Source organism: Heloderma suspectum, chromosome 3 (assembly GCF_057233095.1).
Source record: "Heloderma suspectum isolate Gila_16-S chromosome 3, 16-S_ref, whole genome shotgun sequence".
In the NCBI taxonomy this organism is placed as follows: domain Eukaryota; kingdom Metazoa; phylum Chordata; class Lepidosauria; order Squamata; family Helodermatidae; genus Heloderma; species Heloderma suspectum.
In genome coordinates, this window is record NC_139460.1 from 17,612,296 (window position 1) to 17,673,189 (window position 60,894).

Sequence of the window (60,894 nt, forward strand, 5' to 3'; positions counted from 1 at the left end):
ACAGTCTGTAGATGGGAAGGAGGGGGAGGCTGCAGACATTCCAGTTAGGCTCCCAATGTATTCGCCTTTTGGGTGCCCCAAGGCTCTTTGTTGTTCTGGGCCGCAACAGCTTCACATGTCTCCATGACAATGGATGGAGACGGGGGGGGAGCCAATTGTGGCTTTCCTGGATTTTTCAAGGAGCCAGCTTTGCTCCGTGCAGGGCTCCACGAGCGAGTGTATCGCACCAGTAAAAGTCGCTTTACAGAGCATACTTCCAGGTTGGGGTACGTGTTTGTGTGAATGTCATCTGACTGGCAGGGGCTGCTCAACCAAGAAGAGAGGTTCCCTCCCCCTCTCCAGGCTCTCTCCCCTTTCTCCTTTGAGAATAAGATAGGCTCCTCCACATTCTGGGGATAAGTCTCATTGACCACAATGGGAGTTACTTCTGAGTAGATGCTAACTGGTTTGTGCTGGGAAACACAGGGGGGACAAGACGCCCCTGAGAAGGGCTAGCATACCTGAGGTAAATGCGGGGGTTGGGGCACACAACGGCTATACCAGGCAGAACCCAACTTGAGGAAAAGAATCGGACTTTAAGCAGTCTCAGGAAATCCAGCCTTTCTTTCTTTCTTTCTTTCTTTCTTTCTTTCTTTCTTTCTTTCTTATTTATTTATTACATTTATATCCTGCCTTTTTTCCTCTTTGAGGAACCCAAGGTAGCGTACATAATCCTCCTCCTCTGTTGTTGTTGTTGTTATGAGGCTCATTTTAGCCTCATAACAACAACCCTGCGAGGTAGGTTGGGCTGAGAGTCTGTGACTGGCCCAAAGGCACCCAGTGAGCTGCCATGGCCGAATGGGGACCAGAACCCAGATCTCCCAGCTGCCTGTCCAACACTCTAGCCACTACACCACACTGGCTCTCTTTTTCCCTGATAAGCTCTGGGGTGGCAGCTGGATGGCCACGACGTCATATATCCCCAACGACCTCCAAACGCAGCCAGCTCAAAGTAAATCACTCATGGAGACACCCCCCTGGAAAGTGGCCAAGGAGGCTGTGGTGGCATCAGCCTGTGAAGAAGGCTGCCCCCCCCACTCCCTTCCTCCCAGGAAGAACATCCTGGTAAGTGGGAAGCCAACCTGGCCCAATACATCGGCCAGGGATGTATTTGGTTATTGTTGTTTTTCCTCCTCCCTCCCAATGCCTTTTCCTTTTGTGTCGAGTCTTTTACATTGTAAGCCTGAGGTCAGGAAGTGTCCGAATATCAAACTTTGCAGTCCCTCTGGGAGCCTTTTTTGGCTGAAGAGGGCAGTAAACATGCTGTAATGGAATGAATGAGCAAATAACTAAACGGAGTGGCCAAGGCAGCTGCGGCAGCCTGGCAAAGGAGACTCCTGTCCGCCAGCTCCTCCGAACAAAGGAACGCCAGTGCCAGGCCGTGAGCCTTGGCAGAGGAACAGCTCTTGAAGCCAGCCGTGAAGAGGACCCTTTTGCTGGACTCTGCCTTCTCTCTTTTCATAGCCTGCAGGAGGAGTCGAGATCTGGGGAGATGGAGCAAGGACTTCGCCCCCTTGTACAGAACGTGTGTGTGTGTGTGTGTGGCAGCGACTGGAGAAGATCGGGCTGACTCCAGAGGTCGGCCAAGCTGGTTTACAGCAGGGAGCGGGAAAGATGTGGGCCACCCTGCAAGCCGCCACAGAGCCCAACTCGTCAAGCTGTCTCAGCTGGAGCCGGTTCTGGGTACTGACGGTGGGGGCAGCCATCGGCGTGTTCCTCCTTGGCTTTCTTATCGGTATGGTCTGGGCTGAGTGAGCTTCTCCTTGAATCTGCAAGAAAGTACTGGTAGAAAAAAAGGGGGGGTGTTGTGTTGGGTGTCATTATGGAAGGGGAATTGGTTTCACAGTCTAGGGAGGAAGTTATCCTCTTGAAGCTTGTTAGAAGGGGCAGTAGGGGGGACTGGAGAAAGTCAAAGTTCTTTTTGTTTGAGAGCAAGCGAACTGAGATATTTCGCTTGAGCAGAGGCTTTCGAGACAGGGGAAAGCGCCCGCTTCCAGCTCTAGCAGCAATCAGTGTCCGCAAGAACGGACAGATGGAATTTGTGGAATTCACTAAGCTCCACGGTCAGTTGCTTGCAGTGGAGGCTGGTGGCCTCGAAGTCAGTGGGGCGGAGGATCTGCCCCAGGTTTCAGCCAGAACCCGTCAGAACTCTACAGGAGCTCGCCAAAGTGCAAAAGTTAGATGGGTTTTAAAAAAGAGCCATCTAAGCTCCTCTGGTTGCTTCGATGGGTTTTAAAAAAGAAAAGAAAAGAAGAATGGCAAGATTCATGGAGGAAAGGTCGACCAACAGCTATCTCGAAATGGAACCTCCATGGATAGAGGTACAATACCTCTGAGTGTTGGATGCAGAGGACAAAATGCAAAGGCCGCCACTTGCTTAGCTGGATTGGGTGTTTCCCAGAGGCATTTGGCCAGGTGGTGTTGGGAAGAGAGCGTTGGGCGAAGGTTGCAAACCTTTGCACTCTTACCTGGGAGTAAGCCCCATGGCATGCAGTGGGACTTACATCTTACAGTGGGACTTACTTCTGAGTAAACAAGCACAGGTATGGGCTGAAGGTGGGGCATTGATCTGATTAAGCAAAGCAGTTCCTGTTGTGCTGAATGTCTGTTTTGATCTGTTAAAGGCATATTAGCTCTGCTAAAAGAGAAAAGAAAAAAGACAGAGCAAACATACTTTCCCTGCTTGTTAAGATCAAAGCAACGTTTTTTCTTTCTTCTTTTTTCTCTTCCTTCCTTGTCCTCCTCCTCAGTGATAAGACCATTAAGTCCACGTCTGAAATGACATAGCTGGACCTCTGAGTGTCATTGTTTCTGTAGCCAAAGCAGCACTGTCCACATGCAAGACAGAGGTTTCAGCGGACTTGGGGTAACCCTGACATTTTAAAATCTTTAGGATAAGGCACTTAGGGGGACAACATGCCCCCCCAAAAAACAAGTCCAATAAAGACAGAAGATGTTCATTGGCCACTGAGTGCTGACTGACTATTGTGCAGTGGGGACAGAAAAGTACAGTTGGGGGGATGAGGGGACAGAGTAGCTGGAATCCTAGACAGGAAGGACTTCCCACTGCAACATTTTGTTGCAGATATCACTTGTCGTTATTTTCAGGGGATAGAGTGGCTGGAATCCTAGACAGGAAGGACTTCGCACTGCAACGTTTTGTTGCAGATATCACTTGTCGTTATTTTCAGGGGACAGAGTGGCTGGAATCCTAGACAGGAAGGACTTCCCACTGCAACATTTTGTTGCAGATATCACTTGTCGTTATTTTCAGGGGACAGAGTGGCTGGAATCCTAGACAGGAAGGACTTTGCACTGCAACATTTTGTTGCAGATATCACTTGTCGTTATTTTCAGGGGATAGAGTGGCTGGAATCCTAGACAGGAAGGACTTCGCACTGCAACATTTTGTTGCAGATATCACTTGTCGTTATTTTCAGTAACGACGATGTATAGGGGCCCTTTTTATAGAGCTTGCTAAGGAGGCAAAGTCAGGGCCCCACACCAAGGAGCTTACATAAATCAACAATGGGAACACAGCAGAGAGGGAGGACAGGAGAAACAAGGTAGAAAGGGGACATTGTTTCTCCCCACACCCTTCCTAATGTCTGAAACTGTAGGGAAGCATTGAAAAGGAATGAGTGCCTCATTACTTTGTAATATTTATAGGTGGATAAATGGTTAAGGTTATGTTAAAACTATGGGTTATATTTTATAATCTCCTTCATCACCTTGGCAAGTGAATTGCCCTTAACTTAAGCCACATATCTATGTAGGCTTTTTTTTTAATAGTATTTTTTAAAATTATTTTTATTGAGTTTTAATCACATAGTTTCAATGTAATGAGTGAGCACATCACATCACATTCTAACAAAACACAAACCTTACATAGGAAATTCAATTACAGTCAACTGGGATTACAGGAGTTCCAGTGTATTGATAACCTTATATTTATCCATAGAAATTCTTCAGGGGTTTAAGATTCAGTTGTAATGATCAAAATGTATCTCTCCATATCTGTCCCTGACATGATGGTGGTTTTCTTTGGGAACCTTGTTTGTTGATAAAATCTATGAATTTATACCAGATTGTATGGACGGTGTCAGGTTCTTTTCGCTGTCGTTGTGCCCTTATCTGTTTAGTTAACCTTTTCAGCCAACACAGTATTCCTAAGGTAGTTATACCACACAGTTATTGATAGATCTGTAGACTCTTTCCAATTCCTTGCTATGAACTGATGAGACGCTACCATCATACAGGTCAGCATTTCTTTGTCTGGTAAACATTCATTATGGCCACTAAAGATAGAGAGCAGGGCCAATTTAACCCGTCTGCCCCTGTGCATGAGGAGGCCAGGCCAGAGGTGCGAATCAGGCATGGGAACGTGGGGCAGCCTAGGTGGCCAGGAGCCCTCTTTTACAGAGGACAGGCTTCTATTTCAGGGATAGGAAACCTCTTTCAGCCCAAGGGCAGAGTTCCATTTCGGAGAACCTCTCAGGGGCTACATTCCAGTGGTGGGTGGAGTCAAAGGCAAAAGGGGTGGGGCCAGGACCCCCCCCCCCCAGCATATTGTAGCATAAAGCTCTTGCTGTCAGTAACTAAGCCTTGCTTGGGAGAGGCGTTTCGACCTTTTAGGATGGGGAGAAAATGCACAGATGCCAGGGAACCACCAGATGATTGGTGGCCGGGGGGCAGGGGCCAGTGGGGGCAGAGGAAGGGGGCGTGGCCCTCTGGGGAGCCTCAGGGGGCTGGATTGGGACCCCAAGTAGGCCAGATTTGGCCCTTGGGCCTGTGGTTCCTCACCCCCGGTTTATTGGAAGGACAGACTATCCTCTATTGGACTGTCCTGTCCAATTCCCATGTAAAGTTAAATAATAATAATAATAATAATAATTATTATTATTATTAAATTTATTAATCGCACATCTGGCTGGTCACCCAGCCACTCTGGGCGATGTACAACATACAATAAAACAGTTTAAAACAATAAAATTCTACAGTAAAAACATTTTCTAAAATACCCTAACCCACCCCAAATGCCTGCCTGAACAACCACGTTTTTAATGCACGACGGAAGCTCATTAAAGAGGGGACATGGTGGAGTTCCCTAGGGAGGGAGTTCCACAGAGTGGGGGCCACCACAGAAAAGGCCCTCTCCCTTGTCCCCACCAGTCTAGCTGTCCTGGCTGATGGGACAGAGAGAAGGCCATCCGAGGCTGATCTTGTTAAGCGGCCTGTCTGGTGTTGCTGGAGGCGCTCCTTAAGATAGGCTGGGCCGGAACCATATAGGGTTTTAAAGGTCAAAACCAACACCTTGAATTTGGCCCGGAAAACAACTGGTAACCAGTGCAACTCCTTCAGCACTGGAGTGATGTGATCTCGCCGGTGGCTGCCTTTAATCAGGTGAGCCGCCATGTTCTGTACCAGCTGCAGCTTCCGAACCGTCTTCAAGGGTAACCCCACACAGAGTGCATTACAGTAGTCTAAACGAGAGGAGACCAGGGCATGTACTACCGATGGGAGCAGATGGTCGGGGAGGAAGGGGCGCAGCCGCCGTATCAGATGGAGTTGATGCAGTGCTGTCCGGCTCACAGCTGACACCTGAGCCTCCATGGACAGCTGGGAGTCCAAAATGACCCCCAGGCTTTAAAGAACCATAAGAACTGTTATCCACACGCAGTTGCCACCTGGATATCAGACACACAGGTCACCTTGTCAGTCTTCCGCACTACAGTGAGATATACTCTATTTCCAGTTACACTGTAATAATTATTTCTAATTATTAGAATAATGCATTCTAATAATGATTTCTAAATTTGCATCTGTACAAACAAATGTTATGCAAATTGCTGTCTTCTCTTTTTAATCCTTATTGTTGGTGATTTGTAAGTGGCTGCCCTAATAGTTTGGGTCCACAGGAGACTACACACACACACACGCACACACACATACTTCTCACAGCACATTAGTGTGACCCAACAGAGAGATTTGGGATGACTGTGTGTGAGAGAGGGTGGGGGAGGAGGAGGAGAGAATTGTCATGTGGTGACAAATTCCAGATACTGTTGTATGCATATTTCACATGGTGCATTTCATATTTCTTATGTTGTATTGCATAATTTTTCATGTTGTGGGATTAATACATTTGGTCTACCTTGCAGGATGGCTGAGCAATAAACCTATAGATCAATTGCCAATAGCAGGTACTCACGAGAAGATGAAGAAGGCCTTTATGATGGAAATGAAAGCTGAGAACATCAAGCACTTTTTATAGTAAGCAAAACACACCTTCTTAATGGTTTTTTTTGGGGGGGGGGTACATTTAAGAGATGTACTTATTTATTTATCTCTTAGAAGTGTTTTTAACCTGCCGTTTCTCCTAGGATAACAGGGCAGCATACAAATGGCATAGAAACCAAAATATGCCACAATATGGTGTCATGAAAACCATAGAACAGTTTTTATGTTCTATGTACATCACCCTAAAAACAAACCAAAAGCACAAACCACAGCCGAGCAAACTAAACCAACCAATGTAACACCTTAAATGCTTGGGCAAATAGGTATGCTAACCTGGCACCCAAATGATCGCAGTGTCGGTGCCAGTCAAGCTTCAGTGGGGAGTTCCAACATTTCCCTGCCTTGTTCCCGGTGACCCCTGGGGCAGCTCCAGTCCAACCTTGCAACCATCAGAATGCGCGTGCGTGCGCGTGCACACAGCCAAACCTGCTCTGTGTAACATCTTGGGTGGTGAAAAAAACTGGAGATCTCAAAAGCATCTACGTTTTTTGTTTAGCCTAATAAACGCATTACACTAATATGGATTTTGGAATTTTTCTTACGTCAACATGGCTACCTTTGTTTTGTTTTCAGTGGGAAGGGGGGCATTCCAGAGATGGGGTGCTACCACAGAGAAGGCCCTCTGCCTAGTTCCTACATGCAATGAACTTCTCCTGGCAAAAGGACCTGGAGAACAACCTCTTTGGAAGATCTTAAGACAGGAGAAGGTCTTCTCCTCCTCTGAAGATCTAGGAAGGACTTTGCCAACTCATCCAAAACAACATGGTGATGAAAAGACAATAAGCACTGGCACATAAGGGCCATGGTTTAAATGTGGAGGATGAGAGCTGGTGTAGCGCGGTAGACTGATGTGCAAATTAGGAGGTTCCTGGTTTGAATCTTGCCTCTGCTATGACCTTACTAGATTAGGCTGCAATCCTATACTCACTTCCCTGGGAGTAAGTCCCATTGAACTTAGTGGCAATTACTTCTGAGCAGACATGCCTAGGATTGCATTTCTATTAGGCAACCCACTGACTCTCAACTTCAGCCCCTCTCCAGTCATCTGCAGTATGGAAGATAATACTGGCCTACCTCATAGGGTCGTTGTAAGGATTTTAACTAGACGATGCACGCAAAGTGCTTTGCAAGCATGATAGCATTATACAAAGTGCTCTTTCACTGAACTATGGCACCTGTCCCCTTAATTGCAAAATTCCTGGGCTGGAGTTTCAGTTAACCATGGTTCATTCTATGGCTGTGTGAATTGTTCTTAAACAATGATTAAGCCTGGAAGAGTTGCAGATTTTTTTTAAGGACATGACTTGAATCTCTCTCTCTCTCTCTCTCTCTCTCTCAAATGAATGTCTAAACTCCCTACAAAGCTGGAGAGAAATAATAGCTCTTTTGAGAGTGGAAAGTGGTATGATAGAGGCTTTATTGTCCATAGTGGGCACACTGATTTCTTTTGTTTTGCTATCATCTCTGGTCAAACCCTAGAAAAAGGAAAAGGCAAAATGGACACTCAGTCCTGTTGTGGTACTGAACTGGAAAGCTGCATTTGAGTGACAGGACCATGACACAGAGACGGGGAGTTGCTCTATCCCTGCATCTCTATGGTGCAAGTACTCTTGGTTTGCCATTGGCCATTTTGGAGAGGCTGCCTGAAATGTGATGCTTCAAGTGCATTGGGACTGGAATCCCCTAAGTCAGGAGTGGGCAAACCGCAGCCTGCAGTCTAATTTCAAAAGCCTTTTACAAGTCCTCAGTTGAGACCTCTGGCAAGATAGGGATGTATGGATTGTGTAAAATATGTTCTGGCTGTGTTACATGGATTGTCAGGTGCCTTTCGTTCCGTTGTCCACCCATCAATGGAATCTGATTCTTTTTGTTTCCGAATTTGCACAATTTGCATTTGCGCAAATGTGCAATCGCACAATTTCCCATGTGCGAAAATGCGCAAATTCCCCAGAATCCGCATTTTCCCACTTTAGCCTATGGGGGAATGCACATTTTGGGCTGGTTTTTTTTAATTTTGTGTACTTTTCTATGATGAAATTTGCACAAAATTTGGGAGAGTTAGGAAAACAGCAAGTCAGTGGAATCTGCCCAACAGGGGAAGAGCCAGCCTGCTGCGGAATCCACTGGTCAGATTCATGAAAATCCAAACTCATTTGTTTCCACTGCAGATTTCTCCTACATGACATCCCTAGGCAAGAGTTATTTGTCTGTCTACTGGCAGCCTGCTGGATGGGAAGGAAAAGGGAGCAACAGAAATGGAAAGAGAGAGAGAAACAGGGTGGCGTGAATGACAGATAAGATAAGGGGGTGGCAGAAAATGGGAGAGGAAAAGTGGTGGCCCTGCCCACTTTTGTTTCTAGCTCCTCCCACTGCCAGCTTTAGCCCTGCTCACTTCTGCAATGTACCACCCCCAGCCCTGAAAGATTACCCCTGGAGGAACATGGCCCCCCACAGAAGAAAGGTTCTCCACCACTTCCTTAAATCAATTATGTTTTTCAGGTTTTTGAAGCATTCCAAAAACCTGTTCGACCAGAGTGGATGGAAGAGTTCACACCATGGGCAACTATGTCTCATTCATACCACTTCGAACTCCGTAGAAAACAATGACAATGATTTGTCTCCAGCACAAATCTTTGCAAAGCTGAGGATTCCAATGATTTGGTTTAGAGTATTTCAGGAAGTGGATTCTGGATCCTGAAAATGTACACAACAAAAAATGTCTTAGGATTCAATCCTATGCATGTTTAGACGGAAAAATTCCTACAGCTCCCAGCATTCCTCAGCCAGGATGGCTGGATGGGGAATGCTGGGAGTTGTGCGACATTTTTCTGTCTGAACATGCACAGGATTGTGCCCTTAGCTGCCAGATGTTGTTTTAGCTGCAACAGACTATTACAGCTAACTCTCTGTGATTTAGAGGAGTGCACCCAAAAGTGCTGGAGGGAGCAATCCTATGTGGAGAGGTGGCTGCCTCCAAGTTGGAGGGAACTACCTATCCAATGCATGGCGGGAGGAACATGGAGGGGATCCTCTCCTTCATTCTCCAGCCACCCTGCATTCACGGCTAGGGGGCCGATTTTGGCTGTCTAGCCATGGGATATCGGAGTGTGGGGTGGGGAGGCCGAATGATACATAGGAAGCATCATATTGGTACTTCCACACTCCCCACCCCCTGGGAACACCCCCTTTTGCCCCGCTCCATGCTGTTCTTACGAGCCCGGAGACTGGGGTTGAGCCATGTCACCTACAAGGCAGTGGGAGTGGGGAGGCAATTCTCCTCAGAGCACAGACTCCAAGATCGGTTCCCAGAAACTGACCAATCCTATGGCCATCTAGCCACTGTCTAGCGGCCATCGGATTGCACCCTAAAAGGGTTAAATCATTCCAATAACAAACAGAGGACAAAAAGTATAGTTTCTCTGTAGTCATTGCCTTTCAATGCACAAAGAAAAAGATTTAAGACAGAACCTTTTGGTGTTCTGAAAAACAGGGCATTTGTACTGAATAGCTATCACCATTCCTGTTTTGTAGCATCCTGTAAGATGTTTCTTGTTATTGGGATTGTGGTGTTTTCTGTGGCCTGCCCCTCCCTGGCCCTGCCACCCATACAGCAAATAAGCATGGGGGGGGGGGGTCCCATTGGTGTCAACGGAAGCTTTCTTTCTAAGTTTACTGGCCATACGGGGGAATTTTCGGGGGGGTCGCAGCTTGGGAGGCAGAAGTTAGTCCTCTGCCCTTCCCTCTCACAGCCCCCCCGCCATGAAAGTCACTCCTTGTACAGCAATTAGGCTTGGGTGGGGGGAATCCAATTTTCTAGGCCACATTGCCAATGGGGTGGGTGGTGGTGATGGGGAAAAAATGGGAGAGAGAGATTAGGGGAGAGAGTGAAATAATGGGGTTGTGGAAATAGAGGAAATGAGGTGAGACAAAGAGAGGAAAGGGGTGGTAGAAAAAGAGGCTGTGGGTGTGGCCCTGATCACCACCGGCTCTGGTCCTGCCTAGTTTTGGCTTCAGCCCCACCCACCATCAACTCTGGCTCCACCCACTGTGTGGCCCCTGGGAGATTATCTCCAATGGAATGCAGCCCTCGACATCAAAGAGGTTCCCCACCCCTGTTTCAAGGGAAGACAAACCCCCTCTAGAACAGACTTAACATCAAATGGGGCAGACACTGTACCCACTAGCAGTACCTTTGCCTTGTCTGGATTGAGCTTCAGTTCATTGTCCTTAATCCTGTGCATTGCCCCCTCCAGGTACTGAAAAAGCGCTCCCACCTCTTCAGTGGCATTAGATGAAAAGGGGATGTGACTCGAGTATCATTCACACAGGGATGACACTTCACTCCAGAGCTCCAGATGACCTCACTCAGCGGTTTCATCTCGGTGTTTAAAAGGACAGGGGATAAAATGGAACTCTCTATTGTAACAGCTGCAGCAGCCAGTTACAGACACCTCCATGGCAGACCTGTCTCACCACATCACCTGCCTGCCCATCTGCTCCTCCAGCAGTACCATAGAAGCTACTGGGTGACGGTAGCAGCTGTCATCTCTGACACCTGCTGCAGCCACAAAGACCCGGAGAGGCCCGCCTGCCAAATACTCCTCTGAGGGCTACAGATCCTTCTCACTGCATCCTGTCATATTCTCCTTCTCCCTCTCTCCCAGTTGGGATGTTCCCAACTGCGCAAATCCCCCCAATCCACATTTTCACGCTTCAGCCTTTAGGGGGAAAATGCACATTTTGGGTCGGTATTTTTTTCATACTTTTGTACGACTAAATTTACGTACAATTTTGGAAAATAGTAACAATAAAAAAGTCTGAAAGTCCATGCAGCTCAGAAAAAGCCAATCTGCTGAGGAATCTGTGGGTCAGATTCACAGAAATCCGAACTCATTTGAATCCAAACTCATTTGAACCTGAACTCATTTGAAATCTGAACTCATTTGAAATCTGAACTCATTTGAATCCAAACTCATTTGAATCCGAACTCATTTGAAATCCAAACTCATTTGAAATCCGAACTCATTTGTAATCCGAACTCATTTGTAATCCGAACTCATTTGAATCTGTTATGGATTTCTCTGATAACCCAAGTTGTGACCCACCAGTTGTGAAGCCATGTTCTAACGGGCTGTTTCTAACGCCACCCTCCCCAGAATCAACACCGTAACAAATATGATTTTACCTCTCAAACAGATGATGCCCTTTTCTTTTTTTCCTAGCAATTTCACTCGGCAGCCTCATTTGGCTGGTACGCCAGCGAACCTGCACCTCGCCGAACAAATACAAGCCCAGTGGAAAGAATTTGGCTTGGATTCGGTTCAGTTGGCTCCCTACGATGTTCTGCTGTCCTACCCAAATGGAACAAATCCCAACTACATCTCAATTATTGATGAAAATGGGCATGAGGTAAAGGAGAGAAGATCGCTTTCCTCTTCTTAGCCAACCATTCCTGCTGCCCTCTTTTGGAGCATTTAATTTAACAGAGAAATGATTCATGGGAAATTAAAATGGCAGTTCCCAAACCAGGCCTGCAACCCTGGAAAGCAATTTGTTTAAAGGGGGCAGGGCATTTAGCTCTTTTGAAAAAGGGAGGGATAAAAATCTAAAATAACCAAACTGCTTGGGACTAGGAGACATGAAGCTCCACCTTCTCTTGTACAAATCTGCCTGTGAACTGTGGACATCAACAAAGGTTGGGGTGGACAACTTTGGAGGCTCCAGGGGCCAAAAAGGGGTATTGTAGAGTTGTAAAAACTGCAGAAAGGGGAAACCAAAATGATCAGGGGGCCGGAGCAGCTCCCCGGTGAGGGAAGGTTACAATATCTGGGACAGTTTAGCTTAGAGAAAAGGTGAGTGTGGGGAGCCACGACAGAGGTGTACACAATTATGCATGGTGTGGAGATAGTGGATAGGGAGACATTTTTCTCCCTCTCTCAAAATACTAAACTCCAGGGTCATCCTATGAAGCTGATTGGTGGGAGATTCAGGACAGATCAAGGAAGGACTTCTTCATGCAGCGCAGAGTTAAACGATGGAATTCATTACCACAGGATGCAGTGATGGCCACCAATTTGGATGGCTTTAAAAGGGGGTCAGACAAATTCCTGGAGGATAAGGCTATCAATGGCTACTAGTCCTGAAGGCTCCATGCTACCTCCAGTATCAGAGGCAGTATACTTATCTAAACCAGTTGCTGGGGAACATGGGCGGGAGAGTGCTGTTGCACTCATGTCCTGCTTGTGGGTTCCTAGTCAACAGCTGGTTGGCCACTGTGTGAACAGAATGCTGGACTAGATGGTTCAGCAGATGGTTCTGATGGTTCCGATGCAGCATGGTTCAGCAGATGGTTCTGATGGTTCTGATTCAGTATGGCTCTTGTTATTTTCTTAATTTCAGCCCTCCTAGGACCACGTGTGCTGTTGAATTTCAGCAGCAGCAGCAGCAAAATGATCAGAGCACACTGGGTTTTAAAGCTAAGTTTGGCCTATCTGTTTATCGATCTATCATCTATCTAGCTAGCTAGCTATCTATCATCTATTTATTTATTACATTTCTATACTGCTCAATAGATGAAGCTCTCTGGGTGGTTCACAAAAATTAAAACCACAAAATACAGAACAAAAACAGCATAAAATATAAACAACTTAAAACTACAGTATAAAAATACAACCAAAATAAAAGCTAGCAGCAATGCAGTGTGGTCTGTGGTGTACTGAAAGCCAGTGTAGTGTAGTGTGAGAGTGGGAGTCAGGAGATCCGGGTTCTCGTCCCCACTCGGCCATGGAGCTCCCTGGGTGACTTTGGGCCAATCACAGACTCTCAGCCCAACTTACCTCAGAGGGTTGTTGTTGTAAGGATAAAATGTAGGAGGAGGAGTGTTATGTACTCTGCCTTGGGTTCTTTAAGGAGGAAAAAAGGTGGGATATAAATGTAATAAATAAAGAAATAAAAATAAATATTGAAAATACAGTAACAGATTTAAAACAGCAAAGTTAAAAGACTATAACGCTAAAATGCTGGGGACATAAAAACGGTCTTCACCTGGCACCAGAAAGAGTACAATGTAGGCATCGGGTGAACCTCTCTGGGGAGCTCATTTTTGGTTCACCCTCACAGCTTGCAAGGGTGGCAAACTTCAAATTTTGCCGTTTGGTTTTAATTTTTGTGAACCGCCCAGAGAGCTTCTGCTATTGGGCGGTATAGAAATGAAATAAATAAATAAACAAACAAACAAATAAATTTCAGTGGCAAATGCCAATTATTTTGCTTCTGCGACTTATGACCAGGGGGCTACATATCTTGCCCACCTTGATATTAAGACCCTATTCCAGCTGACCCCCATCCTCAAGGGTGAGGTGGTTGGCACCTGGGGAAAGGACCTTCTGTATCATAGAACCATGAAAGTGGAACTCCCTCCTCAGACACATTTGCTCAGTGCATCGTTTATCAACTTTTTTGTGCTGGTGGGGAAAAAAGCGAAGAACATAAAGAACAAAAGATGGACCATGCTGGGTGAGACCAAACGCCTCTCTAGTCCAGCATTCTGTTCTTGATGTCTTGGTTGACGTTTAGCTAATTCTTAGATGCCATCTGCAATTCTAACTCTAACCGGTGGGATCCAGATAATCTGAATAAGGATGCTAATGCTATGCATTTTTAGATTTAAAAAAAAATCCTACAACTCCAAGCATTTCTCAGCTAGCCATGCTGGCTGGGGAACGCTGGGAGTTGTAGGACTTTTTTTTTCTGTCTAAACTTGTATAGGATTGTGCCTTAAATTGGATTGCACTTTCAACATGTTTCCTCTTCTGCTCCCTCTTTACTACTTAGGTTTTCAACACCTCATTATCTGAGCCTCCTCCTCCAGGGTATGAACATGTTGAAGATGCTGTACCACCCTTCAGTGCTTTCTCAGCCCAGGGCACACCAGAGGTAGGGACGGATGGCAGTAATATGTTTTTCAACATATTGTTCAGTATTCAACATATTGTTGAATATGGCACTATATTCTTTGGTTACGTCAACAGGCCTTTCTTTCTAGGTTTCCCATACAGGTTTCCCATACAGGTTTCCTATACATATCCCATACAGCCTGGGATATGGCCCCATATTCTTTGGATATTCTTTCGCCATATTCTTTGGTTACAGATATAGCACCATATTCTTTGGTTATTCTTTATACAGCCTGCGATATGGCACCATATTCCTTGGTTAAGTCAATGGGCCTTCCTCTCTAGGTTTTGATACAGTCTGGGATGTGTTGGTAGATAATGGATTGTCGCCTTGGATGGCCAGTGGCAACTTCAAGGTACTGGATTTGTGTCACACCCCACTCGCCTAGGGGGGTGCTAAAAGAAAAGAGGGTTTGTTTAAAAATGTTTTGGAATGTGGGCAGAAGGCAGGGTTGCCCCAAGACATTTGGCAGCAACTGATGCCCATCCCTCAGCCAAGATTCATAGTACCCAAGGCCAGTCAAGTTATTTTGGCACCTGAGGCAGAAAATACCACAGGGGCCTCTCCCTGGCAGTAAAAAAGTAATAATAATAAATGAAGTAACTAACAACTTGCTGCCCTTTTATGAAACCCAAACCAGCTACCTGAGGCAGTCTCCTGACTCAGCACTGTCAGAGAAAAATTAAATGTCTGAGGGGTGGCATTGGAGCTGGCTAGCCAGGAGCAGCCATGACTAGCACTGCCTGTCAATGTACTTGCTTACAAGAAGAAGAAGAAGAAGAAGAGGAATGAGCCTTAAGTCCAATCCAGCTAGGAGCTATAGCTCCTACACACAGTAGCAGGCCTCTGCATTCATTTCCCCAGTTGGATGAGGAACCTAGGGATGTCTGTCACTGGGAAATCCGGTTCTTTTTTGACTCGACAAAATTCCGTGGCATGTACCACTTGATTTGCATTTGTGAGCTGAGCTGCGGCTTTTCCCCGAGCCCCAGAACCTTTTTGAGTATTCCCCCCCACACAATTTCTGAGCAATTTGTGTAAATTTCTGAACAATTTTCTCACATGTAGCCATAATTTGCACAAATCGCTCAGAGATTTGCACAAATTGCAGAATCTGCGGGGGGAAATGCACAAAATGCCCAGAGAAATCTGCGAACTGGCCTGACTCACTGCAGACCAAGTTGTGCACCGCAGCAGGGACCAGAACTAAGTCGGGGGGGGGCAAATCTAGGAAAACCCGTTGAACTCCACCCCTCAAATGGATTTCTCCAACATCCCTAGAGGAACCACATATGGAAATATGCAGGCAGCGTGCCCACTGCCCACAGTTCTCCTCCCTGATCCAGAACTTATACTTTTATTCATGATAGATTCCATGTTAAGCTTTTCACACCTGGAGCCTCAGCCTGTGGGTTCATAGCAATGTGACCATCGATTTGTCCTTTCTCATTTCCAGTGCCCATATATCACAGGCAAAGCCAAACCCACACAGCTGACGCCGATGGATTCAGAACTGCTTCCTGCTCCTTCACTTTATCATTTTTTCCTCTATCCTCATTCTATTTCAATTCTCTGAGAGCTGTTGCCTATGTCGCCAAAACGGCAACTGCCACACACAAGCAGGAGGTGTCAGCACATGTTGGGTAATCCCAAGGTTTGCAGAAGTGCAAAAAGAAATCTTTAGAAAAAACATCCCCTAAGGGGTAGGGCTCCCCAGAAAACCATCCCAATGTTGGCTGTGTGGATTTCAGTTGGCACAGAATACTGACTGGCTGCTGAGACAGGGGAAAATCCCTGAAAACCCAGATGCGAGGGGGAATGGAATGGAACTGCTGGAAAAGAATGGAGGAAGAGTCACATAGATATAGATCCTTTCTACACAGGGCTTTTATTGTGCGCTCATGATTGCTCATTCACGGTAGTTTGTGGGTCCTTTATACGATGTCGTCATCTGGTGCATCTCCCACTCTTTGCAGCTATTATCATGTCCCCCCGCCCGAAACTCTACTATTATTTAGAAAACACATTATAAAGCCCTTTGTAATTGCACAAGTCTGCTATAGCGCAGCACCATCTAGTGGTTGCATAATGAAACATACAGAAACACAAGGACAGAACCCCCCACTCTCCTGAAAAGCATATGTAAAGTAACTGGGCTTAATCCCACAAAGAACCTGGAAATAGTAGCCTCGGTAAAGGTGCGGGATAACAGCCTCATGTAGAAATGCCCATAAAGCAGGGGTATTGAACCTCTTTTTATTTTATTTATTAATTAGTATATCTATACCCTACCTTTTTTTTCCTCCAAGGAACCCATGGTGGCTTACATGATCATCCTCCTCCTCCCCACTTTATCCCCACAACAACCCTGCTAGGCAGGTTAGGCTGAGAGTCTGTGACTGGCCCAAAGTCACGCAGTGAGCTTCATGGCCGAGTGGGGACTAGAACCTGGATCTCCCAAGTCCCTGTCCAACACTCTAACCACTGCACCACACTGGCTGTCTTTCTGCCCAAATTGCCCAAAGGCCTAATTCCATTTTGGAAATGCGCTCAGAGGAGTAGTGCTGAGGCCAAAGACAAAAAGGACGGGTCCCGAAACACCAGCATATTTTCACTTAAAGTCCTTACTCCCAGTAACTAAGACTTAGGAGAGGCATTTAAGAATGGGAGGGGGGGACTTCACAAAAGCTGAGAAACCAACAAATGATTGGAAGTCAGGGGAAAGGGGGCATGGCCAAGGGAAGGGCCTCTGGCCTTCTGGGAAAGCCCAGAAATGGATTGCGACCCGAGGCAGGCAGGCTTGAGACCCAGGTCCTGAGGTTCTACCCTCCTCCCGATACAAAGCGACCTGCCTGTTCATTCCCCCCGCCCCTGCCCTCCACCCAGCGCCTAGCTGTTCTCTTGTTCTAGGCGGCCTCCTGCCTGAGAAGGGAGAATTATGGAGGCCAACCCTCTTATGCAAACCCACCTCAGTTTATTTATTTATTTAAAATATTTCTTGGCCGCTTTTCAGGGCAGAAGCCTTCCCAAGGTGGCCTACAACAACAAAACACATATTAAGAGCGATAAAAACACAAAAGAACAAAAAACAAAAAAACAGCAGCAATAAAAACAGCAACAAAAATAGCAACAACAGCAATCATATCAGCAAAAGGCCGGAGTAAAATAATACGTTTTCAAGGCCTTCTTAAAAGCCTGCAATGATTTAGCATGGCGGACCTCTGATGGCAACTTATTCTTTGTTGTGCACCCTCCTTGCATTTATATCGTTTTATTTTGAAAAGTGTTTTATTGCTTTTAGTGTGTTTTGTCAAGCCTTGCTCCTGAAATCCTGAAATAAAGAAATATATTTGTTTTGATGTATTTTTTTTTTTTCAGAATTATGTCTTGCCGTTTGTGGGGGAAGAGGGCTTGAAAGAAAAACCCGTCTAGCACATACTGTAAAATCCCCCTGGTCTCAGTGGATCAGTGGAATGTGCCTCGCTCTTCTCTGTCCTTCCTCTCAGCTGCAGGGTTTCTTGCCACGGATGACCTCTGCCCTGGAAGATACTCGCTTCTCCCGTAATCCTAGGCTGGTCCCATCATAAAACCCTCTGCGTTCCTCCCTCCTCTCTTTTTCATGTCTTTAAACATGTGCCTTTTATACTCCAGGGAGATCTGGTGTATGTGAACTATGGCAGCATCGAAGACTTCCAGAAATTAGAGCGCGAGATGGGAATTAATTGCTCAGGGAAAATTGTCATTGCCAGATATGGGAAAATCTTCAGAGGAAATAAGGTAATAATTACAACAGACCATCTTGGAAGGTTTGGGCTGTCCTCCTCAGGGCAGGCACATGGATAGAACTTGCAGAAATGTGAGTACTGCTCTGATATTTTCAAGTCCAAACGACTATGATGAAGGGGGGATAATAGAGGGCTATCTCACGTTGCATGAGCAGAAGTCTGCAGAAGTGTCTGCAGACATCAGTTGTTTTCCGGGCCAGATTCAAGGTGTTGCTTTTGACCTTTAAAACCCTATATGGTTCCGGCCCAGCCTATCTCAAGGAGCGCCTCCAGCAGCACCAGACAGGCCGCTTAACAAGATCAGCCTCGGATGGCCTTCTCTCTGTCCCATCAGCCAGGACAGCTAGGCTGGTGAGGATGAGGGAGAGGGCCTTCTCTGTGGTGGCCCCCACTCTGTGGAACTCCCTCCCTAGGGAACTCCACCATGCCCCCTCTTTAATGAGCTTCCGCCGCGTATTAAAAATGTGGTTGTTCAGGCAGGCATTTGAGGTGGGTTAGGGTATTTTTACTTAAAAATATGATGTTTTTACTGTTGAATTTTATTGTTTTAAACTGTTCTATTATACACTCTGTACATCGCCCAGAGTGGCAGGGTGACCAGCCAGATGGGCGATTAATAAATTTAATAAATAAATAAATTTCTCCTCTTGTCCTCCAACAAATCTAAGCTTCTGCAAATCTAATCTAGATCCCCACCACCACCATCTGGAGCAGGTGTTGGGGGTACACAGGGGCTGTAGGTAGGAAGAAGAATCTCCTTCCACATTCCCTTGATGGAAGCTATTCCATCCCCAGGAAGACTTCATTGGTTACCACCCATAGCTTAGCATGACCAGGGCCCACTCATTACCCCATGCCCACTTTCACTTCCTCTGTTCTGAGGAGGGGCACAGAACTCGGTGCCTCTCTCAGCATGGAGAAAGCATGAAAGACAGCACTGGCGGCAGCTGCTCTTTCCAGCACCAGCTGAGTCCCCAGGTTTACATGCCACTTCTCGTTCCAATGGCATCCCAATGGCCACCCTCATCGCCACTGTTATCTCCAGTCTAAGATTTGGGAGGGGAAAGTGGTCAACAAGGGAATCTCTGCTGTTATCTCCAACCTGAGGTTGGAGATAACAGTGAGGCTTCCCCTAGGGGGCAGCCTCCTAGAAGCCAAGCCCCACCCCCTGGAGGAACCCAAGGAGGCTCCATAGGCCAGATTGGGGAGCCCAGCTGATTGGACTAGGCCCTTGGGCCGGGGGTTCTGCACCTCTACAGTAGAGGACACACAGGTCATGGACTCTACCAGGAACTAGCAGCTTGCACATTGTCATCAGGATCCATTTGTTCTTTGCTGTCATGAGTCCCTTGCATTTCCAGCACAATAAAACATATTGGGCAAGGTGCGAGGGTGATGCCACTCCATTTTACTGCTCCTTGAATTGTTTTTATTGTAGCTGGAAGTGTTTTTAATGTGGTGTTTTTATTGTATTTTCAATGCGATTTTAGTATTTGTTGTGAACTGCTGAGGGATTTTATAATATCCAGTGGTATATAAGCGTAACAAATAAATAAATGCCAACAAGAATACTTCTGTAAAAACTGTCATGGCGGAGCTTTGCATGGAAGAGCAGACTAGTTATAATATCCAAATGTGTCTCCCTTCCCCACAGGTGAAGAATGCTGAGATGGCTGGAGCCAAGGGCGTCATCTTATACTCTGACCCTGCTGACTCCTGTGCCCCTGATGTAGCTCCTTACCCAGATGGCTGGAATCTTCCTGGAGGTGGAGCCCAACGTGGAAACGTGCTAATCCTGGATGGTGCTGGGGATCCTCTTACTCCAGGATATCCAGCTAAAGGTGAGCAGTACTGAAAAGAAGCATTACACAGCTTTGGTTCCCCTGCCTCCCCATCCCATGGATGCACTTCCCAAACAGCCTTCCCAAACTTGGAGCTCCCTGGATGTGTTAGACTACAACTCCTATCATCCCAAGCAAGCATGGGACATTGGGGTTGGGACTAGCGTGTGTGACCCCATCCCTCGTATGCATGTGCTTGTACATTGTTGTTGTTGTTCAGTCGTTCAGTCGTGTCCGACTCTTGGTGACCTCATGGATCATGAGGCCTTCCTGTCCTGCGCTCTCTCCCGGAGCGTGCTCAAGTTCATATTCATTGCATCCGTGATGCTATCTAGCCATCTCATCCTCTGCCGTCCCCTTCTCCTTTGGCCTTCAGTCTTTCCCAGCATCAGGGTCTTTTCCAGGGAGTTTTCTCTTCGCATTAGGTGGCCAAAATATTGGAGCTTCAGCTTCAGCACCTGTCCTTCCAATGAGCACTCAGGGTTGATTTCCTTTAGGATGGACTGATTTGACCTCCTTGCAGTCCAGGGGACTCGTAAGAGTCTTCTCCAGCACCACAGTTCGAAAGCATCAATTCTTCGGCGCTCAGCCTTCCTTAGAGTCCAGCTCTCACAGCCATACGTTACTACTGGGAAAACCATAGCTTTGATTAGACGGACCTTTGTCGGCAAGGTGATGTCTCTGCTTCTTACTATGCTGTCTAGGTTTGTCATAGCTTTCCTCCCAAGGAGCAAGCGTCTTTTAATTTCATGGCTACAGTCACCGTCTGCGGTGATCTTGGAGCCCAAGAAAGTAAAATCTGTCACTGTTTCCATTTCTTCCCCTTCTATATGCCAGGAAGTGATGGGGCCAGATGCCATGTTCTTCGTTTTTTTAATGTTGAGTTTCAAACCAGCTTTTGCACTCTCCTCTTTCACCCTCAACAAGCGGCTCTTTAGATCCTCTTCGCTTTCTGCCATTAGGGTGGTATCGTCTGCATATTCTCCCAGCAATCTTCCTGGAGGTGATTCTTCCTGTGGATGAATCTTTGGATGAATCTTCCTGTGATTCATCCAACCCGGCGTTTCTCATGATGTACATTACTTGTACATTACTCAGGCATAACGCCTGAACAGGGCTTAGTTCAGGGTCAAAGCCATAGTAAAACCAGTTTCAGTGCCAGTAAAACTGTATAAAGGCCTTGGAAAATAAATAGGGGTTTTCCTGGAGCTGAAAAGAGAATAAAGCAGGCACCAAGCGAATGTCGCTTGGCGAGATCATTTCACAACCAGGGTACCACCACTGAGAAAATGCTCTTTAGTGTTGCCTCTGCTTTGGTTCCACTGATGAGGGCACCTGGAGGAGAGCCGCTGAAGATCTTAATGTGCACTGCAGGCAGCCTGGTGTGGAGGGAGGCAGCCTGATCCCAAACTGTACAGGTTTTTGAAAATAAGCACCAGGACATTGAATTGTGTCTGCCTGAAATTGTATCGATATTAGCATTTAAAATAAGGCTAAATTTGCGACAGGGCTCAAAAGGGCTTAGGCGAGAAATTTATTTTCAGCACCAAATCTGAGCCTGGGAATATGCCATGTGACGTAGTACTACAGGAAACACATGATGTTGACAAAAGGGACCAGGGTACCTAGCTGCTTGCATCCCCGTTTGTTTGTTTGTTTATTTATTGCATTTCTATACCACCCCATAGCCGAGGCTCCCTGGGGGGGTTTACAGAAATTAAATCATTAAATACAATATAAAAAGTTTAAAAGCCATTTACAAAAAAGCACATAAAAGCACACAGACAATATACACAAACAACATATAACTAAAAACAACATTGAACTATGAGTCATAACTAAAGGCACATCCAGGGCTGATTAAAACTCATCATATACTGCCAAATGCCTGGGAAAAGAGAGAGGTCTTAACTTGGCGCCTAAAAGATAATAATGTTGGCACCATGCAGACCTCATTGGGGAGCTTGTTCCACAGATGGGGGGCCACCAATGAGAAAGCCCTCTCCCTCATTGCCGCCTTCCGAGCTTCCTTTGGAGGAGGCATTCAGAGAAGGACCTTAGATGCTGAATGTAGTGTATGGGTAGGTTCATTTTGGGAGAGGCATGCCATCAGGTATTGCAGTCCCAAGCTGTGTAGGGCTTTATAGGATAAAACCAGCACCTTGAATTGAGCTCAGAAGCATATTGGTAGCCAGTTCAAGCAGGCCAGAGTCGGTCTTATATATTCGGACCTTCTGGTCCCTGTTAACAATCTGGCTGCTGCATTTTGCACGAGCTGCAGCTTCCGAACCGTCTTCAAAGGCAGCCCCATGTAGAGTGCGTTGCAGTAATCTAACTTGGAGGGTACCGGAGCATAGACAACCGAAGCCAGGTTATCCCTGTCCAGTCGACCCGAGAGAGTAGGGATGTCAGAGAATTCCGCCATGGATCTCGGTGAGGCCGAATGCCATTGCATTCGGCCCCCCGAAATCTGTGGCGGAACGAAGCCCCCCTCCCCCCCACCCCGCGAAAGGCGCATGAAACGGGACACTTACCTGGTGCCATTCGCTTCCCTATTTTTGCCGTGATAGGCTATGTAATTACTTACGTAGCCTATCACAGCTAACACAGGGACGCCATTTGCATCCCTGCAGAGGCCGTGATAGGCTACGTAAATATTTATGTAGCCTATCACGGCAAAAAAAGGGAACGCAAATGGCGGCTGCCGTAGCCGCCGCCATTTGCATTCCCTTTTTTTGCCGTGATAGGCTACATAAATATTTACGTAGCCTACCACTGCAAAAAAAACAGGGACGCAAATGGCGGCTGCTACGCCATTTACGCCCCTGGGGTTTTTTTTTGCCGTGAAAGGCTACGTAAATATTTATGTAGCCTATCACGGCCAAAAAACAGGAACGCAAATGGCGGCCGCTGTAGCTGCCGCCATTTGCATCCGCAGGCTCCACACGGCGCCTGCAAATGCGCCTGGCCGGCGGCTCTACAGAGCTGCTGTGGAGCGGAGCCAGCTGGGTTAGGATTTTGGCCTCCCCCCCACCATGAATCATCCCGTCGAAAATGAAAGTGACTTTCGTACATCCCTACCAGAGATCTTCTGAGGAGGTCTTAATGGTTATTCTGTGGCCAGTGGAATGTTGCCAGTTAGCAGAGCATAAATGGGCCTTCTCAGTAGTGGCATCCACCCTTTGGAACACTTTCCCATGGCTGGTTTGAAAGGCAGAAACAGTGGCAAGTTTTAAACACCACTTGAAAACACACGTGTTCATGCAGGCATTCCCTGACCTGTGAGAGATTCTGTTACTACCCTGTTTTATTGCTATGTTGTTGTAAAGTTGTTGGTTATTTATCATTTTTATCTTGTTATCTTGTATTTTTCACATGAACTGCTTAAGGATTTTAGTATATTAAGCAATATATAAAGTTTTATAAATAAATAAACAAGGAAAGAAATAAGGAGTCCTTTTTTATTTTACATTATAAGCCTGTGGGCAATGTTTGCGGCTTTTCACTTAACTATTGTGCAGGACTTTGAACCTGAGGCACTTTAAAAATGAGAATTATTATGATGATTATTGGCAATAACATGATGGGATTATTGTGTAATGATGCCTCCTGTTAGAAAGGCAATTAGCAGGGAAAAAAACAAAAAGACAAAACAGAATGAGTGTTTAATAGTCCTATGTGCACACAGGCTCTCTTAGCACAATAAAAGGAGAGACCACACCCTTCTTCAGTGGAAGAATAGCTTTACTCACAGATATTCTTACATATACAATGCAGGTACAGTGTACAGTTAAAAAAAAAGTTTGTTCAGTCTATTTTGTGTTCCATTACACAGGCAGGAGCAAGAGAGCAAACACGTGCCCTCCCAGCAATGGAGGAGGTCAGAGAGAGAGCAGAGGAAGGGAGGGGAGGAGCAAAAGGAAGAAATCACAGGAAACCACATTATAGGCTATAGAGATCCTAAGGCTAGCTGTGCTCAAAATTCCTATGAACTGACTAACTGCAACACTGCCCCCTTCTGGTAGCTTTCAATATTCCCAACATAATGGTTGCTTTTTCTCGGCTCCAGAATACACCTACCGCTACGAGGAAGCCCAAGCAGCAGCCCACTTAAAAATTCCTGTCCATCCCATTGGTTACCATGATGCTGAGAGTCTACTGAAGTAAGTCCATGTGGCGGTACATTTTGCACAGCTTTACTAAATTCGGCAATCACATGGTAAAATGGAGCTGTTCGTCTTGACAAATAGTGCCCAGATTGACCTGCAGCAGTTAACCACAGCTTACAGCAGGGAAATAAATCACTTGCCTCCTCTGTCTGAATCATTGGCAAGCCTCTTACTGCCATCTATATTCAGTGGCAGAGAAGGATTTGGGGGCAGAGGTCCAAGGCCCCACTTGGCGGAATGAGCAGCAGGGTCTCCAAACACAGCAGGCCTGGCTTACCCTACTTTGAATTAAGTGAAGTAATACACATTGCTGTCTAAATAAGGGCGGAAGTGGTAAAACCATTAAGTCTAGAGTCTTAAAATAACCCCATAACTATCTATATTGTATTATGCTTGTGGTAGTGTATCCTCTGCTTGGCTGAGCACATGTGATGGACTGGAAGGTTCAGCTGCTGAACAGTTTGCAGTCCAGCTTCTGTGAAGGGTGGGGACATTGTCAGTTTGGCTGGGATTAAGACCTCACACAGGGAGAGTTTGAGGTTTGAGATGAAGTTCCAGCAGATAGGGATGCGCAGAGGAAGGGAGCCAAGAGACAAGAAGGCTGAAGGAAGGATGCAGAGTAGATGTTAGACTGAGGAAAGGAATCTGAAGGAAGGGTGGAAAGAGAACAAGGCTTGAGAGAAAAGGCAGAGGAGATGGAATTTACTCAAGAAGGGGCTTATAAGAAGGGGGCTCTTACAAAACCTCACAACAATTCAAGTCAGGAGAGAAGGGGGAGGGGGAGAGAAGGCCAGATCAGTCAAGAAACAAGGAGGCTAAAGGAACAGACTGGGATTCTACATCAGTGAGAGGAAGGGAGTAAGCCAAGATCAAGGGGCAGAGGATTGGGAAATCTGGCATCTTGGCCCTGAGATAGGAATTCCACCAGTTCAGTCTTCTGTTTTCATTCATTACAGCATTGTGACTGCTAATCCTAAGGGGACAATCAGGGACCAAGAAGCTATGGGTTATGGTGGGTCTGAACTTCATGGATTGTTTTGAACTAAGCAGCCAACAATGTGCCTGCAGGCTTCTGGTTTGGTCGAATTTACCACCAAGTGGAGGAAGCAATGCCAGAAAAGGGTAGTTCAATATAACCAAGGCTGTGTTCTCCTTCTCCACACTCCAATGATCATCTACAACATCATTGGCACTCAGGCAATCCAGATTCTGTGCTACAAAAAGCAAATTCTACAAGCTGTGTAGACGCAAATGGACTAATCTGCATGATCTTTTATTATGCGTAATTTCTTTGGCATCTTGTATTGCTTTGCCTCCCTTATTCTGCCTATGCAGAGGAGCAAGCAACTGTGCAAGGGCACCAAAACCCCATCCACAACCACTGGGAAAAGATTCTGAGCCAACTCCTGTGGCTTCTAAGATTTCTGCTGGCATTGCCCATACATTTTGGAGCATAACTTCAAAGCCATAAGGACCAGAAACTTTTTTTTTTTTTTTAAGGAAGAAGATCAGGTTCTCCTGAGTTTGAATTCTGCATCCATTAATATATTCTGCACTTCTTCTGTGCTCCCATATGTCAAAGTCTCCTCTCTCCGGCATAGTGTCTAACACTTTTGGTGTATCACGGTATATAATCGGCTTCCAATTTTACTTGGGGAGTGGAAGGGACCACCTGTGCCTTTTCTATGAGAAGTTTGCGAACTGTTGCATTAAACCATTCTTCCCCAACTTGGTGCCTTCCAGATGTCTTGCACTCCAACTCTCATTAACCCCAGTCAGCATGGCCAATGGCCAGGGATGATGGGAATTAGAATCCAAAACTTATGGAAGACAACAGGTTGGGGAAAGCTGCATTAAACTGTGACCCGATATATATGAATATGAATTGTTGGTGAATGGGATGTGTAAAATCTTATCCAGGGGAAAAAAATAACTGTGGGTCCCATAGGGACTCTGTCTCCAATACACTTAAAGCACCCTTTTCTTAAAACAACTACTTATAAGAGAGATCACTGCAGAAAACAATGATTAAAAGAACACTCTGTGCTTGTACATGTTTTTCAGCCTTTCCCCCTTTTCCTTCTCATACAAACGCCTCACAGGAACCTTTGATTTGAGCCAGAAAAGTGTAAGAGGATGGGAGCCAGTCCTCTACGCTGAGAACAAAGAGGTCAAAGATCATGTTCTATTTTCAAGGATCTTTCTCTCCCTTTAAGTGGAGCATAAGTTTTATTATCAGTGTGAACAGTCTGGGATTCTTCAAGTGTGTGACTCATTGCTTAACTTCTTCTGGTCCCCCTTCCCTCTTTTTGGAGATACAACTAAACACAGACATTTTTCTTAGTCTGCAATCCTAAGCACATTTATTTCTTACACTGCATATTATATTATATTATATTATATTATATTATATTATATTATATTATATTATATATATTATATTTTTAGTCCACCCAGTAACAAAAGGTCTCTGGACAGATTACATGATACAAAAAGCACACACACATACACAATTGAGTGTACAATTAGCAACACCAGCATCTAAAATGGCTGGGAGAAGAGGAACACGTTTGCCTGGTGCTGAAAAGGTAACAGGGTGGGAGCTAGGTACGCCTCCTCGGAGACAGCATTTCATGAGAAGGGTGCCACCACTGACCAGGCCTTCTCTCTCTAGCAGCCACCTGCCTAACTTCATTTAGGTCATCTTCATGGGCCCTTCTCTGGGTTGGGAGCACCCAGAGGAAGCCCTCCAAAGATGCCCTAAAGGTCTAGGAAGCTCCATGTGGGAGGAAAACATTCCTTTAGATCAGAGATGTAGTGTGTGTGTGTGTGTGTATGCATTCTATATGATGCCTACATTTGGAGAATGAGCAAAAATGCATACATTTCTAATTTTCTAAATGTGCACAAAACAATGTGCACAAAAATATGTACAAATGTCTGTGCCCATGCAGAACTACGGTGGAACAAGCTTGAGGATGGAAATATGAGAACCCCTACGAGATCGAGCTTGACAGATTCCCTCATCCCTATCCTCCACTGGCTAGGGCATTGTAAGGAAATATCCAGGCAGTGGGCCTGTTCAGACATACACAGGGGAAGGGTGGTGAGAGTAACTATGGAGGGCGGGGGATTAGCGAAACCACAATGCACAGGCCTGCCAGAAGACTGTGGAACTCTCCCCTCTGTAATTACCTGGCGATCTTCCCGGCATGGTTACCAAGCATCCTATCATCCTCTGTGCCTCAAACGGGCTGCCAACGGCTGCGCTCGTGGCCAAAATGGCCACGCAGCCATAGAGAAAGTCCGTGGCGGCTACAGCATCATTGGCACTGGAAAACACTCTAGCCAGCGGACTCTATGGTAATAGCCTGGAAGTCCCCCGGAACCATCAGGGAGCCCACCAGTTGACATGGTAAGCCACCCAGAGCCCCTTAACCTTTTTGCAGGGGGCGGGGGTAGTCAGGTGGCTTACTAACCATGGGAAAAGTGGTTTTCTCTCCACACATGACACTAAGCCAACATGGGTACTGGAAATTCCCTAACCATCATGGCTTTGCGTTACATGTGAACAGGGCAGAGTCACATTGTGGCACCCAACTGGGGAGCCAGCTTCCAAACTAGGGCTGTACGAAATCCACTTACCGTTCCGGTCTGGGGTGTGCGTGGCGGGGGGGAGGCAATCTGTCCCTCCCTCCAGAATAGGGGTGTACAAAACCCGCTTACCTGGCTCCGCTGGGTTCCGCAGGTGGGGGGAGGTGATCCGTTCCTCCCCCCAGAATCCTTGCCAGGAGGGGAGGCGATCCGTTCCTCAGCCCTGGAATCCTGCCCGGCTGGCTCTGCTCCACAGCCAGGCCGCAGAGCTGCCGGCTGGGCCAACCCACAGTGGTACCTCCAGCCGCTGTTGGGCTGCTGTGGACGCAAATGGCGTCCTGTGCAGGGGACGCCATTTGCATCCCTACGCCGGCCCGTGATAGGCTACGTAAATATTTACATAGCCTATCACAGCTAAAGCAGGGACGCAAATGGCATCCCCTACGCCATTTGCGTTCCCGCTTTAGCCGTGATAGGCTACGTAAATATTTACGTTGCCTATCATGGCAAAAAAAAAGTAACGCAAATGGCGGCAGCTACGGCCTATCACAGCCATTCGAAAGATGTGAATGGCGGCTGCAGACGCGGCCGCCATTCGAGGAGCACCGGAATGGCCGACAAAGGTAGGCTCCGTTCTGGGCTCATTTCGCGGGGGGGGGGGAGGGGCCTTCGTTCCACCACAGATTTCGGGGGGCTGAATGCGCTGGCATTCAGCCTCACCAAGATCCGTGGCGGAATTCTCCGCCATGCCTACTCCGGAGTCCTCCCTGTCCATCTCCACTTCGCAGCAAGTCCGCAGAGCTGCCGGCCGGGCCCGTCTGCAGCCGGACTTCTGTCCATTGCTGGTCTGCGGCTGCAAATGGCGTCCGGCGCAGCAGACGCCATTTGCGTCCCTGCTTTAGCTGTGATAGGCTACGTAAATATTTGCATAGCCTATCACGAAAAGAGTAGTGACACAAATGGCGTAGTGGATGCCATTTGCGTCCCTGCTCTTTGCCATGATAGGTTATGTAAAGATTTACGTAGCCTATCACGGCTAAAGCAGGGATGCAAATGGCGTAGCGGACATAGCCTATCACGGCTAAAAATGTACGTAAAGATTTACATAGCCTATCACAGCTAAAGCAGGGACACAAGTGGTGTCCAGTACGCCAGATGCCATTTGTGGCCGCAGACCAGGGCAACGGACGGACCGGACTGGCCGGCGGCAGGTAGGGTCCATCCGGGGAGAATTTCACGGGGTGGTGGAGGGGAGTGCTCCGTTCCACCACGGACTCCAGGGGAGTCCGTGGCGGAATTCTCCGCCATCCCTATTCCAAACTGAAAGGTGAGCTGATCAACGATAGAGTTTGAAAGCTGAATTACACTGGGACTACACTTTGCTTTCTGATTCATGTGCCTTTTGTTGGCTTTCTGATGTTATAGTTTTGAATTCTCAAAGTTGAAGTACCGAATGTTGGGTTCCCCAAAAGCATTTGGAGGAAACCTGTATTCCCAGAGTTACTTCCATTTTTGGAACCCATGTAAGCAAGAACACGATCTGTCCTACTGATTGAAGAGGAACAAAGTTTCTTTCGTGTGTGCTTTTTGAAGTAAAAACATTTCTTAAATTAAGAAGCCTGTAATGCTTCTTTTTCCAACAGGGAGATGGGAGGGCCTCCCCCACCGGATGACAGCTGGAAGGGAAACCTCTCTGTGTCTTACAACATTGGGCCAGGCTTTATAGGAAGTTCTTCAAAAAGGTAGGGGAGAAATACCATCTTGTGTTTTAGACCAGGGGTGGGCAGAAGGTAGATGATCTATTGGTAGGTCTTTGCAAGGTTTGCAAGGTTTGCAAGGGTGTCTGACTCACAGTTGTGTAAGGGATTGTGAGGGGCTCCAAAAGGATCTCTCCAAACTGGGAGAATGGGCATCTAAATAGCAAATGCAGTTCAGTGTAAGAAGTGTAAACTGATACATGTTGGGGCAAAAAATCCCAAGTTCAAGTATAACCTGATGGGATCTGAGCAAGCAGTGGCCACCCAACAAAGAGATCTTAGGGTTGTGGTGGACAGCTCAATGAAAATGTCAACTTAGTGCGCAGCTGCTGTAGAAAAGGCAAACTCCATGTGATGCATAATTAGAAAAGGAACTGAGAATAAAACTGACAATATCATACTGCCTATACACAAGTCTATGGTGTGACCATGCTTGGAATACTATGTCCAGTTCTGGTCACCACACCTAAAAAAGGATATTGTAGATAGGGATGTCAGAGAATTTCACGACGGATCTCGGTGAGGCCAAATGCCAGTGCATTCGGCCCCCCGAAATCCATTGTGGAACGGCCTGCCACCCTCCCCCCACGGATCCCCCCGGGACGAGACTTACCTGGGGCAGATATTCCGGACGGCGGCGGCTCCAGCGGCGGCGGCTGGTCTTCTGAACGGCTGCCACCACCACCATTTGCAGTCTGTGTCTTCCCCCCACATAGACGTGATAGGCTACTATCACATCTGGGTTTAAAAAAAAAAAACCACGTACACAAATGGCGGTGGCTACGGCTGCCCCCATTTGCGTTCCTTTTTTTTTTGCCATCTTAGTCTACGTCAATATTTACGTAGACTAAGATGAAGAAAAGAAAGGGGAACGCAAATAGCTCCCGCTACGCTATTTGCGTTCCCCTTTCTTTTCTTCATCATTGTCTACATAAATCTTGACGTAGACTAAGACGGCGAAAAATAAGGAACGCAAATGGCAGTGGCCGTAGCCACCGCCTTTTGCGTATGCGTTTTTTTGCGGGGGGGGGTTGTTACCCAGAGCCCTCCGCGGCCGGAAATCTGGCTGCGGACGGCCCTGGCCTGGGCCTGGCCAGCTGCTCCGCGGAGCCGCCACGGAGCACAGCCAGCCGTCGAGGATTCCGGGGGGGAAGACCGGATTGCCTCCCCCCCATCGATGATTCCGGGGGGAGGGATGGAACGCCTCCCACCCCCCTCTTGAACAGAATCCACGGAAAGGTAAGTCACTTTCGTACCTCCCTAATTGTAGAGCTGGAAAAGGGCAACTAAAATGATCAAGGGGCTAGAGCATCTCCCCTATGAGGAGTTGTATAGCATGGAAAAATGGAGTGTAAGGGGAGACATGACAGAGGTGTACAAAACTATGTATGGTGTGGAGAATGTGGATAGGGAGTCATTTTTCTCCCTCTCTCATAATACTAGAACCCAGTGGGGTCATCCTGTAAAGCTGATTGGTAGGAGATTCAGGACAGATAAAAGGAAGAACTTCTTCACACAGCACAGAGTTAAACTATGGATGTAAACCACAGGATGTAGTGATGGCCACCAATTTGGATGGCTTTAAAAAGGGGTTAGCCAAATTCCTGGAGGAAAAGGCTGTCAATGGCTACTAGTCCTCATGCTACCTCCAGTACCAGAGGCAGTGTGCCTATGTACACCAGTTGCTGGGGAACATGCGTAGGAGGGAGTTGTTGCACTTGTGTCCTGCTGGTGGGTTCCTGGTCAACAGCTGGTTGGCCCCTGTTTGTACAGAATGCTGGACTAGATGGACACTTGGTCTGATCCACCAGGGCTCTTCTGATGTTCTTACATTCTTAACAATAGTAACAACTAAAAAGCCCCCTTTCCCCCTAAATTAGGTTGCTGAAAAAGAATTGTTGGGCATGGGGACCAAGAGTGGGGGGGCATGAAAGGCAATCTGAGCTTGGTTGTAGTATCACAAATTCCAGAGCTCCGCATGTGCTGGGGTGGCAGAATTAATCAGGGGCTTAGGTCCCCACTGATTCTCGTAGCACCCTGCCAATTCTGTATAGCGAGGTGATTTAGCATTTCCAGGGCAACCTGAAACAAAAGGAAACACTCGTGTCTGGAAGGAGGCAAGTCAGCGTAGGTCAGATAAGGGAGCTCTGCCGATCTGCCTCTTCCAGAAATGAGCATTCCTGAACAACAGGAAAATGGAACTATAGAACCAGGACTCAGCAGGTTTCAGTAGTTATAGCCCAGCCTTCCCCAACCTGGTGTCTTGTAGATGTGTTAGACTGCAACCCCCATCATCCCCAGTCATCATATTGGGGTGAAATGCAAGTCCTGGTTCTGAAAAGGATGAAGACAACAACTACATTAGGATAGTTCATCGTTTACATATGAGTAGAAAAGCACAGCATTTTACTCCTTATCTTTTCCAGCCTTAAGCCACTTAACTTCTAAAGGGGGAAAACTTTCTTTCTTAACCTGACAGTGCTTACTATCTGATTTTTTTAATATGTAATTGCATTAGCAAAGTCAAAATGCACATCCACAGCTTCAAGAAGGTGACAAGAATTTACAATGTGATCGGTACTATCCGAGGTGCGACTGAGCCAGGTAAAGCTGTTCTCTCACTCAGTTTCTCTGTGGGATCAAGCCAGGGGTAGGGCACATGCCTTTGCTTGCTAACAAAGCCCTATGGAGAGAGACTGAAAGAAATGGGCATGTTTAGCCTTGAGAAGAGAAGACTGAGGGGAGATATGATAGCGCTCTTCAAGTACTTGAAGGGCTGTCACAGAGAGGAAGGCCAGGATCTCTTCTCCATCGTCCCAGAATGCAGGAGCAGGACACGGAATCATGGGCTCCACTCAAGTGACAGGAATCCAGATTCCGGCTAACAACAGGAAAAACTTCTCAACTGTTAGAGCAATAGGACAATGGAACCAATTCCCTAGGGAGGTGGTGGGCTCTTCCACACTGGAGGCATTCAAGATGAAACTGGACAGCCATCTGTCAGGGATGCTCTGACTTGGATTCCTGCATTGAGCAGGGGGTTGGACTTGTAGACTCCTTCCAACCCTACTATTCTATGATTCTATGAAAAGGCCCCAGGTTCCATCCCTGGCATCTCCAGAGGGGGCTTGCAAGAGTTCCCATCTGAAAACATGGAAAGTCAGTGCTAGTCAGCGTAATGCACTGAACTAGATGCACCAATGGTCTCACTTGGTATAAGGTAGATTCCTATGTTCTTCCAAGGTAGGAACTTGGTCAACAACCCCCTCACCATCTTTGTTGCCCTCCTCTGAACACATTTCAGTTTGTTGAAGAGGAGTGCGGCCTTCTTTTTCTCTGTCCCTAACCCCAAATCATCCTTGCATGGGCTCTTAACTATCATCACCATCCTCATTTATTGCCCCCAGTTGGAAATAAATCCCCTTCTCCATTGCCCCAGACAGGTATGTTATCCTAGGCGGCCACCGTGACTCTTGGGTGTTTGGTGGGATTGATCCTCAGAGCGGAGCTGCAGTCGTTCATGAGATTGTCAGGAGCTTTGGGAAGCTGAAACAACAAGGTGAGGCCCAAAGAATGCAGAACATAAAGACGTGTTTGCTTGTTTGACTGTCTGGGGATTTGTATCCTGCCATCTCTCTAATGCTTCAAGGTAGCTGACAATGAAATTAAGGAATAAAATAATACAACAGTAAAAACAACAAAAGCAGCAGATATAAAAACAAACAAACCCCCATTATGAGCCAGTGACTAATGAAAGCAATCAACCAATTAAAAGGACTAGAGGTAAAATCCAACTTAAGTCTTTCTTAGAGTAGACACACAGAAATGAATGGGACTTAAGTTATTCATAACTAACTTACGTGCCACCCACTTCAGTAGGTCTACTATAAGTAGGACCTATGTTGGTCGGATTTCACCCTAGATGTCATAAAAGCTAGTCAAATGCCATAAAAAGCCCAAGAGTTGCATAGTTTCCATGGCACACAACATTGACCATTGGCCATGCTGGTTGAGGCTTATGGGAATGGTAGTACAAAAAAATCTGGAGGGCACCAGGTTGCCTGCCTCAGGCATATGGGTCTGTACACTGATGTAACTACAGACAAATCTGTAGTTTTGTCTGTAGTTACAGACAAATAGGCCCCATGTGGACATATGCTAAAGCATAGCGTGGCACTGCAGAATGACCCTGGGTGATCCTTGGGCCCATGTAATCCCTCTCCCCTGTCTTCCTGTGGTGCAACTGTGAGATCAGACACATTTGCTCCCATTTCAATTAACCACAGTTGGGCATTATGCCCAAACCAGGAACTGAGGTTAGTTTTAACCATGGTTTGTTCAAACAAGCCAACTTCAAACCATGGTTTAGGACTGACCCTGGCTGGTTCAGAAAAAAACATAGTTAAAGCTAACCACAGTTCCCATTTTGGACATAATGTCAAACCATAGTTTTTTTGAAAATGGAAGCAAATGCTTCCAAGCCTCCTCTTGAGTGTGCTAGGCAAAGCAGGGGGAGGGGGAGCATGTGAAGGTCACCCACGGATCACCCAGGGTCATTCATTCTGTATTACTAAGCTGTGGTTTACCATTAGGTCTAAATGAGGCCATAGACTTGCCTGTAGGTACATCAGTAGCCCCTGGCGTTCACTATGCTAACCCCCCCCCCCCCAAACAACAACAAACTTCTGTGCCAATGAAATCTGCATTCTGCAATCTTCATAAGAGATGCAAATTAAGGCTGAAATCCTGAACATGCGTACACGGGAGGAAGTCCCATTGAACTCATTAGGACTTATTTCTGAATAGACATACACTGTAAAATAATTTATTTCATTTTTCATGATTTGTTTTTCTATATCATCGTTGTTGTCGTCGCCATCTGCTATTTATGCATATGTACAGCTTAGTCATTTGGGGAATGTGTATTTGGTACAGAATTTTTATAATTTTTTGAGGCTGTGAATGGGCATTTTACCTGTTTAATGCACATTGAAAGAAATTACTTGAGTAACCTTTGCAAAATCCAAATAAATACATAAATAAGATGAAGCATTCCAATCGTAAGGGTTTCAAATATTCTTTTTTTTATTATTTCCCATAAGGGCTGCCATCCTGCACACACTGGGATAGCTCAAGTTCTCATAGAATCATAGGGTTGGAAGGGCCCTACAAGACCATTGAGTCCAACCCCTGCTCAATGCAGGAAGCCTGATTCCCAGGCAGTCTCAAGCAGCCCAGTTACAGGATATCTTCCAAAATCATTAGGAACCACAAAAAGAAAAGAATGGTGGTTTCACTTAACATTTTGACGTTGCATTGTTCATTCAGAATGATGAATAAGAGGCTTTCAGAGACAATGGCTTGTTTTTAAATGATTAAATAATTAGAACTGCAAAATACTGAGTCAATCCGACGAAGGGTATTTTCACAAGAAGAATGTGGTATCTTTATTTATGTGGTTTTAATGTTCTATATATTTTAAATTGTTTTATTGTGTGTTGTTTGGTTTTAATTTTTGTGAACTGCCCAGAGAGCTTCGGCTATTGGGCGGTATAGAAATGAAATAAATGAAATAAATGAATAAATAAATAAATAAATATTATTGGTTATTACAAAATGAATGGGAATGATACAAAATGCAAATCTCTCCCACTAAAAGTTAACTCAGGTGGTGTGGATGCTGACAGGATTGTAGCTAAAAATGGGACCACTGAGAATCGAGCTGGACCTACCAAAAAATATTTCGATTTCGTGGGGAAAAGTCCTAAAGGGGACCTCACACATACACACCCTGAAATCCCACTCTGGATTGAGGTTGTTCAGTAGCCATGGAGTGTTGACTCTCAGTTGGAAAATAAAACTGGGAAACCCGATTGGAGTGATGGGTGGAATGCTCTACTTGGGTTCCTTACATCTTAAACTCTCCTAGAGGAAGACATGACTGGCAGGCAGGAACCCTCAACAGGACACTGAGTTGAGGAATACCCACCACATCATTTTGTTACAGATTCCACCCATTAAATTCTAATCCTGATCACATTCAACAGAAGGCCAGACTCAACGTTATTTTCATTGCTAGCTCCACAAGTACTTTCCTGGGTCATTCTGTAATAATGACGAGACTCTAAATATCTCAACTGTAGGATGGCGACCTAGAAGAACAGTCATGTTTGCCAGCTGGGATGCGGAGGAGTTTGGCTTAATAGGATCTACAGAGTGGGCTGAGGTAAATCCATAGTAAGTTCAACTTACAAGTACATCAACTCCGAGAATTATTTTTTTTAAGTTTTCATGAAAATCCATAAGGCTTTTTGTACACATTTTTCAAATACATGCATTTTATATGTATATTTGCCTAATGCACACATTTTTTTTTGCAGTTTTCCTAATATAATGCATTTTTTAATATTATTTCTCCCAATATCTGCATTCCATAATATACACACTCACACCCACTCACCCTTCCCCAACATCTGCTTGTTAAGAAGAATGGAATATCAGGAAGAAGAGTACAGGCAGCCTTGGCAACTTGGCGCCCACCAGATGTGATGGACATGGACTACAGTCAAAGGGGCTGTTCACACAACACGCTAACCCACACTCAGTGGCTGAGTGTGGGTTGTTTGTTGAACCATGTGTTAGCGTGTTGTCTGAACCCAGGGCCCCATCTACATGAGCCATTTGCCCCGGTGCTGCTCTGAAGGGAAGATCTTTGCGACACATGACGCAGTCCCTGCTTCGCAGCTAGGGATTATAGAGAAATCCGTTGCGGATTCAATTGAGGCTAGATTCTTTGGAATCTGGCCTCAGGAATCCACGGCGGATCGGCCCCACTTACCTCCATTCCAGGAGGATTCTGTGCGGAATGGCTCTGGCTGCTTGCTCCTGGACCTGTCCCATTCTCCTCTGCACCGATCGCCATTTAAAAAAAAAAAAATGGCGATCGGCAGGATGTGCCCATAGACTTAGACACAAACTAGAGCCGTGAATCTTGCGTATAAGTCTATGGACACCCCTTTCAGTTCATCCTGAATCTGGCTCATGAAAGAACATGGCTTGGGAAATTCATCCTCTTTTCCACCTGCATGATAGATTTGTCTTCCATACATTTGTACTCTTGGCGCTGATCCACTGATGCATATACATTACTTGAGCTCTCATTGGCTTTTTTTATTGCACTGTCTTGGTGAGCGTCAGCCAGATTTTTTTTTCAAACTGCCTTTTGTGTACTTTGTTTTTTAAAAAAAGTCAAGAGAATAATAAAAGTCTTGATTCAGAGAGGGTTGGAGAGAGAAGATGATATTATGTGTGAGTTGAGGGTGGGTTATATGAAGGTTGTATCTGTGGGGTTAGATCTGTGATGAACTATTCATTCATTCACTCACTCACATACACACACACAAACACACACACACACACACACACACACACATTATCCCTTCAGGCTGCAGTCAACGAGTGCCGAAACTGCATGCGTGAACTAGCCCATAGAGAAATATTTTGAGGATGAACATGAATTTGCATTTTCTTCCCTTCTATTGTAGGAAAATGTCAAAATACTACAGGAGCGTGGGGTGGCCTATATCAATGCTGATTCCTCCATAGAAGGTAAAAATGTACACAGGTCTTGATTGAGAAGAAGGGGTGTGATTGATGAGCTGCCATCATGATAGTACATTTTGTAAACAAATGGTTAGACTTCTTAAACCTCCGGAATGTGCAATGTTATTCCCTTCTTATAATCGCAGAAACACAAAGTTGGGAGACTCCCAAGAGATCATCTGTCTCAACCCACAGTTCTACAAGAATATAGTTTAGTTGATATAGAATATAGAGAAGTTTAAAACAGCAGAATACCATGTTCAATGGCAGTTGAAATAATTTATAAATAATAAGAACATAAGACTGTAAGAGTCAAGCTGGATTAGTCTGAGGGTCCATCTAATCCATCATTCTGTTCACACAGTGCCTAACCAGCTGCCCACAAGAAACCACAAGCAGGACATGACTGCAACAGCACCCTCCTGCCCATGTTCCCCAGCAACTGGTGTACATAGACATGCTGCCTCTGATACTGGAGGTAGCATATAGCCATCAGGACTAGTAGCTGTTGATAGCATTCTCCTCCTGGAATTTGTCTACCCCAATTTTAAAACCATCCAAATTGGTGGCCATCACCATATCTTGTGGTAGCGAATTCCATAGTTTGACTATTCGCTGTGTGAAGACGTCCTTCCTTTTCTCTGTCCTGAATCTCCCACCAATCAGCTTCATGGGATGACCCCATTGGTTTCTTGTATTTTGAAAGAGGGAGAAAAATGTCTCCCTCTCCACTTTCTCCACACCATGCATAATGTTGTACACCTCTATCATGTCTCCCCTTACTTACCTTTAAATAAATAAATAAATAAATAATGATAATGGTAATTTCCATTTCCATCTCGAAGACAGTAAAGATGCTATTCCTTCTTTTCTTTCAGGCAACTATACCCTTCGAGTTGACTGTACTCCATTGATGTACAGTCTGATGTACAATCTGACTAAAGAGGTAAAAAAGGAGCAGCATGCTGTGAACATATGGATCTCTTCATTTATTAGGCTTCTCTCCCACTTTCCACTCAGAGCAACTCACACAACTGTCTCATCCAAGCACTGATCAGGATCTCACTGGCTTTGCTTGAGCTTCCACAAAAGCTTTTAGCAGGGGAGGGGAACCCATTGATCTTTAGGTTTCTTTGGATTCCAACTCCCATCAATTCCAGCCAACCTGGCCAACAATTGGGGAGGATGGGAGCTGTAGTCCAACTACATCTGGAGGGGCACAGATGGCCCAACCCCTGGGTTTTCGCATCAGCTGTCATGCCCAATGACATCATCCAGCCCACGGAGGTCTGGGGAGCACAATTTAGCCCCCACTCCAGCAACATGCTGCATCCCTCCTGTAAAGCATAATGTATTTTCTTTTTCAAGAAGCAGCTATTCAGTCTGGTGAATTCCTACCCCCACCCCACCCCCAACAACTACAAATCATATCTAATCACCTCTCTGGGACATTACATTTGTTCATCAATGTTGAAAACCAAAACGGACATAGGAAGAGGGCAGCCCTGACGTAGGGGCCACATTCTTTCAGCGAGCTTGAATATGGCTTCCCTTTGAAAACAGAGCCAGTTGTTTCCTTCTAAGCATTATGGGATGGTATTGTAAGTAGCACTATCTCCGGGGTGTTGCTAGGCCTGTTTCATGTTCCCCAGCCTTGACCCATCCTCTGTCTCCAAAGAGGACTCAGAGGCAGAGGAGACTCCTTCCATTAATCCAGCTCCCGCTAGGCCAGGGACTTCCAGACCAGAGGTAGACTCCTCAGATGTAGATGGCGCTCCCCCATTACAGCCCTCACCACCCCCACCCTGTAGGAGCCAGTGGCTACAAATCAGGCAGTAGCCCTTTAATAAGAAACAAATATCTCTCTGAGGGGGTGGAGTTAACTGCAGGTCTTCAGCTGCTGGCCTTTATGAGGTTTCAGAAAAGCCTTTGACTGTTGCTGAGTCACCCATGCTTGCATCTCTGCTAACTTTGAGCTGGCCAAAAGGCCAAGGTCCTGGAAGATCCTGCCTGGTCTAACTTGCTATTCAGCACTCTGAAACTGGACTTGCTTGCCTGGTCTTGCCTGGACTGAACTTGACCTGACCCGACCTGACTTACCAAGTCCTTGCCTGTATGTGCCTTGCTGGTTTTAAATCTCTGGATGCCTTGAACCAAGGGATGTACAACACTCATTTACCTTTTCGCGGAATTTTTCGCAGTGGGGGGGGCACTCTGTCCCTCCCCCTGGAATCCTCGACGGAGGGGGAGGCGATCCGGTCCTCCCCCCCGGAATCCTGCCCGGCCGGCACCGCTCCGCGGCGGCTCCGCTGAGCAGCTGGCAAGGGCCGTCCACGGCCGGATTTCCAGCCACAGACGGGCTGCTGCGGATGCAAATTTTGGCCAGGATTTGTGTCCAGCCAGGCTGCCGTGATAGGCTACATAAGTATTTACGTAGCCTATCATGGCAACCCCCCCCCGCAAAAAAAACACAGCGTACGCAAATGGCGGCAGCTACGGCAGCCGCCATTTGCGTTCCCTATTTTTCGCCGTTTTAGGCGTAATATGTTTCGTATTACGGTGAAAAAGAAGGGGAACGCAAATAGAGTAGTGGGCACTATTTGCATTCCTTTTTTTCCCGTCGTAATAGCTTACGTAAATATTTGTGTAGGCTAAAATGGCAGGAAAAAAAGGAACGCAAATAGCGCCCACTACTCTATTTGCGTTCCCTTTTTCCCCCGCCATAATAGCCTTCGTAAATATTTACGTAGGCTAAAATGGTGAAAAATAGGGAATGCAAATGGCGGCCACCGTAGCCGCCGCCATTTGCGTACGCCTTTTTTTTTTTTTGATTGGCTTGTCGTGATAGGCTACGTAAATACTTACGTAGCCTATCATGGCAAAGACCAAGATGCAAATGGTGGCTGCGGCAGCTGGTCGAAAGACCAGCCACTGCCGCCGGAGATGCCACCGGAGCTGCCGCTGTCCAGAACATCCGCCCCAGGTAAGCCTCATCCTGGGGGGGATCCGCAGGGGGGCGGGGGGTGGTAGGCCGTTCCGCTATGGATTTCGGGGGGCCGAATGCCAGTATATTTGGCCTCACTGAAATCCGTGGCGGAATTCTCCGCCATCCCTACTTGAACCAAGTTGGACAGGGCAGTCTGGGCCCATGTGGATCCATCCCTGATTATATTTCCCAAGACACCCAAATCTTTACGGCACAGCCCTGAGTGTCTATTGGTGCAAAAAAGGGTGCTTCCCCTCAGTTCGCTATCCACTTTCTCTGCTCCGTGCATCATTTTGTACACCTCTATTGTCTCCCCCCTTACTCATATTTTTTCTAAGCTAAACAGTAAACACTCCCAGACCTTGTAACCTTTCCTCGTAATGAGTTGCTCCAGTCCCTTGATCAGTTCAGTTGCCCTTTTCTGCAGCTCGAAAGATGGTGAGCTGTCCCTCACCGGAGGCATTTAAGCAGATGCTAGACAGCCATCTGTCAGGGATGCTGTACTAGCATCCTGCTCTGAACCAGGCAGTTGGACTAGATGACAACTAAGAACCCTTACGAGCCTAAAAATCTATGATTCTATGAATGCAAAGCATGTGCTCTGCCACCGAACTAAAGACACACTTTTTTTACTTTTTTTTTTTACAAAGGCTATTATCCAAAAAGAGAGAAAATTAATGAGCAGAGGCTCACACAACCAAACCAAAAGATGACTGTGCTTTATGGTCTAAATTTCATCTGAGGAATAAAGATCCTCTGGAAAACAGTAATTAAAGTCAACCACCTCCCTCTTAGATGCATAAATAACATAGTACCTTAAAGCACAGAGATAATATGGCTTGAGTAATGACAGTGCGTAGTAGCAGGAAGCTTTATCGCTGCTACCATCAGCCAATATAATTTAGTATCGCGTTGCATACTAGTTACACATTTAGCAATATGAAGGCCTGTTTCACCAACAAACTAGGCCTTTACTAATCAAGGGTGCCTTATGTTGTACATAATGCTGTGCTGAAAATTTCTCCCACATTTTTTCCGACCATTCTCATTCAATTTGATAGAAGGGAAATGGCTTTCAAAAAGGAATTCAAAGAAGGAGACATTTCAAGGAAATTCTCATGGGTTAGGTTTTGGGTTCTTGTGCTTACTTTACTTATGAGGTCGCTGAAGAGTGTGCATGAGTGTCCTGTCTGTCATCATTCAATAATCTCGGTGGCAGCCTGGCATCTCAGTTAAAGCCATCATGAGGAAGACATCATGAGGCAATTGAGCGGGTGGTGGCGGTGCAGTTGAAGGCACACTTGGAAGCAACTGATTATCTAGACCCATTTCAGTCGGGCTTCAGGCCTGGGCATGGGACAGAAACGGCCTTGGTCGCCTTGGTAGATGATATGAGGAGGGCTCTGGATAGGGGTGAATGCTCCTTCCTTGTTCTCCTCGACCTCTCAGCGGCTTTCGATACCGTTGACCACGGTATCCTCCTGGACCGCCTGGAGGGGTTGGACACTGGGGACACCGTATTGAGGTGGTTCCGGTCCTTCCTCTCCGGCAGGTACCAGAGGGTAGCACTGGGAGAGGAGGTTTCGGACCCGTGGCCACTTACTTGTGGGGTGCCACAGGGTTCCATCCTCTCCCCGATGCTATTTAACATCTATGTGAAGCCGCTGGGGGCTATCATCAGGAGGTTTGGGGTGCAGTGTCATCAATATGCGGATGACACGCAGCTCTACCTCTTGTTTAAATCTTCACCAAGGTTGGCCGTAGAATCCCTGTCCAAATGTCTGGAGACGGTGAGTGGCTGGATGGGGAGGAATAGGCTGAAGCTGAACCCTGACAAGACCGAGGTACTTTTGGTGGGAGACAAGAGGAGGCTGGGGGATGTTGACCTGGTGTTGAATGGGGTATGGCTACCCTTGAAAGACCAGGTCCGCAGCCTGGGGGTCATTTTGGACTCCCAGCTGTCCATGGAGGCTCAGGTGTCAGCTGTGAGCTGGACAGCGCTGTATCAACTCCATCTGATACGGCGGCTGCGCCCCTTCCTTCCCGACCATCTGCTCCCATCGGTAGTACATGCCCTGGTCTCCTCTCGTTTAGACTACTGTAATGCACTCTACGTGGGGTTACCCTTGTAGACGGTTCGGAAACTGCAGCTGGTACAGAACGCGGCGGCTGGCCTGATTAAAGGCAGCCGCCGGCGAGATCACATCACTCCAGTGCTGAAGGAGTTGCACTGGTTACCAGTTGTTTTCCGGGCCAAATTCAAGGTGTTGGTTTTGACCTTTAAAACCCTATATGGTTCCGGCCCAGCCTATCTTAAGGAGCGCCTCCAGCAGCACCAGACAGGCCGCTTAACAAGATCAGCCTCGGATGGCCTTCTCTCTGTCCCATCAGCTAGGACAGCTAGACTGGTGGGGATGAGGGAGAGGGCCTTTTCTGTGGTGGCCCCCACTCTGTGGAACTCCCTCCCTAGGGAACTCCGCCGTGCCCCCTCTTTAATGAGCTTCCGTCGTGCATTAAAAACGTTGTTCAGGCAGGCATTTGGGGTGGGTTAGGGTATTTTAGAAAATGTTTTTATTGTAGAATTTTATTGTTTTAAACTGTTTTTATTGTATGTTGTACATCGCCCAGAATGGCTGGGTGACCAGCCAGATGGGCGTTAATAAATTTAATAATAAATAAATAAATAAATAAATTCCTCCCAAGGGGCTTTTTCAGTTCAGGAATGGCAGGTGGCCTGGGAGGCTGCAGAGCAATGGGAAGATGTGTGATGGAGAGAGGAAACACACACAGCACCCTCGGCCATCTTGCAGTGTTTAGGTAAGCCCCCAAATGCCACCAAAATAAATTCAAAATTCTGCCTCAGAAGAGTGGAAGCCTCAATACAGTTGATGCTGTTGTCACTTACAGAAGCAGAGCAATAAACCAAAGGCCCTGGGAAAAAAGAAAGCACCCGTGCTACAACCCCTGCCAATAGTGAACCCTATCTGTGAGAAATGGTTGGAGAATTTCTCCTCCCCTAGGAGAAATTTGGTGAAATTGTCCCCCCAATTTCTCTACTCACAAATAAGACTGGAGAATTTTGAGAGACCCTTTGTGCACAGCTCTGGTTGTATATCCCTTCCCCTTTTGAGCCCCAGTTGAGCCCCCATGATTTAGCCCTCTGTGTGGGCATTACTAAAGCAAACCTGGGCAGAAGGGCTACTGATTTTGATTTCTGCCATATAAACATAGATGATCCGGTACAGTGTTCTTAAAGCTGTGTTCCTAAGAATCGTGGAATTCCTCGGAAGTTCAGCAGAGGCTACTCAATAAATTCAATAACAGCAGGCAGGCATTCCTTAAAGAATGAGGGTTGGATTCAGATTCCATCCTACATTAGCAGAAGGCATGTTGCACAAGCGCAACAACTTCCCCCACACTGCACAACATCATTCTGCTAATGGTAGGATCTCAGTCCAGCATTCTGGGCTCCACGAGTTCAAAGTTCTTGTGCAACATTGACCAATGTATGGTTCATTCTTACTTCAAGGCCAAATGTCCATCTGTGCATGTTGTGCAACCGCTTGCACAGTGTTTTTGTGGAACTGCACTGCTGCTACAAATCTTCCGCGTGCACATATCTGGATCTGACCCAATGACAGACCTCCCCTTGCAAGGCAGTTCTGCATGGAAGTGTATTGGGCAAGCCCTTTTAATTCTGGCAAGTGAACAGGATGCCTAAGAGGCATACTTGGACCCAAATGGGATGTGCACCCTAGAACATCTCCAAAATCCGCTCCAGTATTGTGGGGGTTCTGCAACACTCGCATCCACAGACACATCAGTGTGGGAAAAGTTTCCTGAACTTAGGGGTATGAAAATCTTTTCATTAGTACAAGGAATTGAGGGGTTATGGAAGGGAAGATTCAGCACAATCCCAGAACTTTCAGCAGTGTGGTGATATTTAGCCACTATGGAATAGGAACATTGCTTTCCTGGTCAGTGTCAAGAGTAGGCATGGAACTTAGGAAGCTGCTTTATACTGAGTCAGAAACTTGGTCCATCTAACCCAGTATCATCAACACTGACTGGAAGCAGCTCTCCAGGGTTTCAGGCAGGAGTTTTTCCAGTGCTACCTGGAGATGCTGAGGATTGAACCTGGGACCTTCTGCATGCGAAGCAGGTCCTCTACCGCTGAGCTATAGCTCTTCCCTAGTGCTGGCATATGCTTTTTCTCCACTGGCTGGCTAGCCCATTGCTCCCACCTTGTCCTCCTTCCCTACTGTTATGGAATGAAGTGCCTGCAGCGGCTTATCTGACACAGGAGGAAAGTGCTTTGGTTAGGAACACAAGAGAAGCTGTGTTCCTAACCAAAGGAGAAGACCAAAGGCCTATCTAGTCCAGCAGCCTGCTTCCCACAATGGCCAACCAGATGCCTCTGGGAAATGAAAAGCACCCTCTCACTTGTCAGGGATGACATCAAGGGTAGGCATGGCCGGGCACCTGCCAAGGGCCCATACACCAACAGAGGCCCACTGACAAGAGCCCCCTGGAGTTGCTCCTCCTTTTCACCATGGCAACAACCTGCTTGTTCACCTGCCTCTTGCTCTGGCCCAGACAATGGTAGTGGTGAGAAGGAGGAGCACTAAATGCCATGGCCTACTTGCTCAACGGCTCTCTGCCAGCCAAGCAAGCAAATAGCAGCAGTGATGTGGAAGAAGATGGGAAAGAGGAGCAGCTGGTAACAATGGTGGTGAGAAGGTAGACTCACTGAGGCATTGAGGGCATCTTGCCCAAAGGACCCCCAAAACCTGGAGCAGGTGTAACACTTTTCTTCGGGGTCTCTAAAGGGACCCACAGCAAAGGCCTTGCACAGGGACAATTAACATGCATCATTTTAATTTAATTAAAAACAATAATAATGTGTGTGCAATAGTTTTACATGTGTAATGATTCACTTATCACCAAAACAATAAAACAGAGCACAGCCCTCCCAAAGTTCTGTCTTTCAGATTGAGTCCACAACAAAAATATAAACAAAACTTCTTTCTGAAGCTTGATTTTTTTCTGCTGGCCAGAGAAAAAAAACAGTCTCTACTCAGTTCACTCCAGCAGTGCAGCAATCTTCTCAAAAGGGATCAGGATCCAGCAACACAGGAACAACTTGTTAAACAGCCCTTTATACAATATAAAAGAACATAAACAACAAGGAACTCATTGTGTTTGTAAAAAAAAAATCGTGACTCTCTAAAAAAATTCAAAAGGGAACCTCCCTGCTAACCTGTCTCAAGGGTTCAGGGTCTTACAGGGAGGAGAAAGCTAGCTTCTTCCACACTGCATTTTGGTAACTGCCTAAAATGGTGGCCACTCTCTATCTCACTCCTTTACTGAGCATGTACAGGGATATTCCCACTCAGAATTCTTAAAGAAAAATATACCAGTGAGTTACACAGGCACTGCATGATGCTTTGCTAATTCCATATCTGTTCTCCCCCAGCTCTATCCATGGTTGTATGGGCGCCATCCAGATGGAACATCTGGCACAGTGCTTCCTGTTTCCAATCCCTGTTTCTGGTGCAGCATGAGATAGAAGGGGTGGCAGGCTGCCCATCTCTTTCACTTTCATGAATACAAAACGTTTTATGTTTTAACAGATACCAAGCCCTGACGAAGGGTTTGAAGGCAAATCTCTTTATGAAAGCTGGTATGAGAAAAGCCCATCGACAGAACGTAAAGGCGTGCCCAGGTAAACGCCGAGTTGGGAAGGATGGGGAGAAATCAACAATTGTGATCCCTTGCAGAGATTGTGTTTCTTCTTAGGGGTGTTGAACCTTAGGCCCGTGGGCTGAACCCAGCCCACCTAGAGTTCCACAGATGGCCATGCCCCTTCCCTGGCCCCACCCCTTTCTCCCAACCACATCGTGTTTGGTCATTCCCCAGCTTTTGCACAGTTTCTCCGCATTATAAAAAAGGTTGAAATTTGTCTTATAAGGCTTAGGTCCTGGCAGTAAGAGCTTTAAGTTAAAATGTGCTGGTAGTTTTTGATAGTTTTGGCATTTCTGGTATTTTTTGGCCCTGCCCCTTTTGTCTTTGGCCCCACCCGCCACTGGAATGCGGCCCCCGAGAACTTCTCTGCAATTGAATTTGGCCCTCAGGCTGAAAGAGGTTCAACACCCCTGCTTCAGCTGCTGAAGCACAAGTACTAGATTGAAGGGCCAAATCTATTGCAGAACGTCCTGGCCTGCTCGGTTCCAATGGATCCCACTGTATGTGGAAAAGACGTCTAAATCCAGTGCTGTGGGAGGGGTCTCCATTTAGGGTGAGGATGGGGCAGTTGCCCTCCTGTGTTTCAGCCCATGCGTGATTATGCTTTAGGAGTACCTGTGTCTTCAGATAGCTCATTGGTTTGACATGTTGAGGGCCATACTTGATGGAGCACCTTTCCTGGCATGAACTGAACCTTACACTACATTCAGCATCCAAGGCCCTCCTCTGGGTATCTCCTCTGAGGAAGGCTTGGAGGGTGTCTACAAGGGAGAGGGCCTTCTCTCTGGTGGCCCCCCTAATTATGGAATGATCTCCCCAATGAGGCTCACCTGGCACCATCATTGTTATCCTTTTGGCGCCAGGTTAAAACTGCCTTCTTCTCTTGGGCATTTGCCAGCACATAATGAGTTTTTAATCAGATCATGGATTGTCTCTGTTGAAAAATAGTTTTTAGATATATGTCGTCTCTGTGTGTGCTGTCTGTTTATATGTTTTTATGTAAACGGTTTTGCAGTTTGTACAATGTATTTTTAATCTGTGAACCATCCAGGGAGCTTCAGCTATGGGGTGGTATAGAAATGCAGTAAATGGAATGAAAATATGTATTGCTGCTGCCCGTATCATTTCTTAGACTTTCCCCCCCAACCAAAGCAGTTCTGTTGTGTGCTTGTGAATTGTGTATTGTGGTTGTGCACTTGAGTGTGTGTGTGTGTGCGGGGGGGATGGTAGGGGAAAGGCTTTTTAACCCTTTCCCTTAAGGCCATTTCCCCATTCCCAATCTCACCCCCACCTCATCTTTCTGCCCTATGGGAGGAGAGATACAGGTAGAAGAAATTGCTGGGGGTGGGATGTTTGGTTGTTTGTTCGCTTGCTTGGTTATTTATTACATTTCTATGCTGCCCAATAGCCAAAGCTGTATGGGCAGTATACAAATCCAACCGTAAAACCATAAAATATAAGAACTTAATAAAACACATTTGGTTGGATCCAGATTTAGTCATATTTAAACCGATGGAACAAGTCAATCTTGGCTAACTTCAGTCCTACCCCAGCAGTTCCTCCTCTGAAACTCAGAGGCCGCTTAAGAAAATGCTGGAGAAACTGTAACATAGGGCTATGGGCCAAGTGTAGTTTGCCCCTGACTCTTGATTGCTACGAACAATGAAAATGGTCCACATGACATGTGCATGCTAAAGGAATAGACCCCACGGTGTTGTGTTTAAGTGACTGGTATTGGTCTAATTATGAGGTTGTGTTTTTTTAAGGTAACTACAATATATGCTCTTAAAATACGCTGCTGTGCAATTTAATTTCAAAGATAGCCAAGCATAGCCCTTGGGACCTCTTGTGCATCTTGACCCCTCACGAAAATACCTTTGCCATTCCTGAAAGAAAAATGCTCCAATCCATATCAGCATTATACCCAGTGGTGTAGTGGAGCCAGGAGTTGCATGGATGCAGCCCCAACATTTTTTATTAGCAGGGATGCTGATGCCATCTGCCGCCCCCCTCAGAATTCCCTGTTCCCTCTGAGCTTACCTGCAGTTCCCACAGGAGCGGGGGGGGGGGGAGAGATGAATTTTTCCACAACAGTAGATTGCTCCTTGTTGTAATGCAAAGTATTTTGGGGTGGCTTGGTCCTGAATGAGCAGTTGAGACCCATCAGCTTTATGGAAGACCTGCTCCTGGTGGAGATGGAAACGCTAGAACTGGTTTCTTGATATGGGTCTATGAGCTGCCTGCATTTTTGGACTCTCCTTGGGGGCGTTGCTATGGGGACTGTCATGATGTCACTTCAAAAATTTACTACTACACCACTGATTATACCACATGGAGAAGTGAGCAGAGTTGTAATAAATCTGATATTTCATATGAAAGACCCTCTGAATCTAAATCCACAAGTCCTGAGAAGCCTCCCAGATTTTTCCCCCTACTTCTGTGAATGCTAATACTAACAAATCACTGGACACATGCATACATACAGACACACACACGGAGGGCAGTATCCAACCGTGTCATTCGGCAAACTCAAATAGCACTAGCGGAGCTCTGCTGAAACTTTCCGTTGGGCAGCGATTGCCCATTATGCTTGCACAACCAGTTGTTCAACAACTAATGTTACATTTGTGCAAGCAGTTGTGCATTATGCTTGTGCAACCTGTTGTGCAACCTATTGTGCGATCGTTTGTACAATAGGTAGCACAATGGGTGCAGAAGTGTTATGCACACCTGGTTGCGGAACAGGTTGCACAAGAGCTATGCGCAATGGGTTGCACAGGAATAATGCACAACTGTTGCGCAACCATGCTTGTGCAACCATGCTTGTGCAAAAGTAACGTCAGTTGGATTCTTCTCTTGTGCATAGTTCAGAACCTAGCTTCTGCTGGCACAACATCATTTATGCTAACAGAATGACACAGCTGGAGTGGACACTGCCCGTTGAGAAAGAGATAAATACGTACACACAAACATACATACACACACACACACAGGGCTAAATCCAGTGATATAGAAACAGGCTTCCATTTGGGATATTCCCTTTCCTTCCTGCCCCCCACAGTACCCCGCACACAAGTCCCCTAACCCTCCAGAGCAGATTTGGAGGGGGGTGGAGGGCTACAGGAGGGAGGGGAAATTTGATCTGCCTCCCAGTATCTTTCTGCTGACAGAAAGACACCATTCTATACCACTTATTATTATTATTATTATTATTATTATTATTATTATTATTATTTGATGGGAATATTTATCAGGATCTATACTGTGCTTCTTTGAAACAATATTTTTATGGCACTCTTTACACAACTTGCCCTCCACCCTCCCCTGTTTGTCTCCTTTCCAAAGGATCAGCAAGCTGGGCTCCGGCAATGACTTTGAAGTCTTTTTCCAGAGGTTGGGCATCGCTTCTGGCAGAGCCCGTTACACGAAAAACTGGGTGAGCATGTTCTGTCTTACCAATCACATTACTGCGACCTGTCAGAACATGCCATCTGGGGAATGTGGTATCTGTCCAATAAAAAACTCCCATCCTTTATTTGCTCATGCCAAGTTAATCTGTCAAAATACACGACGTGGGCGGGGGGGCATTGCTGAAATGAAAAGGAGCTTGGTTGCAGGGTTCAGTGAAATCAAGGCTCTGTCCCGACAGGGCTGTCCCAAGATATTTTGCTGCCAGAGACAAAGCACAAGATGGTTCCCCACTCCCATTCCATGTACAAAGGTCAACTGGACTGGCAGTCGAATCTTACTTCAACACTAGTGATGGGACAGCGTCCTCCACCACACCTAAAGGCAGTAAGCTAGCTTAAGGGGTGCAGGGCAGGCCACAAGGCACATTGTCTGTCTGTCTGTCTGTCTGTCATCCATCCATCCATCCATCCATCTATCATCTCTGTATCCTGCTTTTTTCCCTCTTGCAAGGAACCCAAGGTGGCTGAGTGGAGACTACAACCCAGATCTCCTGAGTACCAACACTGAGTACCAACACTAACCACTACACCTACACCACACAGTTCTCTCCTCCAATGCCTTCCTGTGGCCTTCTAGCATTTCCCGCATAAGGCGAACGCTTCACTTTGCCTAATGGTAGGGCCGGCCCTGTATGTGCAGTGCATTCAGGACCAAAGGAGTCATGATGGTGGCCACTCCATGTTCAGGATATCAGGTTGGCTGCTGGATCTTTATAAAGTGGCAAGGAGTATGTGTATGTGTGGGGGGAGGGGGCGGTTAAAGTGTACCACGAGGGGAAAGGGGAGGGGGAAGAGCTGAACTTGATTGCTTGCATCGCCTCCTCTGCTTTTGTATGTGTGCCATTTTTTCTCTTTGCGGGGATCCAAGACCAGAATTATCCGTGGCTGCTAGAAGATGACACCTGGCTTTCAAACAGCAGTTTTAGCTGGAAAAGTGTGGGTGGGTGAGGAGGGAGGGAGGGAGATTTTTCTCCTGCAATGGAGGTAGGGTGGACACTTGCAAATCATCAAAACAAGAGGAAATGCAGCACCCAAAAAGAGGACAATTGAGGGCCCAGTTTTGCCAGAACGTGCATATGCTAATTTAGATGCATAAATGCACATTTAGAAATCATTATTATGATTTAAATCCAAGTTTCATTGTGGGGAAGACCAAGTGACCTGTGTGCCTGCCTCTTCAGTCTGCTGGCCGGGTGATCATCATTGATGGGCAATTTCAGGGCCCTTCAGCCCTCCCTCCTTTATCTAGGACATGGACTACCACAAGATGTGGTTACAGTCTGTTGTGAAATGTCCATCCGTGGGTTTCTTGATGATGCAAGTATGAGTGAGGTACCAATCTGCAACGCAAATAATAACAAAAATAGGTGGCAATAAATATTTTTCAGTAACAATTTAAAAAAAAAAAAAAAATCTGACCACCATTTTGTTTTCTCCCTGAAACCCATAACTGAAGAGTCTATCTTTGTGTCAGGGTGGACACTGAGCCCACAGAATCCCAGAGTAGTTCTGATTCTGAGGAAGAGCAGTCGCTCCTGGGAGAGGAGCGCGCTCCTCTTTCCCAGGGCCAACAGCTGACGGAGATTCCTCCCACCAGCATTCCTAGCTTAGATAGCAGTCCAGGGAGTGACAGAGCGCGGATAGCAGACCTGCTGGACGCGTGACGCCGACTCAGAGAGCGGCGCCAAATGGAGGGCGCAGAAAGGAGGCGTAGTGCCCGGTTGGTGCGCAAACAACGGCTGTGCCCTGAGGATCCAAGGGAAAAGGGGAGGGACTCTCCCTAGTCCTTAAGTTCAGGGGTCTGCCAGTAATTCCCTTTCAAACAGGGACTAACTGTTCCAACTTAGGGCATAGGTACTGTACTGCTCAGATCTAGTTGCAAATGGTAGAGTTATTAAGTTGTAAAAGAAGAATAAAGCTTTGAAAGGAACCCCTTTGTCTGTGTCTGGACTTGGCTACTGGATTAGACTGAGAGAGGCCTCCAAGGAGCCCTTGACACTTTGGTTCTCAGCCTATCACCATTCAAAACTTGATTCCCCATGCTCTAACGAGAAGCTTAGTACCTCACCCATACCTGTATCAACAAGGAACCCACGGATAAATGGGGAAAACCATTTTAGGCGGTGGCCATCTTGTTTTCCCCTGTAACTCATAACTCAAGAGATTCTGAGCCTATCACCTTTCAAAACTTGATTCCCCATGCTCTAACAAGAAGATTGGTACCTCATTCATACTTGTATCATCAAGGAACCCACTGGCCCCAATTTTGTACATTTGGATGCAGACTATGACTGCTGCCAACTTAGATGGCTTTTAAAAGGGGATTAGATAAGTTCAGGCAAGAGTTGGCTATCAATGGCTACTAGTCATGGTGGGCATATGCCACCTCCAATATCAGAGGCAGTTTACCTCTGAATACCAGTTGCTGGGGAACAACAGCAGGAGAAGGCATGTTGTTATGTATACACATGTACATATACTATTTCATGTCTTTAGTAATGATGTGCTTGTTGTTTCTTTGCTAAATAGCAGCCATAGCATGGGTGAAGCTGGGGGTGTCAGGATCAGGGCAGATTGGCTACTTATGTGCTTAATGTAATGTCTAATTTGGTCGTCAGTTATCTTCATGCAGCCTTCCCTATTCGGGGAACTACAACTCCCACCATAGCCAGCTGGGATGGTCAATTTGGGCATGCTGGCTGGGGGATGATTGGAGTTGTAGTCCAACACATCTGGAGGACACCAGGTTGGAGAAGGTTGTCGTAATGGCTTTCCTTACAGCAAACGTTCTGCCTTCATATAACCAAATGTTCCATCTAATCCAAGCCATAGGGTAGTATCCAGTGTTAGTCCTATGTAGAGTAGACCCATATAAATAATTGGAACTTAAGTTAGCTGTGACTAGAGAAATTTGAGATGGACTAAAATGTAGGGGTGTACGAAATCCCGCTTACCTGGCTCCGCTGGGGTCCGCAGTTGGTGAGAGGCAATCCGTTTCTCCCCCCCGGAATCCTGCCCAACCGGCTCTGCTCCATGGCCAGTCTGTGGAGTCGCTGGCCGGGTCAACCTGCAGCAGGGCCTCCAGCCGCTGCTGGGCTGCTACGGACGCAAATGGCGTCTTGCGTTAGGGGATGCCATTTGTGTCCCCACGCTGCCCCGTGATAGGCTACGTAAATATTTACGTAGCCTATCACAGCTAAAGCAGGGATGCAAATGGCACCCCCTACACCATTTGCGTCCCCGCTTTTGCCGTGTTAGGCTACGTAAGTATTTACAGCGTGGCTGCCATTCGAGGAGCACCCGCTGGTGAACGGCACCAGGTAGGCTCCGTTTCGCGGGGTGGGGTGGGGGGCTTCGCTCCACCATGGATTCTGGGGGGCCAAATGCACTGGCATTCGGCCTCACTGGGATCCGTGGCAGAATTCTCCACCATCCCTACTAAAATGAGCTTGGATTTCTAAGAATCCCACCTGCGGAATCCACTATGGAGCGACCCCCTCAGGCCGCGTGGCATCTATGGACTTTCAGATTTTGTTTTTCCTTTCCTGAAATTTATGCAAATTTATTTGTAGGAAAATATGCACATTTCTGCTGAGGAAAAGTGGAATGGAATGGGGGACAATACTCGAAAGGTTAGGTACTGAGGTCAATCATGCAAATTGTTCGAAAACTCTCACGTAATTATTTGCGCATTTTTTTCTGCATGACGAAAAAAAATTGCGTCTGTCTATGAGTGGGCAATGGAACAAAAGGCGCCTGACAATCCACGAAACACAGACAGAGAGGACTTTACACAGTCCTCACATCCCTAGTTGTGACTAGACGTCTCATTCATTTTAATGGGCCTACTCTAGTAAGACTAATGTTGGATACTACCCATTGTTGTCTGCTAGGTGTAAAAATCACCGAGTTTCAACAATACAGTGTGTGTGTGTGTTCACGTCTTCCTTTCCAGAGAGTCGACAAATACAGTAGCTACCCGGTTTATCACAGCGTGTACGAGACCTATGAGATCGTGGAGCGGTTCTACGACCCCACATTTAAGAACCACCTGGCTGTGGCCCGAGTGCGGGGAGGGCTGGTGTTTGAGCTGGCCGACTCAACCATCCTTCCATTTGACTGTCGGGATTATGCCAAGGCACTGAGCCTCTACACTTGTGTCATTTACAATGTGACCCTGAAACATCAGGCAGCCCTGACAGCATACAGCGTATCATTCGGTATGTACTGCCAAGCAAGGGACAGGTCTCAAAGTGCAAGGTGGGACTCCTAAAGAGAGAGACACACTGACTCTGTTAACCTAGCTGTTACGTGTATCCTGACTGGACTAAATGGCGTGGATCTATAATGATCTTGGCTCATTATGGGCTGCAGAGAGAGACTGGGTGAGGGGATCAGGGTGGTGGTGAATGCCTCCCTTGAGGAGGGAGTGATGCCATCAGCCCTCAAGGAGGCAGTGATAAGACCACTCTTAAAGAAGGCCTCCTTGGATCCTCAAGTTCTGAACAACTCCTCTGAGAGGAGGTTTCGGACCCGTGGCCACTCACTTGTGGGGTGCCACAGGGTTCCATCCTCTCCCCGATGCTATTTAATATCTATGTGAAGCCGCTGGGGGCTATCATCAGGAGGTTTGGGATGCGGTGTCATCAATATGCGGATGACACGCAGCTCTACCTCTCATTCAAATCTTCACCAAGGTTGGCCGTAGAAACCCTGCCCAAATGTCTGGAGACAGTGAGTGGCTGGATGGGGAGGAATAAGCTGAAGCTGAACCCTGACAAGACCGAGGTACTTTTGGTGGGAGACAAGAGGAGGCTGGGGGATGTTGACCTGGTGTTGAATGGGGTACGGCTACCTTTGAAAGACCAGGTCCACAGCCTGGGGGTCATTTTGGACTCCCAGCTGTCCATGGAGGCTCAGGTGTCAGCTGTGAGCCGGACAGTGCTGTATCAACTCCATCTGATACGGCAGCTGCGCCCCTTCCTTCCCGACTATCTGCTCCCATCGGTAGTACATGCCCTGGTCTCCTCTCGTTTAGACTACTGTAATGCGTTCTATGTGGGGTTACCCTTGAGGACAGTTTGGAAGCTGCAGCTTGTACAGAATGCAGCAGCTCGCCTGATTAAAGGCAGCCGCCGGCGAGATCACATCACTCCAGTGCTGAAGGAGTTGCACTGGTTACCAGTTGTTTTCTGGGCCAAATTCAAGGTGTTGGTTTTGAGGAGCGCCTCCAGCAACACCAGACAGGCCGCTTAACAAGATCAGCCTTGGATGGCCTTCTCTCTCTGTCCCATCAGCCAGGACAGCTAGACTGGTGGGGACAAGGGAGAGGGCCTTTTCTGTGGTGGCCCCCACTCTGTGGAACTCCCTCCCTAGGGAACTCCGCCATGCCCCCTCTTTAATGAGCTTCCGCCGTGCATTAAAAACATGGTTGTTCAGGCAGGCATTTGGGGTGGGTTAGGGTATTTTAGAAAATGTTTTTATTGTAGAATTTTATTGTTTTAAACTGTTTTATTGTATGCTGTACATCGCCCAGAGTGGCTGGGTGACCAGCCAGATGGGCAATTAATAAATTTAATAATAAATAAAAATAAAATCTAGGGTAGGGGTGGGCAGCTTGTTGTGGCCCTCCAGATTCTTTGGCCTACAGTTCCCATCATGCTGCCCTCACCATTGGGTCTGCCATCCTTGATCTGGGATTTCCAGCATGGTGCCTGTGGGCACCACTGTGCCCAAGGACACCTCTTTTGGTGTCCACCAGGCTCCCTGCCCCTCCTGATTTTTATTTTATTCTTAAGATATTTTGTTAATTAAAAAGTTAACAAAAGGGAGACTGGTACACAGCAAAACGAAATGCTGTCCTCCTTTATCTAGGTTTTGTGGTTCAAGGGCCTGGATTTGGTCCAGGGGTCACCAAATGCTTATCCCCTCTCTATTTATTTTAATGGGATTCTTTTTTTCTTTTTCTTTGAATTCTCTCCTTCGGAAGATTGAAAAGCACACCCCAATCACCAGGGTTTAACGAGAGTGTTCACACTGTACCTGTATGGATGCAGCAGGGTCACATTTCACAGAATTCAATGGTAAGCTTTTCCCCTCTTCCTTTTTCCAGATTCCCTTTTTGATGCAGTGAAGAATTTTTCAGAAGCCGCCAACGACTTTCACAGGAGACTGCAACTGCTGGACACCCATAAGTAAGTTCTCCTAGATCCTTGGGCATCCAGACAATTCTGCCCAGGCGCATAATCCTTCTTTATACTAAGGTCCAGTGATAAATGCATTCTAAAGAGAGCCATGCCATCAATGGCCTGAGAGAGCCCAACTAGGGTAGCCCTTGCCTCATCTTAGAATCAGAGAATCATAGTGTTGGAAGGGGCCTACAAGACGATCGAGTCCAACCCCCTGCTCAGTGCAGGAAGCCTGATTCCCAGGTGGTCTCCCATCCAAGTACTAACCAGGGCTGACCCTGCTTAGCTTCTGAGATTAGATGAGATCAGGTGCATCCAGCCTCTTCTTCTTAGGGGCTACTGAAGGACCTGCATGCCCTGAAGGTGGCTACTTCCATGTTTGTTTGTTTATTTATTAAATTTATTAATCGCCCATCTGGCTGGTCACCCAGCCACTCTGGGCAATGTACAATAATAAAAACAGTTTAAAACAATAAAATTCTACATCAAAAACATTTCTAAAAATACCCTAACCCACCCCAAATGCCTGCCTGAACAACCACGTTTTTAATGCATGGTGGAAGCTGATTAAAGAGGGGGCATGGCGGAGTTCCACAGAGTGGGGGCCACCACAGAGAAGGCCCTCTCCCTTGTCCTCACCAGCCTAGCTGTCCTGGCTGATGGGACAGAGAGAAAGCCATCCAAGGTTGATCTTGTTAAGCGGCCTGTCTGGTGTTGCTGGAGGCGCTCCTTGAGATAGGCTGGGCCGGAACCATATAGGGTTTTAAAGGTCAAAACCAACACCTTGAATTTGGCCATGTGGTTGCCAAAGGGTGGCGTATAATGGCGGACAACTCCTTTAACATTTTTGTCCCCATGGTCTACTTTTCAGCCCACTTGAAGTGAGATCTTGGAATGACCAGCTGATGTTTTTGGAAAGAGCATTTGTTGATCCTCTTGGATTACCTGGCCGTTCGTTCTATAGGTAAGGAAGAAACAATGTGTCAATGCTTTCTTTCCCTGCCTTAATAGTCCAAAGGCTTATCTCCCACCTCTCATTATTTTCAAACTGCATTGGGCTCAGTTTATTGGAAATATGTATACAGAGAAATTCTCAGTGATGTAAAGATTTTAACTAGTGATGTGTGTAATAGTTACGGTGGAGCTACAGAGCTCCACTGTAAGTATTGTTTCTCTGATGTTGTTGCCTTTTCCCAGACACATCATCTTTGCTCCAAACAACCACAACAAGTACGCTGGAGTGTCCTTTCCTGGGATCTATGATGCTCTGTTTGATATTGCCAATAAGGTAGACCAACACAAGGCTTGGGAAGAAGTCAAGAGGCAGATCTCCATTGCAGCCTTCACAGTGGCAGCTGCAGCTGGAACTCTGAAACCAACAGCATGAAATACTAGAGACTCCAAGACATCGACTGTCCTCCACAAAGCCTTTGTTAGGAGCTTGGTGTACCTAAAGACCATAAAATTAGGTTCCCTCATGGGAACTCAATACTTTCATTAAGCTCCTTTGTCTGCAGACAACTAACCTGAGAAAGTCAAATGCTGCAGAAGCGAATACAAGAGACTTGATGGCCACTTTCTCCAAAATTCCTCAAGCTCTCCCAAACAAAAGAATGTATTAAGGAGGAGGGGGGGGAGGAGGAGGTTTGGATCTGCCCTAATTTTCCCTCTGCTAGATCACAGATCCTGTCTGTCCACATTATCCTTCCTTGCAGTTGATTTACAGAGCAAATGTTAAAAGCTAAACCAACCTGTTTCAGGATGAGAAAAAAAAGAAGAAGAGCATGGATTTGTTAACTAATTACTGTCCAAGTTTAATATTAAAAGTCTGGCTTTCACAGCTGAAAAGGAACAAGACTTGGTCCTTCTCTCTCCCCCGCCCCCCATGCCTCCACTTCCATTGCTGTCATTAGAGGGCAGGTTTAGCCCTCATCCCAGTCAGTCATGGCTCCAAGTGCACCCTTGTGTTCCCCCACTGTTTTGCACCAACCACCTCTCTGACAGTTTCATCTGGCCTCTGTTGAAGGGGAATACTGGGGGTCTGCAATGTGTCTCTGCTGTCTGTAGAACATGCAAGACACTTTGCGCCCCATATATGGGCCTGCGCTCTGCACACAACCTGTCTGCCACAATGATGAGCAATTCTCTACTGTAAGTAGGATGAATGCAACCCCATTCAAGACAGGTTGATCACCCATCCCCTGCCAGATGGCCCAGCCACCAACAGTACTTCTGTCTTCTCTGGTAGATTAGGTTTGCTTTGCCCCATCCAGCCCTTCAGAGCTGACAAACCAGTTCAGGAGTTCCACCACCTCCCAAGGACCAGATGAAAATGAGAGATAGGTGTATGGGTTTGTGTATAATATTTGTTTCTTGTCTATAGCCCAGGGGTGCAGAACTTCAAGCCCAGTGACCAAATCTGGCCCTCCTAGGGTCTCAACCCAGCCTTCCAGAGTTCCCCAGGTGGCCACTCCCGCTTCCTTTGGCCACACCCCTTTTCTCTTGACTGTGGATTGCTTGGTGGTTCCCTGGCTTTTCTGCAGTTTTTCCCCATTGGAAAAGATTGAAATGTCACTGCCAAGGCTTAGTTACTGGCAATAAGCTTTAAACTGTAAGATGCTGGTATTGGGGGGATTTCGGCCCCACCCCTTTTGCTTCCAGCCTCCCCACATCACTGGAATGTGCCCCACCTCCACCCAGAGCTTCTCCAAAATAGAATTCACCCCTTCAGGCTGAAAGAGGTTCAGCACCTGTGACCTAGGTACTAAGGCCTGACTGAACTAATTTAACCAGCCAGGATTTCATCTCACCATCCACTGTAGGACAAACAACACTCATTAGCAATTCTCTCGCACACATTTCTCAGATTATATGATTATTCAATAAACAAAAAATCTTTCAATTTAACATGTTTGTTCAGGGCTTTCCATGTTCACTCGAGCTCCAAAATGCCTGGAAATTACAGCTGTTACAGGCCACACCCTTAGCAGATGCATTATTCAGGCAACATGTGTATGGGATGGTACAGTATGGTATGGTATGGTGTGGTACGGCATGATATGGTCTTCTATGCTGTTGTTAGTTCCAGCTTCATCACTACCTTGGAGCTGGATGACTGTCAGTGGCGGAGTGGTGGACCAAAGTCCCGGATTTGTCTGTTTACTGGAATAGATGCATGGAGTCTATGCACCTGAAGGTATCATGCAACTGACAGTACCCTTCCATGTTACAAGAACCCAGTTGGCAACCAATATTTATTATTTTATTTTTATTTATTTCATTTCTATACCACCCAATAGCCGAAGCTCTCTGGCCGAAGCTCTCAAACCATGACCACCCACACAGAATGATAGAGTTGGAAGGTGCCTTGGGGTATAAAAGTGCCAACTGGTTTTTACCGCTTCAAGTTGTTCTCATTTCTGGCTATGGGCCTCCTGCTCATTCTGAAGACGTGAGATGGTTCAGAGCAACATTCTGGGAGTCGGTCATACCAGCAATGTTTTATCATGGAGGCTGCTTGAAAATCATGCTCGGGTTTTTATGGACAGTGTGTAGCTATCCAAAAGAGAGCTTGTTGAGAGCTGGACCCAGCCACGCACACAATTGCATCGCACTAATAATAATGCAACTAAGATGGGTTGCTTTCAGTTTGTATTGGTGGAATTCCGTCTGGTTCATGTACCTTGGATAAGATTTGCTGAAGCTGTGTTTTGATGAGAGCTTCAGGAGACATCATCAAGTGTGAGGTGTTGGGGTGTGTGTGTGAGTTTTCTTTTTCAGCCACAAGAATACCTAATGATGAACCTTGACTACAATACCTAAGCTTTGGCGGTGATGACTCTCAAGCCCATCTAGGCTTTAAGAGATCAGGAGGGTGTCAGAAATAATGGATGCAATCGAGACATCTTAATCTAAGTCTAGTGACTTATCTAGTGGAGTCACCACCTGTGAATGAGTCCACAGTGAGTGCTCAACGATAAGAACACAATGATGAAGACTCCCCCTTTTCTGAGCAGTGAGACGATGCAGAGTTTAGTTTAGGCAGGGTTTAGTTTCCTGGGGATGAGAGAGCACTGTTTCTCTTTTTTATTTAAAAAACAACAAAAATACTGCATTAAACTTACCCCAAACAAAGATTTTTTTAAAAAAAGGGGGGATAGCTGATATGTTTTCTTTGTTGACATTTGAACTGGCTTTTTTTCAGGCAAGGAAAAGTTCTTTCAAATGATTTTGTCTGGTTTCATTGAGTTGTTTGCATTGTAATGATATATTTTTGAAGACTTTTTTGTTTTTCTTTAATTTTTTTATTCAGGTTTCTTTTATTCATACATTATATATCATTAAGATAATCTATCTAAAGTTATTTCTAGGGCGTCTTTAATGGTGGAACCCTGTCAAGGTGGCATACAAAACGAAAACCGCATGAAGTAGGTACGATAAAAATCCATAAAAGCATGTTCCAATAAAATCCATAAAAACAAAGATTGCCAGTTAAAATTATTATAAACTAAGCTTGCCAATAAAAACCAATGGCCCCGATGTAAGGGAAGCCCAGTGAAAATAAGAACCCTGACAAACCCACAATGGAAATTGATTCCAGAGATGTGGGGCCACTACTGAGAAGGCCCTCTCCCTTGTACTCACCAACCTAACCACCCTTGGGTAACGGGCAGGTGAGACGGGCCTTGGTTGATGACCTTAAAGTGTGGGCAGGCTGGAGTGAGAGAAGTAACTTGAAGGATATTAGATAATTGGGTTTGTAGTGCAGTCTTTGTTAATTTAGATAATACCTCATGGGGTGTCACCTTCTCCAGCTGAGGAGAGGGAGCAAACAGGTATGTGTGTATGCATGCACACATATATGTAACTCCGAGGTGTATCTCATTCAAAAACACAAAGAACTCCCCAGCTACCCGAAGACCATCTCCTAACCATTAACTCTCATTGATGAAATATTAACTGATATTCTGGATTATTACCCAGCAATCTGCCTAATCAGTGATGTGGGTTTTCAAGAAATGTTTAACCTCATATACTTGCTAAGGACAATCACCTGAAAAACATTGTTTACAACATTAAAACTGCTAATCTTGCCTAATATTTATTTGCATTTGGCATACATTCCTTGTTATTAATGAAGTTCTGAAACAGAAAGTTTTCCATGGAAATGTAAGCACTGGGGGGGAAATACATTTTGGAAACTTTTCCACCCCACATCACTGTGCCTACTGGAAGAACGGTTGGCCAACAACAGCCCAAACGATAAGAAGAGGGCTGATGGTTCACACCAAGGGTCTGTCTAGTTAAGGATACTAGTTCTGGTTGTGCTGTTGTAAGTGGTCAGAGACCATTGCTTATACAGAGCTACAAAAAAGATGAAAAATCTAATATTGTTTTGGCAGCTCATGACTATGCAGACATACGTGGCACAAGTCAGGTGTGTAGGGGGAGTGGGGTGACAG

The 60,894-nt window shown here is 46.4% G+C and overlaps 1 protein-coding gene across 2 annotated transcripts; it reads left to right on the plus strand.

Moving 5' to 3' along the window:
* Positions 1–1,326: 1,326 nt before the first annotated feature.
* LOC146349387 (glutamate carboxypeptidase 2-like) lies at positions 1,327–60,528 on the plus strand. Of its 2 annotated transcripts, XM_084841609.1 has the most exons (20): positions 1,395–1,774; positions 2,790–2,905; positions 6,201–6,312; positions 11,562–11,748; positions 14,173–14,274; positions 17,947–18,072; positions 19,735–19,921; positions 23,991–24,084; positions 29,328–29,426; positions 31,960–32,045; positions 32,881–33,000; positions 35,585–35,667; positions 36,986–37,049; positions 37,922–37,989; positions 45,663–45,754; positions 49,120–49,210; positions 53,200–53,464; positions 55,357–55,438; positions 56,304–56,396; positions 56,630–60,528. In XM_084841609.1, the coding sequence occupies exons 3-20, from the start codon at positions 6,257–6,259 to the stop codon at positions 56,817–56,819; spliced, it is 2,085 nt and encodes a 694-aa protein (XP_084697735.1). In that variant the 5' UTR covers positions 1,395–1,774; positions 2,790–2,905; positions 6,201–6,256; the 3' UTR covers positions 56,820–60,528. The 2 variants fall into 2 exon arrangements, with proteins under 2 accessions (XP_084697734.1, XP_084697735.1); XM_084841608.1 differs by lacking the exon at positions 2,790–2,905 and having other exon boundaries at positions 1,327–1,774.
* The last annotated feature ends 366 nt before the right edge of the window (positions 60,529–60,894 follow it).

What these genes read in the sequence shown, in the direction of transcription:
- LOC146349387 (XM_084841608.1), top strand. Translation starts at nt 1,654, where the DNA reads ATGTGGGCCACCCTGCAAGCCGCCACAGAGCCCAACTCGTCAAGCTGT. An exon ending in CAGCCCAGGGCACACCAGAG is followed by an intron (nt 14,275 to 17,946) that starts GTAGGGACGGAT and finishes TTTATACTCCAG; the next exon opens with GGAGATCTGGTGTATGTGAA. An exon ending in CCCGTTACACGAAAAACTGG is followed by an intron (nt 49,211 to 53,199) that starts GTGAGCATGTTC and finishes CTTCCTTTCCAG; the next exon opens with AGAGTCGACAAATACAGTAG.